This window comes from Bos grunniens, chromosome 3 (assembly GCF_055505025.1).
Source record: "Bos grunniens cultivar Pamir isolate PY7600 chromosome 3, Bosgru_T2T1.0, whole genome shotgun sequence".
NCBI classification, from domain to species: domain Eukaryota; kingdom Metazoa; phylum Chordata; class Mammalia; order Artiodactyla; family Bovidae; genus Bos; species Bos grunniens.
Window position 1 is genome coordinate 119648119 of NC_141167.1, and position 60948 is coordinate 119709066.

General features: G+C 39.9%; 1 protein-coding gene across 1 annotated transcript; it reads right to left on the minus strand.

The window, feature by feature from the left end:
- Positions 1-48898: 48898 nt before the first annotated feature.
- Positions 48899-49690, minus strand: LOC147377091 (endogenous retrovirus group K member 6 Gag polyprotein-like). The gene has a single exon (XM_086394088.1). The coding sequence runs from the start codon at positions 49688-49690 to the stop codon at positions 48899-48901; it is 792 nt and encodes a 263-aa protein (XP_086250214.1).
- Positions 49691-60948: the final 11258 nt, after the last annotated feature.

Genomic DNA, 60948 nt, shown 5'->3' on the forward strand with positions numbered 1-60948 from the left:
TTCACAGTCCAACTCTCACATCCATACATGACCACTGGAAAAATCATAGCCTTGACTAGACGCACCTTTGTTGGCAAAATAATGTCTCTGCTTTTGAATATGCTATCTAGGTTGGTCTTAACTTTCCTTCCAAGGAGTGTCTTTTAATTTCATGGCTGCAGTCACCATCTGTAGTGATTTTGGAGCCCAGAAAAATAAAGTCTGACACTGTTTCCACTGTTTCCCCATCTATTTCCCATGAAGTGGTGGGACCGGATGCCATGATCTTCGTTTTCTGAATGTTGAGCTTTAAGCCAACCTTTTCACTCTCCACTTTCACTTTCATCAAGAGGCTTTTTAGTTCCTCTTCACTTAAGGCAATCATTGAGGGCAAGGGTGGTTGGCTTAGGAGAATTCAAGTGGTCAGAAGGGGAAGACTTGAGATTTGGCCTGAAAATGGCACTTGTTTATGCAAAAGAGAAGGACAAGAGCTGAGCCTCCCAAGTTGAAATATGACCCCAGAAACTACAAAGTCATTAATGGTTTCTTTTCTCTCTGAAGTCTATGAGAGCCGTGTAGTTTTTTTTGTTTTTTTTTTTTGTTTTTTTCTTTTTAGGTATACTCATAAGCCTTGGCACAGGCTTCAAGAGGATTATAAAAACTTCATGGACAGAATTTCTTGTCTGACAGGAGTGAAATGCTGTTTCTAATCTCTTCTATCCATGGATCCCAAACTATCAGTGGAAGTTTTCTTTGGACCATATATTCCATACCAGTACCACTACAGGGACTGGGGAAATGGAATGGAGTGCAGAGAACCATCCTGATACAGACAGAATGGATTCTCAAACTCATGAGGACACTTAGTGGTACATGAAGACATCTGTCAATTTCATAAGCCAACTTGGTTTCAGTTTCTCTGTGCCAGACTATCCATCTCAATATTTGTGATCACCTATTAACATGATAGAATAAAGCAAAGACTACAAGGGGCCCAAATGTCCATGCACTTCCTAAGGGAATACCTGGTGCCTTTGGATGGTTTAATTCCCCTTGCCTGGCTTGCTCCCAGAAAGCCACTTACTCATCAGGGATCATGGACAGAGAAGCTTTGACTGGTTGTCATTGTCTTCCTCTATCATTAAGTACTCACTTATACACATGACATTGTACCCAGCAATGGTAAAATTCCACACTGACTGAGCTTCAGTTAAATAATATTCCCATCATGGAATTCTATTTGAACAGTATTTCCATCCAGTAAGAACATTTAGATCATGGTGCCTTGATCATGGTGCTTCCCTGGTGGTTCAGACAGTAAAGAATCCACCTACAATGCAGGAGACCTGGGTTTGATCCCTGGCTTGGGAGGATCCTCTGGCAAAGGCATTGGCTACCCACTCCAGTATTCTTGCCTGAAGAATTCTATGGACAGAGGAGCCTGGTGGAATACAGTCCTTGGGGTCACAAAGAGTCTGACATAACTGAGCGACTAACACACCCATACCCACCTTGACCATATGATTTCTATGTGTTTATTCACAAGAATTTAAAAGATATCCACTCACCTTAGTGAATAGGATAGGTGCTGTGCTTAGTTGTTCAGTCATGTCTGACTCTTTGCAATACCATGGACTGTAGCCTGCCAGGCTCCTCTGTTATGTGGATTCTCCAGGAAAGAATACTAGGGTGGGTTGCCATGCCCTCCTCCAGGGGATCTTCCCAACCCAGGGATCGAACCCATGTCTCCCACACTGCAGGTGGATTCTTTACAGTCTGAGCCACCAGGGAAGTCTGAATAGAGTAGGATTGCTGTGCAATTTCAATTGCCCAAGATTCATCTAACATATAAATAAATGAACATTTATTTTCCTACCATGTGCTAGCCACATTTCTAGGTGCTTTGCATGTGTTATTTGATAAAGTTCACAACAATATATATTGGAAGAAAATTTTAAATTCTTTTAGTGAAGGTGTTAGCTAAGATCGCCCAAGGTTATATAAAAAATGGAGGTTCAGCGTTTGAACCTGTTACCAAAGACAGTGTTCTTTACTCCCTCCCATTAATTTTAAAATGCTAGGGAATGCAAACTAGTACAGCCACTATGGAGAACAGTGTGGACATTCCTTAAAAATCTAGAAATAGAACTGCCATATGACCCAGCAATCCCACTGCTGGGCATACACACTGAGGAAACCAGAAGGGAAAGAGACACGTGTACCCCAATGTTCATCACAGCACTGTTTATAATAGCCAGGACATGGAAGCAACCTAGATGTCCATCAGCAGACGAATGGATAAGAAAGCTGTGATACATATACACAATGGAGTATTACTCAGCCATTAAAAGGAATACATTTGAATCAGTTCTAATGAGGTGGATGAAACTGAAGCCTATTATACAGAGTGAAGTAAGCCAGAAAGAAAAACACCAATCCAATATAGTAATGCATATATATGGAATTTAGAAAGATGGTAACAATAACCCCGTATGCAAGACAGCAAAAGAGACACAGATGTATAGAACAGTCTTTTGGACTCTGTGGGAGAGGGCGAGGGTGGGAAGATTTGGGAGAATGGCATTGAAACATGTATATTATCATATGTGAAATGAATCGCCAGTCCAGATTCAATGCATGAGACAGGGTGCTCGGGGCTGGTGCACTGGGATGACCCAGAGAGATGGGATGGGGATAATGTGAAAATACTGAATTGAAAGCACATTCCCAAAGATCAAAAGTGAAATTGCACATTGAAAGCATTTTTATAAATTAAAAATAAATCATAAATCAACCCCTAACAGCATCCCTCTCCATAAACTCAAAGCAACATTTTAAAAAGGATGAACGTTAGGAAAAGAAATGCAGATGTAGAGAACAAACTTATGGACAAATCAGGGGAAAGAGAGGGTGGGACACTTTTAGGAGAGTAGCACTGACATATATACATTACCATGTGCAAAACAGATAGCTAGTGGGAAGCTGCTATAACACAGGGAGCCTAGCCTAGCACTCAGTTAGGACCTAGAGGGTGGGATGGGGATTGGAGTGGGAAGGAGGCTCAAGAGAGAGGGGATATGTGTACACTCATGGCTGATTCACAGTGTTGTATGACAGAAACCAACACAACATTGCAAGCAATTATCTTCCAATTAAAAGTAAATTAAAACAATAAAACAAAAAAAGATATCATTAGCAAATTCAGGTGCCATTTCTCAGTCAAAAAGAGTCATCACTTAATCATCACCAAATGTTAGTACAAGAAAAAGAAAAGATGAGGTCACCATCACTGGCAGAAATGTAGAGATCAAGTCCTCTTTCATTTTATAAATGAGGACTCTGTGATGGAGAAGGGGCTTACCCTGTGCTCTAATGTAGCCTGACTAGGATCTGGTTTAACTGTGGCCAGATCAGGGTTTCTCCACTTCTCTGCCCAGCCTTGCTCTGAGCCAACTGCCAGCATTATCCATCCTACTTCCTGCCCACCAACCCACTCACTCCTGAGCCCCCTTCTTCTCTCTGAACCCCCATAAATCAGGCTCTAAAATCACCAATGAATTTTCAATTCCCACAGCCAATAGGCCCTTTTCAATCCTGTTTTTAGTCTCTCTTTGGCATTTGCCACATAATTCCTCCCTCCTTTAAACTCTTTCTCCCTTAGGTTTGGGTGTTCACACAGCTGCCTGATTTCCTCCTGCTTTCTTATCATACCTAATTACTTATTTTTCAGAGCTATTTTCTTCTACTCACCATCAAATGTTGGTGTTTCTATATTAATTTTCACCCTAGCATAGACTTTACTATGGTACTTGCCAGGCATTGTCTTCAAGGACTTAACAAAATATTCATTTAATGTCATAATAACCCTATTATGTAGTTGGGGGGAGTGAGGCCTAGGGAGAATAAATAACTTGCTCTGCCACTTCCTACTATGCTATGCTAGCTCTAAGGTCACCAGCGCTCTCCCATTGGCTCTCCTGGCTCCCGACTTCACTTATTCTCATGAATAGCATTGCCTGCCCTTGTCTTCATAAGATCTGCATCCCAAACCTATATGTCTAGGTTTTGAGAGTGTTAACACCCTCGGTATGAAGGCTTTGGCCACCTAATGTGAAGAGCTGACTTATTGGAGAAGACTCTGATGCTGGCAAGATTGAAGACAGGAGGAGAAGGGGATGACAGAGGACGAGATGGTTGGATGGCATCACTGACTCAGTGGACATGAATTTGAGCAAGCTTCAGGAGTTGGTGATGGACAGGGAAGCCTGGTGTGCTGCAGTCCATGGGGTCGCAAAGAGTCAGACATGACTGAGCAACTGAACTGAACTGCACAGCCTCGGCAGGGAGGCCAGAGGTCCCCAAGCGGCAGGAGGAAATAAACTGCAAGTGGCAGACTTTTTCCTTTCTCTGTTGAAGACACCTGCTTCTGCCTGAGCTTAACTTTTCTCAAACCTTGAGCTAACCAATGTGCTTTTAGTATGGAAATGTTTTTCTTAAGCTGTGTTAATGAAACTATGTATTTGTTTTGAAATCTGCATGTCTTCAAATCAGTTCTGCCTAAGATTAATCTTTTCTTCCTTTTCTCAAGCTTGTGCTGATAATGGCTGAACAAACCAGTATTCGTGTCAATTGTTTTATGGCCAGGGATGACACACTTTGTGCTATTCTATATCAAAAACGCATATCGTGGTGAAATACCCTCAACCTTGAGATGTTTCTCTTATCTGATTAGCAGATTCCTAACAGACATAAAACACCTTGCTAAAAACTGGCAAATGGGCATTCTTTCTGCCCCCTTCTGATGTCTATGTCAGAAGATTTCTCTCTTTTATGCTTTAATAAAATTCTGTTACACAAAAAGTTCCAAGTGGTCAAGACTCGTTTCTGGCCCTGGATTGAAATCCTCTCCCCTGGAGGTCGAGTCCCAGCAGAGCACACAGCTCGAGGCTGCAACCTTTCAGTTTGATCCCTCTCCTGGGCTCCACATTCCAACAGCACATTGGATATCAAAATCTGAATTTACCACGGGCATTACAAATGTCATGAAATACAAACTAAATCCGTTATCTCCTTCTTAGATTTGCCTACCACCCTGTCTTCCTGTCTTTTTACTTCTCTGGACCTTTGTTTCCTCATTTGTGTAATTAATGGGTTGATGAAATAACCAACACAAATATCCTTACTTTAACAATGTTAATTATCTGAACCTTGTCCCCGCTCTGTCTCCAGGTTTTATATTCTCTCTCCCTTTAAGTTTTCTTTGTCAATTCTGTAAGTAATACTTGAGCATATTCTGTGGACCAAATACTGGGCAAGCACTAGTAGAAGAACTTTGTCCTGAGAATGTGCACTGGAGAGAGGAATGTAAGTGAAGAAAGACAGCTCATACTCTTCCACAGGGTGGACACTGTTGTCCCATCTGTCCACACAGAGGCCAGGAGGTGGAGCTTGGCAGAACCAGCTTCCAAGCTGGAGGCCCACCAATCAGCTTGATGCCTCCTTCTCCCTCACTGATCACTCCATCAGTCACTGAGTTCTGTATCTTGACCTCCTGAATGACAGTCTTATCTCTAACTGTTGTCTGTGTGGGTCTTTGTTTCATAATGGCTCAGCTCCATCAGTTCTGGTTGATTCGTTTTCCTTTCTTGATATTTTCTCCACTATTTACAGAATAATCTTTCCAAGACCCAAGTCTGACCATGGCGCTGCCTTATCTGAAAGCCTTCAGTGACGCCTCACTGTTTGCAGGAGAAGTACTGCAAGTAGCAGACTTCTTCCTCGTCAGGCTGTGGAGCCTGCCCCATCCTCTTTCAGCCCCCTCCCATTTGTGGTGCTCTCCAGGAGAGCCTTCAGGGCTGGGGTTCCCTGCCTATCTGTGCTGCTGCTCCCTTCTGTGTCTGTGTGCACAGATTGTTCAGCTGATCTACCTCTTACCTGGGTGATCAGTTTCTATTGATTCTTGGAAACTCAGCTCAGATAGTGCCCTTTTTGAGAAAAGTCCTCTGACCCCACCTCCTTTGGAGTCATAAATTTTTTCTTCTTGTGCCTCTTCTATTCTATAAATGTATTTCTGTTACTGCCTGCAACATACACATTGTAACTATTGCTTACCATTTCCCAGCTAAAGCAGGGGATTCTCTAAGGTGTGAACTGTGCCAGGTTAATCTCTGAACAGCCAGTGATGGATGGATACCAGCACATCATCAGCCCCTGGTAAACGTGTGCTCACTGGATGATGCAGGGATATGATTTGGATAAGTCATAAAGGCAAACACTGGAGTATGTTAGGATATCCAGATAAGAGTCCAAGATCTAAAGTCACAAAACACAGTCAGTTTTGGCTATATCACTGGCATCAGAAGTAAGAAAACAAAAAGCAGCTTCAGGATGTGAAGGAGAGATGACAATTACTCTCATGTATCTGAATTCTTCTGCACTTCATGTCTAATGTTATTTCTGGGACAGAAGGGTGGGTTTGCTCCAAGAGACAGACGGGGTCCTGATGGACATGGTACTCTTCAGACACATGTGCAAAGCAATATAAACCACTTTACCCCAGTGTTCCACCATTTGTCATTTAGGGCCTTGGTTGAGAAATTGGGAAATGGAATTCTGTTTACACAGTGAGATAGTTCTGTGGAGGCAGAAGGTTCACTGACTCAGGTTCTTAAGTATATAATTAGAGAAATAATCCTTCTGCAAATTGAGGGTGACACAGGGGCTTTGTATGTGTCCAAAGGGATAAGCAAAGTCTTGATTTGTTGTCCTGCAGTTCTCATGTCCTGTCCTGGCCCCAGCCTAAAAAGTCACACACAGGCTCACGTAGGCTTCTGGCAAATGCCCTTAATGACTTGAAAGCTACGGGCAATCTGAAAGTGATCCTTGGGTGAATAGGAAGGAGTGTGCTTTAGCCTGCAATTATTTTTCGTTTGTTTACTTTTATGGGCATCAAGCCAGGAAGACAGGCTGACTCCACCTGGAGAGAACTAAATCTTTTAGGTAAAGAATCTACCTGCAATTCAGGAGATGTAAGAGAAATGTTCTATCCCTGGGTTGGGAAGATCTCCTGGAGAAGAACACAGCAACCCACTCCAGTATTGTTTCCTGGAGAAACCAGTGGACAGAGGAGCCTGGCAGCCTGCAGTCCACAGGGTCACAAAAGGTCAACATGACTGAAGCAACATAGTATGCACAGCTTATCTTCTCTGTATTATTGTAGCAGAGGTAGGATGAGTCTTTGCCATGACACCAGTAGTGGGCTGTTAAACCATTGCTCAGATATTAGAAAACTAAACTCAATAGCTTTCTCAGAAGATCAGCTTCTGCCTTTCCTGTGTATTGTGCAGTCACTCAAGTGATGAATGAAGTCCCAACTCTATCCTCTGTCACTCTCCTTCCCAACCTCCAGCTGCATACAATCACACCCTTGGCTCTGGCCTCTACAGTGGTTACCCTATTGAAGTGTATGAGCTGTTTTCCTTCACTTAGATGTCTCTCCCCTGTGCATGTTCACAGGGCAGGAAACCTACCTTATTTCATCACATATTTCCAGGGTTTGATCTACAGAATACACTTGTAGAATTAATGAATGCATGAAGAAAGTTTTAAAGGGAGAGCAAGAGTAAAACCTGAAGACAGTTCAGGGAACAGAAGTTTAAAGAATGTTAAAGTAAGAATGTTTATGGAAATTATTTAGTTCAACTTTTTAATTAAACAGATAAGGGTCATGAGAAGAAGCCTCACTTATTTTTGTGAAATGAAATTAAAACACACCTGTTGTAACAGGAATGCTATTAGGCTATTATGTAGGTGGTTCTTGAACAGGGAATAATTTACCTTCCAAGGAATATCTAACAGCGTCTCTTTTTGGCTTTCATGACTGATGGTAGGTGGTGCTACTGGCATCTAGTGGGGAGAGGACAGGATGCTGCTAAATATACTGCAATGAACTGGACCACTCCCTCCCCAACACATCAATGAAGAATCATCCAGTTCAATATTCCAACAGTGCTGAGGTTGAGAAACCCATGCTGAATGGGTCTACTGATGTTGGCTTCAGTCAAATGTGATTGTTTCACCTTGTGCCTTCCTCTCCTTGCAACTCCTTAACAATCATCTATGATTTAGAACCTGTAACACATAGTTTAGAGTGCACTTGGAGGCTGATGCTCCAATGGTGATACAATAAATTGTGATTTTTTTACACTCCATTATTAACTTGATTCATTTGGATTAATTTTAAATCTGTATAGAACTGGACGATTTCTATATAAGATGATTGTTGGTTTCTAGTTCAGTAGTTGGTCCAATCATGTGATATAATTTCTTTTTCCTCTGCTGGCAAACAAGAGCAGATGATGGAAGTTTGGGAATTGAAGCTTCCATTTTAAACATTAGAGGAAATTACCAACAGACATGGAGATATGCCCTCAGGACCATTTCTGTGGGTGCAAGGATTGGGTTGAACGAGATCTAAGAAATGTAGAATGACAGATGCCAAACTTATATAAGCATTGATATTTTTGTGTATGTCAAGTTTTACAATAAGCTTATATTTTAGCGCTTTTGCCAACATCATATCTGCTTTGTTACTTGCAGCCCAATATGTAACAATTGACTGCTTATGCCTTTGCCTCTTCTTTATACCCTGAGTTCCTTGATAACAAGAACTCCACATCTTATTTCCTGGCTTGGCATGGTGCCTGTGACTTATCAATTACAGTTTCAGACAGTGAATTTTAAATCCATTGTAACTAGACTCAGATACATCTTTATTAATCAAAAGAGGAACCATTACAATCAACATATTTTTGCCAAAAAGAAATGTTTGTTTATTCCTGTAGCATAAAAATCAGAATTTGACAAACTCTTGGAAAGCATTTTCTGCCTTCTGCTGGCTGTGGAAGCATTTTCCCTGGAAAAACTTGTCAAGATATTTGGAGAAGTTGTAGCTGGTCAGCAAGAACTCAGGTGAATATGATGGATGAGGCGAAACTTCATAGCCCAATTCATTTATTTTGAAGCATTGGTTGTGCTACGTGCAGTCAGGTGCTGTCATGAAGAAGAAATGGACCCATTCTGTTGACCAATGCTGGCTGCAGGCATTGCAGTTTTAGGTGCATCACATCGGTTTGCTGAGCATACATCTCAGATGCAATGGTTTTGCTGGGATTCAGAAAGCTGTGGTGGATGATATGGGCAGGAAACCACCAAAGAGTGTCTGTGACTTTTGTGGTGCAAGTTTGGCTTTGGAAAGTGCTTTGGAGCTTCTTTTCCATCTAACCACTGAGCTGGTTGTCATATAAAATCCACTTTTGATCACACGTCACAATCTGATTGAGAAGTTGTTCCTGTTTTTGTGCAAAATAAGAGAAGATAACACTTCAAAATGACAATTTTTTTGATTTGTGGTCAGCTCATGAGGCTCCCACCTATCAAGCTTTTCCACCTTTCCAATTTACTTCAAGCGCTGAATGACCATAGAATGGTCAATGCTGAGTTCTTTGGCAACTTCTCATGTAGTTTTAAGAGGATCAGCTTCCATGATTGCTCTCAGTTGGCCGTTGTTCACCTTGGATGGTCAGTCACAACACTCCTCATCTTCAAGGCTCTTGACTCCTTTGCAAAACTTCTTGAACCACCACTACACTATATGTTGGTTAGCAAGTCCTGGGCCAAATGGTTTGTTGATGTTGTGAATTGTCCCCACTGCTTTGTGACCCATTTTGAATTTGAATTAAAAAATTTCTTGAATTTGCTTTTTGTCTAACATCCTATGTCTAAAATAGACATAAAATAAACAAGTACTAAGTCATTAGAAAAAAAAACATAAAATAAGAAATGTGCATTAAAATGATATATAACTACATTTATTTTTTTTTTTACCTAATTAATGTGCTAATCATTTTTTTTTTGCTTTTTTTTTTAATTAATTTTATTTTATTTTTAAACTTTACATAATTGTATTAGTTTTGCCAAATATCAAAATGAATCCACCACGGGTATACATGTGTTCCCCATCCTGAACCCCCCTCCCTCCTCCCTCCCCACACCATCCCTCTGGGTCGTCCCAGTGCACCAGCCCCAAGCATCCAGTATCGTGCATTGAACCTGGACTGGTATCTCGTTTCATACATGATATTTTACATGTTTCAATGCCATTCTCCCAAATCTTCCCACCCTCTCCCTCTCCCACAGAGTCCATAAGACTGTTCTATACGTCAGTGTCTCTTTTGCTGTCTCGTATACAGGGTTATTGTTACCATCTTTCTAAATTCCATATATATGCGTTAGTATACTGTATTGGTGTTTTTCCTTCTGGCTTACTTCACTCTGTATAATAGGCTCCAGTTTCATCCACCTCATTAGAACTGATTCAAATGTATTCTTTTTAATGGCTGAGTAATACTCCATTGTGTATATGTACCATAGCTTTCTTATCCATTCATCTGCTGATGGACATCTAGGTTGCTTCCATTTATTTAATAATGTTTTCCAATATCAAACATCAAAGTTCCACAGTGCAAAACCATTTCAGTGCAAAACTATTTCACCACCCTAAATAGTAAACATAAAATACAGGCTCCTGGTGCTAAATAGTTGTTCAGTCACTCAGTCATGTCTGACTCTTTGTTACTCCCGTGGACTGCAGCATACTAGGCTTCCCTGTCCTTCACTATCTCCTGGAGTTTCCTCAAACGCATGTCCATTGAGTTGATGATGCCATCCAACCATCTCATCCTCTGTTGCTCCCTTCTTTTCCTGCCCTCATTCTTTCCCAGAATTGGGGTCTTTTCCCATGATTTGGCTCTTCACATCAAGGGGCCAAAGTATTGGAGCTTCAGCTTTAGCATCAGTCCTTCCAATGAATATTCAGGGTTGATCTCCTTTAGGAATGAATGGTTTGATCTCTTTGCTGTCCAAGGGACTTTCAAGTGTCTTATCCAGCACCACAGTGAGAAAGCATCAGTTCTTCAGTGCTCAGCCTTCTTCGTGATTATTATAAGAATAATCTTGAATCAGGCTTATATTTACAGTCCAAATTAAACTGCCAGGCTCCTCTGTCCATGGGATTTTCCAGGCAAGATTACTGGAGAAGGTTGTCATTTCCTTCTCCAGGGGATCCCAGGAATTGAATCCAAGTCTCCTGCATTGCAGGCAGACTCCTGCATTGCAGGCGGATTCTTTACTGACTAAGCCAGAGGGAAACCCAAGAATAAGAATGCTGCTGCTGCTAAGTCGCTTCAGTCGTGTCCGACTCTGTGTGACCCCACAGATGGCAGCCCACAAGGCTCCCCCGTCCCTGGGATTCTCCAGGCAAGAACACTGGAGTGGGTTGCCATTTCCTTCTCCAATGCATGAAAGTGAAAAGTGAAAGTGAAGTAGCTCAGTCGTGTCTGACTCCTAGCGACCCCATGGACTGCAGCCCATCAGGCCCCTCCGTCCATGGGATTTTCCAGGCAAGAGTACTGGAGTGGGTTGCCAATGCCTTCTCTGAAGAATAAGAATACAAGGTTTCAATTGTTAAGGTCAGTTGGTATACAAGGAAAGATAGGGTTAGTTTTGCTAAACCAAGACTCAGTTCAGTTCAGTTCAGTTCAATCGCTCAGTCGTTTCCGACTCTTTGTGACCCCATGAATCGCAGCACGCCAGGCCTGCCTGTCCATCACCAACTCCTGGAGTTCACCCAGACTCAGGTCCATCGAGTCAGTGATGCCATCCAGCCATCTCATCCTCTGTCGTTCCCTTCTCCTCCTGCCCCCAATCCCTCCCAGCATCAGAGTCTTTTCCAATGAGTCAACTCTTTGCATGAGGTGGCCAAAGTACTGGAGTTCAGCTTTAGCATCATTCCTTCCAAAGAAATCCCAGGGCTGATCTCCTTCAGAATGGACTGGTTGGATCTCCTTGCAGTCCAAGGGACTCTCAAGAGTCTTCTCTAACACCGCAGTTCAAAAGCATCAATTCTTCGGCGCTCAGCTTTCTTCACAGTCCAACTCTCACATCCATACATGACCACTGGAAAAACCATAGCCTTGACTAGACGGACCTTTGTTGGCAAAGTAATGTCTCTGCTTTTCAACCAAGACTGCTGCTGCTGCTAAGTCGCTTCAGTCATGTCCGACCCTGTGCGACCCCATAGACGGCAGCCCCCCAGGCTTCCCTGGGATTCTCCAGGCAAGAACACTGGAGTGGGCTGCCATTTCCTTCTCCAATGCATGAAAGTGAAAAGTGAAAGTGAAGTCGCTCAGTCGTGTCCTACTCTTAGCGACCCCATGGACTGCAACCTACCGAGCCCCTCCATCCACGGGATTTTCCAGGCAAGAGTACTGGAGTGTGGTGGCATTATAAGCACACTCAAAGTCAGAGCTAGACACTGTTGAATAAGCACTCTCATTTAGGATCACAGGTAAGTCGAGAGTGGTATCTATCAGAAAAGGGTAGAGAATTTTAAATAATCTCTTCTCTTTCACCCAGATGCAAAGATTGACTCCCAGTGCTTAATCTGCTTATTTCTCCAAAGGGTTCTGGTACGTCCAATAAATCACTAAATACTATTGCATACCAGTTTTGTCAGGCACCAACGATATAGAAATGAACAAAAGAGAGAACTTTTCTTAATGAAAGTCTACACACAGTACTATATACCATATTTACAAATCTTATATTTGCTTGGGAAGGCTCCAAAATCCTTTGCCCCCTTTCACTGACTTTGCTTCCTAGCTCGAAGCCAGATCTGAAAGTGGAACTTGTTTTGATTCTTGAATATGATCTTTTCTAGTCTCTGGAACTTAAAAAATAAGCACTCATTAAATCTAATTGAAACTTTTTGTGCAAATATAAAATAATTGCTTTGAACATGTTTAGAATATTTATCGGTACGTTGTTTAGCTAGTTTTGTTTTGTTTTAGTGGATGCTATAGGATTATAAAATATATTTTTAACTGCACTCTCAAATAATGTTTATAGTACACCCCAGGATATTTTATTTTCTCCCTCTGTCCTATTTTTATGATAAACTTTATTTCTACATATATATTTTTTAGGCTTTACAGTATGTTGCTATCAGTTTTATCCCCAGATATCTATTCTTTTAAAAATATTGCTTAATTACAAAAAATATCTTGTATCAGTATATTTATCTCTATATTTACCATTTCTGGTTTTCTTCCTTCCTTTTGTATATCTAATTTTCTATGTAGTATAGCTTTATTTTTTCTCATTTTTTCTTTTTTTTTTTTCCTTTAACATTTTTTCCTAGCAAAGATCTGCTACTGAGTACTTCTTTCAGTTTTATCTGATAATGTCTTTATTTGGCCTTCATTTTTGGAAGTTATTTTCACTGCATATTAAATTGTAGGTTGATCTTTTAAAATATTTTGGTGATATGCTCTACTGTCCTCTGCCCAGGAGTCTGCTATCTTTTCTTTTTCTTTTTTTTTTAATAGTTTTAAATTTTATTTATTGTCTATCTCCAATTAAATAAAGTTTTTTTTTAATTTTATTTTATTTTTAAACTTTACAAATTGTATTAGTTTTGCCAAATATCAAAATGAATCCGCCACAAGTATACATGTGTTCCCCATCCTGAACCCTCCTCCCTCCTCCCTCCCCATACCCTCCCTCTGGGTCGTCCCAGTGCACTAGCCCCAAGCATCCAGTATCTTGCATCAAATCTGGACTGGCAACTCATTTCATACATGATATTATACATGTTTCAATGCCATTCTCCCAAATCTTCCCACCCTCTCCCTCTGCAACAGAGTCCATAAGACTGTTCTATACATCAGTGTCTCTTTTGCTGTCTCATACACAGGGTTATTGTTAGCATCTTTCTAAATTCCATATATATGCGTTAGTATACTGTATTGGTGTTTTTCTTTCTGGCTTACTTCATTCTGTATAATAGATTCCAGTTTCATCCACCTCATTAGAACTGATTCAAATGTATTCTTTTTAGTGGCTGAGTAATACTCCATTGTGTATATGTACCACAGCTTTCTTATCCATTCATCTGCTGATGGGCATCTAGGTTGCTTCCATGTCCTGGCTATTATAAACAGTGCTGCGATGAACATTGGGCTACATGTGTCTCTTTCCCTTCTGGTTTCCTCAGTGTGTATGCCCAGCAGTCAGATTGCTGGATCATAAGGCAGTTCTATTCCCAGTTTTTTAAGGAATCTCCACACTGTACTCCATAGTGGCTGTACTAGTTTGCATTCCCACCAACAGTGTAAGAGGGTTCCCTTTTCTCCACATCCTCGCCAGCATTTATTGCTTGTAGACTTTTGGATCACAGCCATTCTGACTGGTGTGAAATGGTACCTCATAGTGGTTTTGATTTGCATTTCTCTGATAATGAGTGATGTTGAGCATCTTTTCATGTGTTTGTTAGCCATCTGTATGTCTTCTTTGGAGAAATGTCTATTTAGTTCTTTGGCCCATTTTTTGATTGGGTCATCTATTTTTCTGGAATTGAGCTGTAGGAGTTGCTTGTATATTTTAGAGATTAGTTGTTTGTCAGTTGCTTCATTTGCTATTATTTTCTCCACTTCTGAAGGCTGCCTTTTCACCTTGCTAATAGTTCCCTTTGATGTGCAGAAGCTTTTAAGTTTAATTAGGTCCCATTTGTTTATTTTTGCTTTTATTTCAAATATTCTGGGAGGTGGGTCATAGAGGATCCTGATGTGATGTATGTCAGAGAGTGTTTGCCTATGTTCTCCTCTACGAGTTTTCTAGTTTCTGGTCTTACAAAAAGCTCGAATACCAAAGCTATCTTGAGAAAGAAGAAGGGAACTGGAGGAATCAACCTACCTGACTTCAGGCTCTACTACAAAGCCACAGTTATCAAGACAGTATGGTACTGGCACAAAGACAGAAATATAGATCAATGAAACAAAATGGAAAGCCCAGAGATAAATCCACGCACCTATGGACACCTTATCTTTTACAAAGGAGGCAAGAATATACAATGGATTAAAGACAATCTCTTTAACAAGTGGTGCTGGGAAATCTGGTCAACCACTTGTAAAAGAATGAAACTAGAACACTTTCTAACACCATACACAAAAATAAACTCAAAATGGTTTAAAGACCTAAATGTAAGACCAGAAACTATCTTATCTTTTTATCTTGAACTCAATGTGTCATTTTTCTCTGCCTACTTTTAAGAGTTCAATTTATTGCTGATTTTCAGCAGTGTGATTATAATATCTGTAGGTGTAGTTTGCTTTAAGTTTCTTCCAACTTGGGTTTTATCGACCTATTTGGGGTTTACTGACCTGCTTAGATTTATGTGCTGTATTAAAGTTGTTATTAAATTTGGGAAATTTCTGACCATTATTTCTTTACCTTTATTTTCTCTCCCCCCATCTCTTTTTATCATTCTGGGACTCCAGTTACATATTTTAGATCATTTGATGCGTGTGTGTGTGTGTGTGTGTATGCTAAGTCGCTTCAGTCGTGTTCAACTCTTTGCAACCCCACAGACCACAGCCTGCCAGCTTCCTCTGTCTATGGGACTCTCCAAGTAAGAATACTAAACTGGGTTGCCATGCCCTCCTCCAGGGGATCTTCCCAGCCTAGGGATGAACCCGTGTCTCTTATGTCTCCCGCACTGGCAGGCAGACCCTTTACTACTCACACCTCAGGGGTGAGGTTGCTTGATGTTTCCTCAAAGTCACTAATGCCCTGCTCAATTTTTCATTGTGTTATTTTTCTTCTTTGCCTCATTTGGATAGTATCTATTGCTATGTCTTCAAGAAAGGAACCCTGATTTCTTTTTCTGCAGTATTCTTTTTTTTTTCTGTTATTAACGTCCAACATGTATTTTTCACTTCACACATTCTATTTGTCACCTCACACATTGTATTTTTCACCTCTAGAAATACCATTTGGGTTTTTTTAAGTCTTCTATTACTTTTCTCATGCTTATGTTTCCCTCTACATTTTTTTGAGCATATGTAGATTTGCTGATAGGTGTTTTAATTTTTCTTTGTATCATCTCTTTTATTTTTGGCAAAAAAAATAATGTCTTTATTTCTCTTCTGGTTACAGGTCTTATTTTCCTGCTTCTTAGTTTTTCTGATTTTTTTTTTTTTTTTTTTTTGCGTACTGGACTTTTTAGATTTTATTCCTTAGGATATTAGATTTTAGTTCTTTAATTTTAAAATTTTGTTCTGATATGTAGTTTAATTACTTTGAATCAATTTAATTGATTGATCTTTTGCAGTTTGCTTTTAAGTTTGATTAACATTGATCTGGATCTGGCTTTAGCTTAGAACTAATTTAACTCCACTGCTAAGGTTACACCATGGGGGTAATACAGAAAGATTATATAAGCAGTTATATAAGTTGTTCAATGTTTCCAGTTATTATCACCATGTCAAGTTACCCCCAAACTTAGAAACTTCAAATAACCATTTTTTATAATTTTCACAGATTCTGTACATCGACACAAAAAAGGGCAGAATAAAAACAATAGCCTCTGTTTCACTATGTCTGGGATCTCATGAGAAGACTTGGGATTTTGGGGCTAGTTATCATGGGGCATCTTTACTCTCAAGTCTGGTGGTGGACACAGCTGTCAGCTGGAATCTTTTCAAGTGTCCTGTGCTTCTTCATAGTATATGGCAGTTTCAGGATAGCTAGACTTCTCACATGGAATTTCAGGTCTCCAGAATGGGTGTCCCAGTGAATAAGACAAGTTGCATCATTTTTGATGATCTAGTTTGAGAAATCATGCCTTCACTTTCACTGCATTCTATTTGTTATAAGCAAGTCACAAAACCACCCAAGATTCAAGGGATGGAGGCACAAGTCCAATCTCAATAAGAGAAGTATCAAAGAATTTGAGGCCATTTATTTAAAACTACCATGACAATCATTAAAGGAGTTGATAATTCAGAATAATGAAAAAAGAACTTGAAGTTAGATAAGAGTTTCCATTCCATTTCTACCACTTTCTGGATAATTAATTTCCCTTGAGCAGGTTGTCCTTATCTATGAAAGGAAATGATAATTTTTGTAATTGAGTCATTATGGGGATTAAATGAGATTAAACTTACAAAGTGTTTATTAACTTGGTACATAGTTAATGTTCAATAAATAAGAGATCTCTGCAAGCTAAATTAAATCAAAATGTCAAAACTTAACTACTATAATAACCCATGCTACAGAAATATCTTACAGGGTATAATTCTGAAGTTAGATTTTAAGAAAAGTAAGGACTTTTGGAATTATCTTTCCAAAAAAACCCCAAAATTACTGAGGCAGAAAAAAAGCTTTATATATTGAAGACAAGAGAAAGGAAGACTAAAGAAGACATTAAACTTCTATCAAAGCAACACTTCCCACCCAGAGTCCTGGGCAAAGGAACAGTGAGAAAAGAGCTCCCTCTCTAACTGAGTGTAGGTCTCAGGGACATTAGGGGAAAGGGCCCCCAGTGTCTCTTGTGCCAGACTTTCAGACACCACTGTATGAAATGTCACCCTGTTTAAAAAACAGACCAGGGTTGTTTGGCAACCATATTGGCAGAACATTCCAGCTTTTGTCAGAAATGCTTTTTAAAGTATTAAATGTGATATATATGGGGGGAAAACAGCTCAAATGAGCTACAGAGCCCAGTGGAAGAAGAATAAGCTGTGAACACTGTATTGTGCTCTCTAATTTTGGTCAATGTGCAAAATTAAGTTTTCCCAAACTCAGTGCCTATACTGTTAGGACAGTAAATATTAGATGCACACTGAGAATATTAATGTACATCAGAAATGAAAGGCACAATGAAATAGGAAGCCTGCACCAAAGAAAGATGATCATGTGTCTAATGGAACACGAAATAACTCTACTTAATGAGAGTGTTAGGATTCAGTCATGCAGTAACATTCTGCTCCAAAAGCATCATGCTGTAAATGGGCAGCCAAGTGACACTGGCCTGGTTAGAAGGGTGTTGTTATATTCTGGCCATGGCTGCTCTCTTATTGCATCTTGTAATCCTTTTATGTACATTGCTGGAAATTCTGATACTAAAATGTACTGTGTGTGCATGCATGCTCAGTCATGTCTGACTCTTTGAAATCCCATGGACTGGAGCGCTCCAGGCTCCCCTGTCCATGGAATTTTCCAGGCAAAAATATTGGAGTGTGTTGTTATTTCCTACTCCAGGAGATCTTCCTGATCCAGGGATTGAAATCTGTGTCTACTGCATCTCCTGCACTGGAGGAGAATTCTTTACTATTGTGCCACCTGGGAAGCTATAAACACCCAAATGTGCCACAAACACCCATAAGTTGAAAACCAATGGCAATCTGATAGTCTTAGGTTTCTGATGAGATTTCCATCACTTGAGAGTTGTGTGACCTTGGGGGCCTTGGACATGTTAATCTTTCATCATATGTAGAATGGGCATAATAATGCTTATTTCCAGAACTCTTGTGATATCTAGATGACATGCCAGTTATGGGCAAAGTGTTACCTTTCAAAGTATCTAAAACATACTATCTGACAAATAATAGCTATTCTTCTATTAGTGATATAAATCTAATATAATATTGATTTCAGATTCTTCCCTGGGGCATCCTGATTTAGTAAATATAGGGTGAAACCCAGAAAGACAGTCACCATTTACTTATTTTAAGTTCCTTAGAGATTCTAATGCTTAACTAGGTTTGAAAGTCACCAAAATAAACTTCTAAAGTAATAAAAGCCAAATGTGTAGGGTACTTTCAACTTTTGAAAGTATCAAGTATAGCTTGTTATATAAACCATGCTACAATTCTGTGAGGTGGATATGCACATATTAACATACCTACTTTATATATTTCTTTAAAAAAGAGATATTCCTCTGATTAACACAGATAATAGCAAAAATTGAATGAGAAATTCTGACCTATAGTTCAATGATCTTGCTACAAAAAATGTTTCTAACTGCTTCATTTTTAATGTTTAATTTCTCTTGAAACAGATGGATTTAGCAGTCTTTAAGGAAAGAAGCAGAATATGACTATAAATTATCCATAAATGATAGTCAATATTATAGTCAAAATGTGTCTAAATATATTGTGTATGTAAGTTACCTGCTTAGGATGAAACAAGAAAATAATTTCCACTTTTTATCTTCTTGCAATCACTTCAGGATGTATCGAAGGAATTGAAAATGTTGTTTTAGGGACTTTCATCTTCTCCATATTCCATGAAAATTGTTTAAAAAAATCCCTTAGTCTAGATCAGAGTCTTTTTACTTTCTCTATTCTTCATTAATTGTAACAATCACAATTTCTACTAGAAAAGATTCATTAGCTTTATTTAAATGAAGAATATTGGTGAGGATTTGAAAGGGCTAATCAGTTCAGTTCAGTCGCTCAGTCGTGTCGAACTCATTGCGACCCCATGAATTGCAGCATGCCAGGCTTCCCTGTCCATCACCAACTCCCGGAGTTCACTCAACTCACGTCCATCGAGTCAGGGATGCCATACAGCACCTCGTCCTCTGTTGTCCATTCTCCTCCTGCCCCCAATCCCTTCCAGAATCAGTCTTTTCCAATGAGTCAACTCTTTGCATGAGGTGGCCAAAGTACTGGAGTTCCAACTTTAGCATCATTCCTGCCAAAGAAATCCCAGGGCTGATCTCCTTCAGAATGGACTGGTTGGATCTCCTTGCAGTCCAAGGACTCTCAAGAGTCTTCTCCAACACCACAGTTCAAAGGCATCAATTCCTCGGCACTCAGCATTCTTCACAGTCCAACTCTCATATCCATACATGACCACTGGAAAAACCATAGCCTTGACAAGACGGACCTTTGTTGGCAAAGGAATGTCTCTGCTTTTCAATATGCTATCTAGGTTGGTCATAACTTTCCTTCCAAGGAGTAGGTGTCTTTTAATTTCATGGCTGCAGTCACCATCTGCAGTGACTTTGGAGCCCAAAAAGATAGAGTCTGACACTGTTTCCACTGTTTCCCATCTATTTCCCATGAAGTGATGGGACAAGATGCCATGATCTTCGTTTTCTGAATGTTGAGCTTTAAGCCAACTTTTTCATTCTCCTCGTTCATCTTCATCAAGACGCTTTTTAGTTCCTCTTTACTTTCTGCCATAAGGGTGGTGTGATCTTCATATCTGAGGTTATTTATATTTCTCCCGGCAATCTTGATTCCAATTTGTGCTTCTTCCAGCCAAGCATTTCTCATGACGTACTCTGCATATCAGTTCAATAAGCAGGGTGACAACATACAGCCTTGACGCACTCCTTTTCCTATTTGGAACCAGTCTGATTTTCCATGTCCAGTTCTAACTGTTGCTTCCTGACCTGCTAATAGCACTTAGTAAACAAAAGTAATTGGGTTGGCCAAAACATTTTCTCAAATATTCCATAAGATGTTCTAGAAAAATCAAAATATTCGACCAACTCCAAAATAAGATATATCATGTTACAATTGGTTATCATGATCCAGAAAGAAAAACATTATTATATAAGCTTCAATCTATTTTTCAACACCTATTACATAAGCTTCTATCTATTTCTTCAATGCCTATAAAGCAAAACTTGAGTCAGCATGTGAGAACATGAATGTAGAATTTGGGGTGGATTCAATTCTTAGAACCTCTCCCATAATTCGACATGCCATTCATCATTTGAGAAGTTTGTGGTTTTGACTATGAAAGTAAGACAAGATGAGATGTTTGGACACAAGACAGCTGAAGGATTTTCCAGAAACTTCAACACTCTTATTAGCATTTTTATTCATTGTGTGTCTTCAAACTTTTGATTTCTAAACTCTCTTTGGGATGCTTTCCCCACATATCTGGTGTCAATGGGTCCCCACATGGCTGAATGTCAAAACAGCCATAAGCCAGCATTCGCCTCCTTCTCCCTTTCCACCCAAGGATTTGCTTTCTGTGCTTTCTGTTTTAGACCTATTAATACTCATTTTACTTATGGGTGTTCCTTCACTGTGGACTGAGGTATGGAGTCATTAAGTAAGCTAGGTCGTTTTTGTTTGAGATCTTCCATTCTGGGAAATGGTCAGGAAGTAACAGCAACAACACAAGTACAAGGTATTAAGAGAGTTTACTCAGGCCTCATGGTGAAGATACTCGATCTACAGCTCCTAAGTTCATTGGGAAGTCCTGATGGCCTCCTGTTCCCTCAAGAGTATTGGAGTTCATCAAGATCCATTGTCCTTCCCTGAGTACACTTTATCTTGTATCAGCTTTATGTCATTCATCAATTATTGATATCAACTGAATAGTCAATAATTATACATGGAGAATTCCATGTATAGTCCCTGGGGTCGCAAAGAATTGGACCCGTCTGAGCCACTTTGGCTTTCACTTTTCACTTCCAAGTGTGAATGTACAACATATTCCATTAAATCTGTTTCTCTGGAGAACACTAATACAAATAATATTCTTTGTTTACCTGAAATTTGAAGTTAATTTGATGTTTTGTATTTTTACTTACTAAAGCTAGCAACCCTGATTACCACGTAAAGGAAACTGAGTAGACTAGAGAACCCACTCCAGTATTCTTGCCTAGAGAATCCCAGGGACAGAGGAGCCTGGTGGGCTGCCGTCTATGGGGTCGCACAGAGTCGGACATGACTGAAGCAACTTAGCATGCATGCGTGCATGCGTTGGAGAAGGAAATGGCAACCCACTCCATTCTTCTAGCCTGGAAATCCCAGGGACAGAGGAGCCTGGTGGGCTGCCGTCTACAGGGTCGCATAGAGTTGCACACGACTGAAGCAACTGAGCAGCAGCAGCAGCAGCAGAGAAGCATAGTAAAGTTGCCTTAAACTGATGACCTGCACTCTTGTCCTTGCCTTATGGGGCTTACAGTCTGGTAGGGGGAGGAGATGTGTAAGAAAAAGTGCCATGAAATGATAGCTCTGCTTGCTATTATTTTCTGTGAAAGGGTTTTCAATAGACGGTAGGTGGAAAAACATGAGATTAAAAGAAGTTATCACCAAGGATGAAAAAGCAAGTGGCTAGGGCACAAAAATGAAACTTTGCCTACCCTATGGTACATAGAAAGCACTGAATGTACAGCAGATAGTAAGGAGTTTAGATATGCTTCTTGAAATAGCCCACACTTTTTATTTATTTTTTATTATTTTATTTTTTAAATAATTTTTAAATTTTATTTTATTTTTAAACTTTACAATATTGTATTAGTTTTGCCAAACATCGAAATGAATCCGCCACTGGTATACCCATGCTCCCCATCCTGAACCCTCCTCCCTCCTCCCTCCCCATGCCCTCCCTCTGGGTCGTCCCAGTGCACCAGCCCCAAGCATCCAGTATCGGGCATCGAACCAGGACTGGCGACTCATTTCATACATGATATTATACATGTTTCAATGCCATTCTCCCAAATCTCCCCACCCTCTCCTTCTCCCACAGAGTCCATGAGACTGATCTATACATCAGTGTCTCTTTTGCTGTCGCGTACACAGGATTATTGTTACGATCTTTCTAAATTCCATATATATGTGTTAGTATACTGTATTGGTGTTTTTCTTTCTGGCTTACTTCACTCTGTATAATAGGTTCCAGTTTCATCCACCTCATTAGAACTGATTCAAATGTATTCTTTTTAGTGGCTGAGTAATACTCCATTGTATATATGTACCACAGCTTTCTTATCCATTCATCTGCTGATGCACATCTAGGTTGCTTCCATGTCCTGGCTATTATAAACAGTGCTGCGATGAACATTGGGGTACACGTGTCTCTTTCCCTTCTGGTTTCCTCAGTGTGTATGCCCAGCAGTCAGATTGCTGGATCATAAGGCAGTTCTATTTCCAGTTTTTTAAGGAATCTCCACACTGTTCTCCATAGGGGCTGTACTAGTTTGCATTCCCACCAACAGTGTAAGAGGGTTCCCTTTTCTCCACACCCTCTCCAGCATTTATTGCTTGTAGACTTTTGGATCACAGCCATTCTGACTGGTGTGAAATGGTACCTCATAGTGGTTTTGATTTGCATTTCTCTGATAATGAGTGATGTTGAGCATCTTTTCATGTGTTTGTTAGCCATCTGTATGTCTTCTTTGGAGAAATGTCTATTTAGTTCTTTGGCCCATTTTTTGATTGGGTCATTTATTTTTCTGGAGTTGAGCTGTAGGAGTTGCTTGTATATTTTTGAGATTAGTTGTTTGTCAGTTGCTTCATTTGCTATTATTTTCTCCACTTCTGAAGGCTGCCTTTTCACCTTGCTAATAGTTCCCTTTGATGTGCAGAAGCTTTTAAGTTTAATTAGGTCCCATTTGTTTATTTTTGCTTTTATTTCAAATATTCTGGGAGGTGGGTCATAGAGAATCCTGCTGTGATGTATGTCGGAGAGTGTTTTGCCTATGTTCTCCTCTAGGAGTTTTATAGTTTCTGGTCTTACATTGAGATCTTTAATCCATTTTGAGTTTATTTTTGTGTATGGTGTTAGAAAGTGTTCTAGTTTCAGTTTTTTACAAGTGGTTGACCAGTTTTCCCAGCACCACTTGTTAAAGAGATTGTCTTTAATCCATTGTATATTCTTGCCTCCTTTGTCAAAGATAAGGTGTCCATATGTGCATGGATTTATCTCTTGGCTTTCTATTTTGTTCCATTGATCTATATTTCTGTCTTTGTGCCAGTACCATACTGTCTTGATAACTGTGGCTTTGTAATAGAGCCTGAAGTCAGGTAGGTTGATTCCTCCAGTTCCATTTTTCTTTCTCAAGATAGCTTTGGCTATTCGAGGTTTTTTGTATTTCCATACAAATTGTGAAATTATTTGTTCTAGCTCTGTGAAGAATACCGTTGGTAGCTTGATAGGGATGGCATTGAATCTATAAATTGCTTTGGGTAGTATACTCATTTTCACTATATTGATTCTTCTAATCCATGAACATGGTATATTTCTCCATCTATTAGTGTCCTCTTTGATTTCTTTCACCAGTGTTTTATAGTTTTCTATATACAGGTCTTTAGTTTCTTTAGGTAGATATATTCCTAAGTATTTTATTCTTTCCGTTGCAATGGTGAATGGAATTGTTTCCTTAATTTCTCTTTCTATATTCTCATTATTATTGTATAGGAATGCAAGGGATTTCTCTGTGTTGATTTTATATCCTGCCACTTTACTATAATCATTGATTAGTTCTAGTAATTTTCTGGTGGAGTCTTTAGGGTTTTCGATGTAGAGGATCATGTCATCTGCAAACAGTGAGAGTTTTACTTCTTCCTTTCCAATTTGGATTCCTTTTATTTCTTTTTCTGCTCTGATTGCTGTGGCCAAAACTTCCAAAACTGTGTTGAATAGTAGTGGTGAGAGTGGAAACCCTTGTCTTGTTCCTGACTTTAGGGGAAATGCTTTCAATTTTTCACCATTGAGGATAATGTTTGCTGTGGGTTTGTCATATATAGCTTTTATTATGTTGAGGTATGTTCCTTCTATTCCTGCTTTCTGGAGAGTTTTTATCGTAAATGGATGTTGAATTTTGTCAAAGGCTTTCTCTGCATCTATTGAGATAATCATATGGTTTTTATTTTTCAATTTGTTAATGTGGTGTATTACATTGATTGTTTTGCGGATATTGAAGAATCCTTGCATCCCTGGGATAAAGCCCACTTGGTCATGGTGTATGATCTTTTTAATGTGTTGTTGGATTCTGATTGCTAGAATTTTGTTAAGGATTTTTACATCTATGTTCATCAGTGATATTGACCTGTAGTTTTCTTTTTTTGTGGCATCTTTGTCAGGTTTTGGTATTAGGGTGATGGTGGCCTCATAGAATGACTTTGGAAGTTTACCTTCCTCTGCAATTTTCTGGAAGAGTTTGAGCAGGATAGGTGTTAGCTCTTCTCTAAATTTTTGGTAGAATTCAGCTGTGAAGCCATCTGGACCTGGGCTTTTGTTTGCTGGAAGATTTTTGATTACAGTTTCAATTTCTGTGCTTGTGATGGGTCTGTTAAGATTTTCTATTTCTTCCTGGTCGAGTTTTGGAAAGTTGTACTTTTCTAAGAATTTGTCCATTTCTTCCATGTTGTCCATTTTATTGGCATATAATTGTTGATAGTAGTCTCTTATGATCCTTTGTATTTCTGTGTTGTCTGTTGTGATCTATCCATTTTCATTTCTAATTTTATTGATTTGATTTTTCTCCCTTTGTTTCTTGATGAGTCTGGCTAATGGTTTGTCAATTTTATTTATCCTTTCAAAGAACCAGCTTTTGGCTTTGTTGATTTTTGCTATGGTCTCTTTTGTTTCTTTTGCATTTATTTCTGCTCTAATTTTTAAGATTTCTTTCCTTCTACTAACCCTGGGGTTCTTCATTTCTTCCTTTTTTAGTTGCTTTAGGTGTAGGGTTAGGTTATTTATTTCACTTTTTTCTTGTTTCTTGAGGTATGCCTGTATTGCTATGAACTTTCCCCTTAGGACTGCTTTTAAAGTGTTCCACAGGTTTTGGGTTGTTGTGTTTTCATTTTCATTAGTTTCTATGCTAATTTTGATTTCTTCTGTGATTTGTTGGTTATTCAGCAGCGTGTTGTTCAGCCTCCATATGTTGGAATTTTTAATAGTTTTTCTCCTGTAATTGAGATCTAATCTTACTGCATTGTGGTCAGAAAAGATGCTTGGAATGATTTCTATTTCTTTGAATTTACCAAGGCTAGATTTATGGCCTAGGATGTGATCTATCCTGGAGAAGGTTCCATGTGCGCTTGAGAAAAAGGTAAAATTCATTGTTTGGGGATGAAATGTCCTATAGATATCAATTAGGTCTAACTGGTCTATTGTATCATTTAAAGTTTGTGTTTCCTTGTTAATTTTCTCTTTAGTTGATCTATCCATAGGTGTGAGTGGGGTATTAAAGTCTCCCACTATTATTGTGTTATTGTTAATTTCTCCTTTCATACTTGTTAGCATTTGTCTTACATATTGTGGTGCTCCCGTGTTGGGTGCATATATATTTATAATTGTTATATCTTCTTCTTGGATTGATCCTTTGATCATTATGTAGTGACCATCTTTGTCTCTTTTCACAGCCTTTGTTTTAAAGTCTATTTTATCTGATATAAGTATTGCTACTCCTGCTTTCTTTTGGTCCCTATTTGCATGGAAAATCTTTTTCCAGCCCTTCACTTTCAGTCTGTATGTGTCCCCTGTTTTGAGGTGGGTCTCTTGTAGACAACATATATAGGGGTCTTGTTTTTGTATCCATTCAACCAGTCTTTGTCTTTTGGTTGGGGCATTCAACCCATTTACATTTAAGGTAATTACTGATAAGTATGATCCCATTGCCATTTATTTTATTGTTTTGGGTTCGATTTTATACATTGTTTTTGTGTTTACTGTCTAGAGAATATCCTTTAATATTTGTTGGGGAGATGGTTTGGTGGTGCTGAATTCTCTCAGCTTTTGCTTGTCTGAGAAGCTTTTGATTTCTCCCTCATATTTGAATGAAATCCTTGCTGGGTACAGTAATCTGGGCTGTAGGTTATTTTCTTTCATCACTTTAAGTATGTCTTGCCATTCCTTCCTGGCTTGAAGAGTTTCTATTGAAAGATCAGCTGTTATCCTTATGGGAATTCCCTTATGTTATTTGTTGTTTTTCCCTTGCTGCTTTTAATATTTGTTCTTTGTGTTTGATTTTTGTTAATTTGATTAATATGTGTCTTGGGGTGTTTCACCTGGGGTTTATCCTGTTTGGGACTCTCTGGGTTTGTTGGACTTGGGTGATTATTTCCTTCCCCATTTTAGGGAAGTTTTCAACTATTATCTCTTCAAGTATTTTCTCATGGTCTTTCTTTTTGTCTTCTTCTTCTGGGACCCCTATGATTCGAATGTTGTAGCATTTAATATTGTCCTGGAGGTCTCTGAGATTGTCCTCATTTCTTTTAATTCATTTTTCTTTTATCCTCTCTGATTCATTTATTTCTACCATTCTATCTTCTAATTCACTAATCCTATCTTCTGCCTCTGTTATTCTACTTTTTGTTGCCTCAAGAGTGTTTTTAATTTCATTTATTGCATTATTCATTATATATTGACTTTCTTTTATTCTTCTAGGTCCTTGTTAAACCTTTCTTGCATCTTCTCAATCCTTGTCTCTAGGCTATTTATCTGTGATTCCATTTTGATTTCAAGATTTTGGATCAATTTCACTATCATTATTTGGAATTCTTTATCAGGTAAATTCCCTATCTCTTCCTCTTTTGTTTGGTTTGGTGGGCATTTATCCTGTTCCTTTATCTGCTGGGTATTCCTTTGTCTCCTCATCTTGTTTAAATTGCTGAGTTTGGGGTGTCCTTTCTGTATTCTGGCAGTTTGTGGAGTTCTCTTTATTGTGGCGTTTCCTCACTGTGTGTGGGTTTGTACAGGTGGCTTGTCAAGGTTTCTTGGTCAGGGAAGCTTGTGTCGGTGTTCTGGTGGGTGGAGCTGTATTTCTTCTCTCTGGAGAGCAGTGAAATGTCCAGTAATAAGTTATGAGCTGTCTATGATTTTGGGGTGACTTTGGGCTGCCTGTATCTTGGCACTCAGGGCTGTGTTCCTTGTTGCTGGAGAATTTGTTTGGTATGTCTTGCCCTGAAACTTGTTGGCCCTTGTGTGGTGCTTGGTTTCAGTGCAGGTATGGAGGCATTTGATGAGCTCCTGTCAATTAATGTTCCTTGGAGTCAGGAGTTCTCTGGAGTCAGGGTTTGGACTTAAGCCTCCTGCTTCCAGTTATCGGTCTTATTTTTACAGTAGTTTCATAGGTTCTCCTTCTATACAGCACCATTGATAAAACATCTACATTAAAGATGAAAAGTTTCTCTACCGTGAGGGTCACCCAGAGAGGTTCACAGCGTTATATGGAGAAGAGAAGAGGGAGGAGGGAGTTAGAGGTGACCCAAATGAGATGAGGTGGAATCAATAGAGGAGAGAGTGGGCTAGCTGGTAATCTCTTCCTTATGTGCACTCCACAACTGGACCGCTCAGAGTTGTTCAGAGTTATACAGAGAAGAGAAGAAGGTGGAAGGTGACAGAGGTGGCCAGGAGGATAAAAGGGGGGAATGAAAAGAAGGGAGACAGATCCAGCCAGTAATCAGTTCCCTAAGTGTTCTCCACCATCTGGAACACACAGATATTCACAGAGTTGGGTAGAGTAGAGAGGGGTTAGGCAGGAGACACAGGCGACCTGGTGGAGAAAAAGGAGAGTCCAAAGGGAGAGAGAGCAGTTAAGCCAGTAATCTCACTCCCTAGTGATAAATGGGTACTGAAGATTGGGTTCTTAAAGGTAAAAAATTGGTAACAAATACATAAAAGCAAAAATTAAAAATCTAGAGTAGAGTTTGGAATTTCAAAAATACAATGTTAAAAAAAGAAGAAGAAAAAGAGAGAGAGAATAAGAACAAACAAAGTAGCATAAATTATAAAGAAAATACAGGTACAAAATTGATAACAAATACCAAAAAGCATAAATTAAAAATCTAGAGTAGAGTTTGGAATTTCAGATATACAATGTTATTTAAAAGAAGAAGAGAAAGAAATAGAGAAAAAGAGAAAATAAAAAAGGGTCACAGAAATTATAAAAAAAAAATCTATAGGTACAAAATTGATAAAAAATACTAAAAAGCTAAAATTAAAAATCTAGAGTAGAGTTTGGAATTTCAAAAATACAATGTTAAAGAAAAGAAGGGGGAAAAAAAACAAGGTCAAAAAATTATAAAATATATATATATGAAGTTTGCTTTAAAAAAATGGGGTCTTCTTTTTTTTTTCAATGTAATCGGTTATAAAAGTGAAAATTAAAGGAATAATAGAGGACTTAAAAATTTTTTTTAATTAAAAAAAATTTTAAAAAAAGAAAGAAAGAAAGAGTGATCGTAAAAATAGTAAAAATATATCTAGGACTTTCTCTGGTTTTGTTGTGAGTATTGTGGGTTCAGTTCATTTTTGGCTAGTTCCTTGGTCCGACTTATATTTCTCAAGATCTATAGGCCCCTTCCTATGTAGCTGGTACTAACCACAGGGTTTTAATCTATTGCCTGTAGCTTCCAAGGCGGTTCCCTCTGTTATAGCTTCTTCTGTTTGCTGGTCTCTTCAGTGTCTGGTTTCCACCCTGACACAAAGGGGACGGTGGAGGACACCTTTTTTTTTTTTTTTTAGGCTCACTTGTTCAGTCGCGCTGAGGGGAGGTAGGGAGGGATGCTGCAAATAAATAACACTGGCGTGTGCTCGCAGTGCCTCAGCCACACTGGGTCTGTCCCCCGTTTACGGCGCGCGTAGCCTCCCTGCCCACGCTGCTCAGGCTCTAGGTTGATCCGCTGGGAACCATCCGTGGCCGGCCCTGGGCTGCCTGCACTTCCAGGTCCAAGCTGCTCAGGTTCAGGCACTCGGGCAGTCCTCAGAGGCACAGACTTTCGGTTGGGCCTGCTTTTTGTGCCCTTCCCAGATCCAAGCAGCTCAGGTGATGAGGTGTTTGGCACGCGTGATTGCTGCAACTTATCGCCTTTCCGCCGCTCAGTTATCTAGGTGTGCATCGGCGCACCTTCTCAGGCAGATGTTGACCGTCCAGACCCCCAAGAAGTTTTATTTAGCAAAGAAGCCTGCTTACAGTTTTATAGATAATGTCTCTCTCGGGCTGTGATTGTCCCCTTCCAGCTCTGGCTGCCTATCACCGGAGGGGCATGATCTGCCGCCGGCTATCTCTGTACAGTCCTTTGTTCCGTGTGCAGGCCTGGCAGTGTCTTAGGTTAGGGCTGGCTTTTCGCATGGTAGATATCCCACAGTCTGGTTTGCTAGCCCAGATTATTTCGCTCAGATAGCGCTCGGGGTATTCAGGCCAGATCCTTGCGATGCAGCCCACGCCCTGCCTCCCTGCCCATGCCGCGCCTCCCTGCCCAGCCTCTGCTTGCTAATGGCGGATACAGGCGTCTGCACTGCTTCTCCGCTGGGGGAGTTACCGTAGGGCTCGCAATGTGCGGGTTTTAATTGTTTATTTATTTTTCCTCCCTGTTATGTTGCCCTCTGTGCTTCCAAGGCTCGGCACAGATTTGGCAGTGAGAAGGTTTCCTGGTGTTTGGAAACTTCTCTCTTTTTAAGACTCCCTTCCCAGGATGGAACTTTTGTCTCTTTTTTGGTCCTTTATATTTTTTCCTACCTCCTTTTGAAGATGTGGGTTGCTTTTCTGGGTGCCTGATGTCCTCTGTCGGCATTCAGAAGTTGTTTTGTGGAACTTACTCTGGGTTTAAATGTTCTTTTGATGAATTTGTGGGGGAGAAAGTGTTCTCCCCGTCCTACTCCTCTGCCATCTTAGCTCCTCCACTTTTTAAAAAGATAATAACCAAGGGGTTGAAGTTTCTCTTGTTAGCAGAAGCTTTGCACTGGAGTGATTCTAGTTTGTTCTTTCAACCTGAGCATGAGTAGAAATTAGCAAACGTATTTTCTGGACCCAAAAGTTCTAAGGGAAGAAGTCAAAGTGTGTCTTCAAATCTTAGAGGTACTTCCAAATCTTTATCCATACCTCTGCCTATGTTCAGTTAGGATTTTCAAGAATTTTTGACCTCTCTAGAAATAGGCATGATCGCCAAGACACAATTCAGGATAGCTTTAAAACATTAAGATCATGTATGTGATAATTGTCTCCTCACTATAATCCTGAGTATTTAATGTCTTTAATGTCACCAAGTTGTTGTCTCTTTGTTTTAAATAATTTAACACTGAGGAATAATTTTCTATTAATCATTTATTTTTCCTGTTATAAAATATAAACATCAAGGGAGAGTTTCCTATATGTCTCATTTTATTTCTCCACTCTTCTCCAGTAGCATATTGGGCACCTACCGACCTGGGAGTTCATCTTTCAGTGTCATATCTTTTTGCCTTTGCATACTGTTCATAGGGATCTCAAGGCAAAAAAACTGAAGTACTTTAACTGCAGCCATGACATTAAAAGACGCTTGCTCCTTGAAACAAAACCTTTGACCGACCTAGTTCAGTCCAGTCGCTGAATCGTGTCCGACTCTTTGCGACCGCATGAATCACAGCACGCCAGGCATCCCTGTCCATCATAACGCCCGGAGTTTGGCCAGACTCACGTCCATCGAGTCAGTGATGCCATCCAGCCATCTCATCCTCTGTCATCTCCTTCTCCTCCTGCCCCCAATTCCTCCCAGCATCAGAGTCTTTGCCAATCAGTCAACTCTTTGCATGAGGTGGCCAAAATACTGGAGTTTCAGCTTTAGCATCATTCCTGCCAAATAAACCCCAGGTCTGATATCCTTCAGAATGGACTGGTTGGATCTCCTTGCAGTCGAAGGGACTCTCAAGAGTCTTCTCCAACACCACAGTTCAAAGACATCAATTCCTCATCACTCAGCATTCATCACAGTCCACCTCTCACATTCATACATGACCACTGGAAAAACCACAGCCTTGACTAGACGCAACTTTGTTGGCAAAGTAATGTCTCTGCTTTTCAATATGCAATCTAGGTTGGTCATAACTTTTCTTCCAAGCAGTAAGCGTCTTTTAATTTCATGGCTGCAGTCACCATCTGCAGTGACTTTGGAGCCCAAAAAGATAGAGTCTGACCCTGTTTCCACTGTTTCCCCATCTATTTCCCATCAAGTGATAGGACCAGATGCCATGATCTTCGTTTTCTGAATGTTGAGCTTTAAGCCAACTCTTTCCCTCTCCTCTTTCACCTTCATCAAGAGGCTTTTTAGTTCTTCCTCATTTTCTGCCATAAGGGTGGGGTCATCTTCATATCTTAGGTTATTGATATTTCTCCCGGCAATCTTGATTCCAACTTGTTCTTCTTCCTGCCCAGCATTTCTCATGATGTACTTTGCATATCAGTTCAATAAGCAGGGTGACAATATACAGTGTTAACACACTCCTTTTCCTATTTGGAACCAGTCTGTTCCATGTCCAGTTCTAACTGTTGCTTCCTGACCTGCTAATAGCACTTAGTAAACAAAAGTAATTGGGTTGGCCAAAACGTTTTCTCAGATATTCCATAAGATGTTCTAGAACAATTGAAACATTGGACCACTCCAAAATAAGATATATCATAATGTTACAATTTATTATCATGATCCAGAAAGAAAAACATTATTATATAAGCTTCAATCTATTTTTCAACACCTATTACATAAGCTTCTATCTATTTCTTCAATACCTATAAAGCAAAACTTGAGTCAGCATGTGAGAAGATGAATGTGGAATTGGGGGAGGATTCAATACTTAGAACCTCTCCCATAATTCGACATGCCATTCATCATTTGAGAAGTTTGTGGTTTTGACTATGAAAGTAAGACAAGATGAGATGTTTGGACACAAGACAGCTGAAGGATTTTCCAGAAACTTCAACACTCTTATTAGCATTTTTATTCATTGTGTGTCTTCAAACTTTTGATTTCTAAACTCTTTTTGGGATACTTTCCCCACACATCTGGTGTCAAGTGGGTCCCCACATGGCTGAATGTCAAAACAGCCATAAGCCAGCATTCGCCTCCTTCTCCCTTTCCACCCAAGGATTTGCTTTCTGTGCTTTCTGTTTTAGACCTATTAGTACTCATTTTACGTATGGGTGTGCCTTCACTGTGGACTGAGGTATGAAGTCATTAAGTAAGCTAGGTCGTTTTTGTTTGAGATCTTCCATTCTGGGAAATGGTCAGGAAGTAACAGCAACAACACAAGTACAAGGTATTAAGAGAGTTTACTCAGGCCTCATGGTGAAGATACTCGATCTACAGCTCCTAAGTTCATTGGGAAGTCCTGATGGCCTCCTGTTCCCTCAAGAGTATTGGAGTTCATCAAGATCCATTGTCCTTCCCTGAGTATACTTTATCTTGTATCAGCTTTATGTCATTCATCAATTATTGATATCAACTGAATAGTCAATAAATATACATGGAGAATTTCATGTATAGTCCCTCGAGTCACAAAGAGTTGGACCCGTCTGAGCCACTTTCACTTTCACTTTTCACTTCCAAGTGTGAATGTACACAAGTATTCCGTTCGTTCTGTTTCTCTAGAGAACACTAATACAAATAATATTCTTTGTTTACCTGAAATTTGAAGTTAATTTGATGTCTTGTATATTTACTTGCTAAAGCTAGCAATCCTGATTACCACGTAAAGAAAACTGAGTAGACTAGAGAACCCACTCCAGTATTCTTGCCTAGAGAATCCCGGAGACAGAGAAGCCTGATGGGCTGCCGTCTATGGCGTTGCACAGAGCCGGACACGACTGAAGCGATATAGCATGCACGCGTGCATGCATTGGAGAAGGAAATGGCAACCCACTCCATTCTTCTTGCCTGGAGAATCCCAGGGACAGAGGAGCCTGGTGGGCTGCCATCTACGGGGTCACATAGAGTTGCACACGACTGAAGCAACTGAGCAGCAGCAGAGAAGCATAGTAAAGTTGCCTTAAACTGATAATCTGCACTCTTGTCCTTGACTTATGGGGCTTACAGTCTGGTAGGGGGAGGAGATGTGTAAGAAAAAAAGTGCCTTGAAATGATAGCTCTGCTTGCTATTATTTTCTGTGAAAGGGGTTTCAATAGAGGGTAGGTGGAAAGAACATGAGGTTAAAAAAAGTTATCACCAAGGATGAAACAGCAAGTGGCTATGGCACTAAAATGAAACTTTGCCTACTCTATGGCACATAGAAAGCACTGAATGTACAGCAGATAGTAAGGAGTTTAGATTTGCTTATTGAAATAGCCCACACTTTATAAAAGGATAATAACCAATGGGTTGAAGCTTCTATTGTTGGCAGAAGCTTTGCATTGGAGTGATTCTAGTTTGTTCTTTCAACCTGAGCATGAGTAGAAATTAGTAAACGTATTTTCTGGACCCAAAAGTTCTAAGGGAAGAAGTCAAAGTGTGTCTTCAAATCTTAGAGGTACTTCCAAATCTTTATCCATACCTCTGTCTATGTTCAGTTAGGATCTTCAAGAACTTTTGACTTCTCTAGAAACAGGCCTGATCACCAAGACACAATTCAGGATAGCTTTAAAACATTAAGACCATGTATGTGATCATTGTCTCCTCACTAAACATTCTGAGTATTTAATGTCTTTAATGTCACCAAGTTGTTGTCTCTTTGTTTTAAATAATTTAACACTGAGGAATAATTTTCTATTAAACACTTATTTTTCCTGTTGTAAAACATAAACATCAAGGGAGAGTTTCCTATATGTCTCATTTTATTTCTCCACTCTTCTCCAGTAGCATATTGGGCACCTACCGACCTGGGAGTTCATCTTTCAGTGTCATATCTTTTTGCCTTTTCATACTGTTCATGGGGTTCTCAAGGCAAGAAAACTGAAGTACTTTGACTGCAGCCATGACATTAAAAGACACTTGCTCCTTGAAACAAAACCTTTGACCAACCTAATTCAGTTCAGTCACTCAATCATGTCCGACTCTTTGCGACCGCATGAATCACAGCACGCCAGGCATCCCTGTCCATCAGCAATGCTCGGAGTTCAGCCAGAGTCACGTCCATCGAGTCAGTGATGCCATCCAGCCATCTCATCCTCTGTCGTCTCCTTCTCCTCCTGCCCCCAGTCCCTCCCAGCATCAGAGTCTTTGCCAATCAGTCAACTCTTTGCATGAGGTGGCCAAAGTACTGGAGTTTCAGCTTTAGCATCATTCCTTCCAAATAAACCCCAGGTCTGATCTCTTCCAGAATGGACTGGTTGGATCTCCTTGCAGTCGAAGGGACTCTCAAGAGTCTTCTCCAACACCACAGTTCAAAGCATTCTTTGTCACTGTCACTGTCACTCAGCATTCTTCACAGTCCACCTCTCACATTCATACATGACCACTGGAAAAACCACAGCCTTGACTAGACGCAACTTTGTTGGCAAAGTAATGTCTCTGCTTTTCAATATGCTATCTAGGTTTGTCATAACTTTTCTACCAAGGAGTAAGCGTCTTTTATTTTCATGTCTGCAGTCACCATCTGCAGTGATTTTGGAGCTCAAAAAGGTATAGTCTGACACTGTTTCCACTGTTTCCCCATCTATTTCCCATCAAGTGATGGGACCAGATGCCATAATCTTCGTTTTCTAAATGTTGAGCTTTAAGCCAACTTTTTCCCTCTCCTCTTTTACCTTCATCAAGAGGCATTTTATTTCCTCTACACTTTCTGCCATAAGGGTGGGATCATTTTCATATATGAGGTTTTTGATATTTCTTGCCACAATCTTGATTCCAACTTGTGCTTCTTCCAGCCCAGCATTTCTCATGATGTACTCTCCATATCAATTAAATAAGCAGGGTGACAATATACAGCCTTGACGCACTCCTTTTCCAATTTGAACCAGTCTGTTGTTCCATGTCCAGTTCTAACTGTTGCTTCCTGACCTGCTAATAGCACTTAGTAAACAAAAGTTATTGGGTTGGCCAAATCCTTTTCTCAGATATTCCATAAGATGTTCTAGAACAATTGAAACATTCGACCAACTCCAAAATAAGATATATCATAATGTAACAATTTGTTATCATGATCCGGAAAGAAAAACAATATTATATAGGCTTCAATCTATTTTTCAACACCTATTACATAAGCTTCTATCTATTTCTTCAATGCCTATAAAGCAAAACTTGAGTCAGCATGTGAGAACATGAATGTAGAATTTGGGGTGGATTCAAATCTTAGAACCTCTCCCATAATTCGACATGCCATTCATCATTTGAGAAGTTTGTGGTTTTGACTATGAAAGTAAGACAAGATGAGATGTTTGGACACAAGACAGCTGAAGGATTTTCCGGAAACTTCAACACCCTTGTTAGCATTTTTATTCATTGCGTGTTCAAACTTTTGATTTCTAAACTGTTTTTGGTATGTTTTCTCCACACATCTGGTGTCAAGTGGGTTCCCACACGGCTGAATGTCAAAACCGCCCTAAATCAGCATTCGCCTCCTTCTCCTTTTCCACCCAAGGATTTGCTTTCTTAGCTTTCTGTTTTAGACCTATTAATACTCATTTTACTAATGGGTGTGCCTTCACTGTGGAGTGAGATCTGGAGTCATTAAGTAAGCTAGGTCGTTTTTGTTTGAGATCTTCCATTCTGGGAAATGGTCAGGAAGTAACAGCAACAACACAAGTACAAGGTATTAAGAGAGTTTACTCAGGCCTCATGGTGAAGATACTCGATCTACAGCTCCTAAGTTCATTGGGAAGTCCTGATGGCCTCCTGTTCCCTCAAGAGTATTGGAGTTCATCAAGATCCATTGTCCTTCCCTGAGTACACTTTATTTTGTATCAGCTTTATGTCATTCACTAATTATTGATATCAACTGAATAGTAAATAAATATACATGGAGAATTCCATGTATAATCCCTGGGGTCACAAAGAGTTGGACCCGTCTGAGCCACTTTCACTTTCACTTTTCACTTCCAAGTGTGAATGTACACACATACTCCATTAGTTCTGTTTCTCTGGAGAACACTAATACAAATAATATTATTTGTTTACCTGAAATTTGAAGCTAATTTGATATTTTGTATTTTTGCTTGCTAAAGCTATCAACCCTGATCACCATGTAAAGTAAATTAAGTAGACTAGAGAATCCACTGCAGTATTCTTGCCTAGAGAATCCCAGGGACAGAGGAGCCTGGTGGGCTGCCGTCTATGGGTCGCACAGAGTCAGACACGACTCAAGCGACTTAGCATGCGTGCATGCATGCATTGAAGAAGGAAATGGCAACCCACTCTAGTATTCTTGCCTGAAGAATCCCAGGGACACAGGAACCTGGCAGGCTGCCAATTACGGGGTCGCATAGAGTCGAACTCGACTGAAGCAACTGAGCAGCAACAGCAGCAGAGAAGCATAGTAAAGTTGCCTTAAACTGATGACCTGCACTTTTGTCCTTGCCTTATGGGGCTTACAGTCTGATGGGGCAGGAGATGTGTAAGAAAAAAGTGCCATGAAATGAAAGCGTTCTTGTTGTTATTTTCTGTGAAAGGGGTTTCAATAGAGGGTAGGTGGAAAGAACATGAAGTTAAAAGTAGTTATCACCAAGGATGCAAAAGCAAGTGTCTAGGGCACCAAAATGAAACTTTGCCTATTCTATGGCACATAGAAAGCACTGAATGTACAGCAGATAGTAAGGAGTTTAGATTTGCTTATTGAAATAGCCCACACTTTTTAAAAAGATAATAACCAATGGGTTGAAGTTTCTATTGTTGGCAGAAGCTTTGCACTGGAGTGATTCTAGTTTGTTCTTTCAACTTGAGCATGAGTAGAAATTAGCAAACGTATTTTCTGGACCTAAAAGTTCTAAGGGAAGAAGTATTAGTGTGTCTTCAATCTTAGAGGTACTTCCAAATCTTTATCCATACCTCTGCCTATGTTCAGTTAGGATCTTCAAGAATTTTTGACCTCTCTAGAAATAGGCCTGATCTCCAAGACCCAGTTCAGGATGGCTTTAAAACATTAAGACCATGTATGTGATAATTGTTTCCTCACTATAATTCTGAGTATTTAATGTCTTTAATGTCACCAAGTTGTTGTCTCTTTGTTTTAAATAATTTAACACTGAGAAATAATTTTCTATTAAACATTTATTTTTCCTGTTATAAAATATAAACATCAAGGGAGAGTTTCCTATATGTCTCATTTTATTTCTCCACTCTTCTCCAGTAGCATATTGGGCACCTACCGACCTGGGAGTTCATCTTTCAGTGTCATATCTTTTTGCCTTTTCATACTGTTCATGGGGTTCTCAAGGCAAGAAAACTGAAGTGCTTTGACTGCAGCCATGACATTAAAAGACACTTGCTCCTTGAAAGAAAAGCTATGACCAACCTAGTTCTGTTCAGTAGCTCAGTCGTGTCCGACTCTTTGCAACCCGATGAATTGCAGCACGCCATGGCTCCCTGTCCATCACCAACTCCCAGAGTTCAGCCAGATTCACGTCCATCGAGTCAGTGATGCCATCCAGCCATCTCATCCTCTGTCGTCTCCTTCTCCTCCTGCCCCCAATCCCTCCCAGCATCAGAGTCTTTTCCAATGAGTCAACTCTTTGCATGAGGTGGTCAAAGTACTGGAGTTTCAGCTTTAGCATCATTCCTGCCAAAGAAATCCCTGGGCTGATCTCCTTCAGAATGGACTGGTTGGATCTCCTTGCAGTCCAAGGGACTCTCAAGAGTCTTCTCCAACACCACAGTTCAAAAGCATCAATTCTTCGGCACTCAGCTTTCTTCACAGTCCCAACTCTCACATCCATACATGAACACTGGAATAACCATAGCCTTGACTAGACGGACCTTTGTTGGCAAAGTAATGTCTCTGTTTTTCAGTATGCTATCTAGGTTTGTCATAACTTTTCTTCCAAGGAGTAAGTGTCTTTTAATTTCATGTCTGTAGTCACCATCTGCAGTGATTTTCAAGCCCAAAAAGATAAAGTATGACACTCTTTCCCCTGTTTCCCCATCTATTTCCCATCAAGTGATTGGACCAAATGCCATGATCTTCGTTTTCTGAATGTTGAGCTTTAAGCCAACTTTTTCACTCTCCACTTTCACCTTCATCAAGAGCCTTTTTAGTTCCTCTTCATTTTCTGCCGCAAGGGTGGTGTCATCTGCATATCTGAGGTTATTGAGATTTCTCCCCACAATCTTGATTCCAGCTTGTGCTTCTTCCAGCCCAGCATTTCTTTTGATGTACTCTGCATATATGTTAAATAAGCAGGGTGACAGTATACAGCTTTGATGTACTCCTTTTCCTATTTGGAACCAGACTGTTGCTCCATGTCCAGTTCTAACTGTTGCTTCCTTACCTGCATACAGATTTCTCAAGAGGCAGGTCAGGTGGTCTGGTATTTCCATCTCTTTCAGAATTTTCCACAGTTTATTGTGATCTACACAGTCAAAAGCTTGGCATAGTCAGTAAAGTAGAAGATGTTTTTCTTGAACTCTCTTGCTTTTCTGATGATCCAGCAGATGTTGGCAATTTGATCTCTGGTTCCTCTGCCTTTTCTAAAACCAGCTTGAAAATCAGGAAATTCACAGTTCACATATTGCTGAAGCCTGACTTGGAGAATTTTGAGCATTACTTTACTAGCATGTGAGATGAGCACATTTGCGTTGTACTTTGAGCATTCTTTGGCATTGCCTTTCTTTGGGATTGGAATGAAAACTGACTTTTCCAGTCCTGTGGCCACTGCTGAGTTTTCCAAATTTGCTGGCATACTGAGTGCAGCACTTTCACAGCATCATCTTTCAGGATTTGGAATAGCTCAACTGGAATTCCATCACCTCCACTAGCTTTGTTCGTAGTGATGCTTTGTAAGGCCCACCTGACTTCACATTCCAGGATGTCTGGCTCTAGGTGAGTGATCACACCATCGTGATTATCTGGGTCATGAAGATCATTTTTTACAGTTCTTCTGTGTATTCTTTCCACCTCTCTTGATATCTTCTGCTTCAGTTAGGTCCATACCATTTCTGTCCTTTATCGAGCCCATCTTTGCATGAAATATTCCCTTGGTATCTCTGATTTTCTTGAAGAGATCTCTAGTCTTTCCCATTCTGTTGTTTTCCTCTATTTCTTTGCATTGATCTAGAGAGCACATTAAAAAAAACAGAGACATTACTTGCCAACAAAGGTCTGCCTAATTCAAGCTATGGTTTTCCAGCAATCATGTATGGATGTGAGAGTTGGACATAAAGAAAGCTGAGCACTGAAGTATTAATGCTTTTGAAGTGTGGTGTTGGAGAAGACTCCGAAGTGTCCCTTGAACTACAAGGAGATCAAATCAGGCAATCCTAAAGGAAAACAGTCCTGAATAGTCATTTGAAGGACTGATGCTGTAGCTGAAGCTCCAGTACTTGGCCACCTGATGCAAAGAACCGACTCATTGGAAAAGACCCTCATGCTGGGAAAGATTGAAGGCGGGAGGAGAAGGGGACAACAGAGGACCAGGTGGTTGGATGGCATCACCGACTCAGTGGACATAAGGCAGTGAAATAGAGCATATCTGTTGCAGTCTTTTACAGACCAGGACATGAGGACCAGAGTTGATGAAAAGAAAGAGAAAAAGAGAGAGAGAGAGCAGTATCTCTTGGGTTACATGGAAATCCAATAAAGCCCATGCACAGGACTTTTACCACTCATTAAGGCACAGGGCTTCCTCTCAAGGAGGTCTTGAATGCCTGGGTGAGAACGTGAGCTCAGTAGGCTTCCATGCTCCGAAGAGAATGAAGATAGAAAGAAGGATGTGGGGGACCCAGGTCTCTAGTGGAGCAAGGATATTTTGTTAGCAGAAATGCATGTTTATATATCTTCAGTAAAATGATTACTCAGCCATTACAAAGAATAAAATCCCAAAGTTGCAAGACAATGGATAGTCTAATACATACAAGGTTGCTAAAGAGAGTCACTGAAGGGAGTTACTGAAAGGAATCCAAGCAGGTGCCCTTTCCCATGATCTCAGTCCTGAGAACTGCATGCAGCTCTACTCATTCCTGGAATAGGAACTGATAAGGAACAGAGAGTCATTGAGAAATGGCACACAAAGGAAGAAAATGCAACATATTGGATTCCTTAAAGTTGAGTGTCCCTTGAAAATTACCCCTTTTTTATTTTTTCATAATTGGGGGTGACTGTATATTCTTTAGTGAAAAAGGTCCTGACCAAATGAGTTTGTTTAGCTTTAGCAATTTTAGTTGAAAGGCATCAATATACTATGAATATAACCACCAGGATAATTATTAGCATTACAACTCTAGATCCAATACTATGTACAATGCTTTGAAACCATCCTCGAGGGTCCAGCCCAGATAACTGATCAGTTAGCTGTTCAGCTAAGCTTTCCAGATTATTGGAAGAAGGTAGACTCTTAAAGAAGGCTTCAAATATTTCTTTTTGTAATAATTGTACATTTAAGGAAGCATTATCATGTAAGTCTTACAAATGAAATTTGATTTGTTTCCAGTTGTAGGCAGAATAGTTGAACCAAACAGGGATAATACAAAATTGAGTAGAATTCCAATCACATTTTAGTAAAGCTTGTTTTTGTAAATCTATTAATTGATCTCCGACACATTGGAAGGCTATTTTTATTTCCTGTATTTCATCTTGAACTTCCTCATTTATCTGAGCCTGAGTGGCCCACATAGTATGAGCATCTTTAGTCCAATTATGGATAAAATTGTGTGTTTGACTTGAGGTTTGTAAAACAATGCTGGCAACAGCAGCAGTAGTGCAAATGGCTATCAATCCCAATATGCTAAGAATTAGCCATCCAATGAATCGTTTAGATCATTGGAGTAATTTAGTAAGTAACCAGGAAACAAGTCCGGTCATGGGACCTTCTTTCTAGGGTCGTTGGAGGTATATTGGCAACCACAGGTTACATCGAGATCAAAGAATCAGAAGGGATTCATTTTTTATAGACATGGAGGAGCTAAGACAAGTATATAGTTTGCCATCTATACAAGGTAAAGAAAGTAAAGTCTTATTAAATTGCGTTTCCTATAATTACAACAAAAGGAAGGGGAACACAAGCTTGTATAAAATATGGCTGATTATAATGAAAGGAATAATGACTAGAACTACGACTAGTCCCTGTGAAATATCCAGTCCAAGTTACAAGTTCTTCAGTGCTAGCGGAAAGTTTCCAAATGTCCCTTTGTTCAGGCCCAATCTGTTTATTGAGGACGATTCGAGGGTGAGGGGGTGCCATTCCACTGTCAAGCCAGCCAAGTAGTCCTTTGTCTTGGTAATGTTCCATCATAGTATTGGTAATCTTCCATGCTACTTGAGTAGCATAATCACATATAGTGCTATTAATATCACCTGAACAGTCAGATAACCACATATCATGGGATCCCCAAACAACAATGGTATAATTGGCCACAAACATTAATTTTCCTGATTTGTCTTGACATCTGTCCCAATGAACAGGAGTATATTTAAAGTTCTTATCAGATCAGATCAGATCAGTCGCTCAGTCGTGTCCGACTATTTGCGACTCCATGAATCGCAGCACGCCAGGCCTCCCTGTCCATCACCAACTCCCAGAGTTCACCCAGACTCACGTCCATCGAGTCAGTGATGTCATCCAGCCATCTCATCCTCTGTCGTCCCCTTCTCCTCCTGCTCCAAATCCCTCCCAGCATCAGAGTCTTTTCCAATGAGTCAACTCTTCGCATGAGGTGGCCAAAGTACTGGAGTTTCAGCTTAAGCATCATTCCTTCCAAAGATATCCCTGGGCTGATCTCCTTCAGAATGGACTGGTTGGATCTCCTTGCAGTCCAAGGGACTCTCAAGAGTCTTCTCCAACACCACAGTTCAAAAGCATCAATTCTTTGGCGCTCAGCCTTCTTCACAGTCCAACTCTCACATCCGTACATTATCACAGGAAAAACCATAGCTTTGACTAGACGAACCTTTGTTGGCAAAGTAATGTCTCTGCTTTTCAATATGCTATCTAGGTTGGTCATAACTTTTCTTCCAAGCAGTAAGTGTCTTTTAATTTCATGGCTGCAGTCACCATCTGTAGTGACTTTGGAGCCCAGAAAAATAAAGTCTGACACTATTTCCACTGTTTCCCCATCTATTGCCCATGAAGTGGTGGGACCGGATGCCATGATCTTCGTTTTCTGAATGTTGAGCTTTAAGCCAACTTTTTCACTCTCCACTTTCACTTTCATCAAGAGGCTTTTGAGTTCCTCTTCACTTTCTGCCATAAGGGTGGTGTCATCTGCATATCTGAGGTTATTGATATTTCTCCTGGCAATCTTGATTCCAGCTTGTGTTTCTTCCAGTCCAGCGTTTCTCGTGATGTATTCTGCATATAAGTTAAATAAACAGGGTGACAATATACAGCCTTGATGAACTTATTTTCCTATTTGGAACCAGTCTGTTGTTCCATGTCCAGTTCTAACTGTTGCTTCCTGACCGGCATACAAATTTCTCAAGAGGCAGATCAGGTGGTCTGGTATTCCCATCTCTTTCAGAATTTTCCACAGTTGATTGTGATCCACACAGTCAAAGACTTTGGCATAGTCAATGAAGCAGAAATAGATGCTTTTCTGGAACTCTCTTGCTTTTTCTATGATCCAACGGATGTTGGCAATTTGATCTCTGGTTCTTCTGCCTTTTCTAAATTCATTATTTGGCATTGCCTTTCTTTGAGATTGGAATGAAAACTGACCTTTTCCAGTCCTGTGGCCACTGCTGAGTTTTCCAAATTTGCTGGCATATTGAGTGCAGCACTTTCACAGCATCATCTTTCAGGATTTGGAATAGCTCAACTGGAATTCCATCACCTCCACTAGCTTTATTTGTAGTGATGCTTTCTAAGGCCCCCCTGACTTCACATTCCAGGATGTCTGGCTCTAGGTGAGTGATCACACCATCGTGATTATCTGGGTCGTGAAGATCTTTTTTGTACAGTTCTTCTGTGTATTCTTTCCACCTCTCTTGATATCTTCTGCTTCTGTTAGGTCCATACCATTTCTGTCCTTTATTGAGCCCATCTTTGCATGAAATGTTCCTTTGGTATCTCTGATTTTCTTCAAGAGATCCCTAGTCTTTCCCATTCTGTTGTTTTCCTCTATTTCTTTGCATTAATCACTGAAGAAGGCTTTCTTATCTCTTCTTGCTATTCTTTGGAACTCTGCATTCAGATGTTTATATCTTTCCTTTTCTCCTTTGCTTTTTGCTTCTCTTCCTTTCACAGCTATTTGTAAGGCCTCCTCAGACAGCCATTTTGCTTTTTTGCATTTCTTTTCTATGGGAATGGTCTTGATCCCTGTCTTCTGTACAATGTCACGAACCTCATTCCATCGTTCATCAGGCACTCTATCTATCAGATCTAGACCCTTAAATCTATTTCTCACTTCCACTGTATAATCATAAGGGATTTGATTTAGGTCATACCTGAATGGTCTAGTGGTTTTCCCTACTTTCTTCAATTTAAGTCTGAATTTGGCAATAAGGAGTTCATGGTCTGAGACACAGTCAGCTCCTGGTCTTGTTTTTGCTGACTGTATAGAGCTTCTCCATCTTTGGCTGCAAAGAATATAATCAATCTGATTTCGGTGTTGACCATCTGGTGATGTCCATGTATAGAGTCTTCTCTTGTGTTGTTAGAAGAGGGTGTTTGTTATGACCAGTGCATTTTCTTGGCAAAACTCTATTAGTCTTTGCCCTGCTTCATTCCGTATTCCAAGGCCAAATCTGCCTGTTTCTCCAGGTGTTTCTTGACTTCCTACTTTTGCATTCCAGTCCCCTATAATGAAAAAGTTCTTATAAGTAAACCCTTTGCATAATGTTTTTTTTTCCTTTCCCTAGAGTTTCAGTAGTGTTGACATGATTCTCATAAAAAGAAAGGTCAGTAAATAATCTAAGTAATGTCCAAAAGTCCTTTTCTGGAGGCAGGATGAAAGCCCAAGTTTGTTGGCTAATGTTTATGCATAATTCTGTTGGGCCCATGCATAAAGGAAGGATTTCATAACCTAGAGAAATATTAATTAGTCTCCCTTCTTACTCTGGGTGTGAGGGCCCCTCCAAACTCCAAGGAGGAGGCATATGTATTGAGTCATTGGTGGATATGATTGGTCTTCTTTTTGTCTGTTCTACAACATGTAGTGAAGGGGGGTTGTGTATATAAGCCCAGTAAGTATGATTCATCAACTCAGCTTGAGCAGGGGAAGCAAAAGGAAGCAAAGCAAGCATAGCAACAAAAATATTTTCTGGATTCCAAGGCATTCCCTCTTGAGAAACCAGGATTTCAGCTTGAATAATAAAGGTTTTTATCTGTTCCCAACTAGGGAGTTCATGAGGTTGATGATGTCGAGGGTGGTGCTTCTTGGAGATGTTTAGAACTGCCATGGTTTGTATTGGAATTTCTTTCTCTTGGGGGTTGTGTTGTTTCATCTCTATTTTGAATGCTGAAGGCCCCCTTGGGTTGGATCTTCTGAAGAGGAAGCCAAGTAAGTTCATTGGGTCTATCTGGAGAAATACAAGCATACCCCTTTCCCTGTAAGATTAATTTCCCAGACTCCCATTGTTTGATTAACCCGTTTTGATACCAAATGGGCAAAGGAAGAGAGGCATCCTGTGATCCCTGGAAATATTTTTCTGCTCTTATTAAAGTATCTCCTTGTGGTAAGTTTAAAAAATTTAAAACAAATAAAGCTGTATTAACAATAGTTATAGGTTTAGATAGTAGCTTATGTTGGAATCTAGCAGTCTGCTTTAGATAAGGAAGATAGTAGTGTTCCTGTGTATTCCCCCTTTTTAAATTTTTTTATTTGTGGTTTCGGTGTGTGATGTGCGTGTGGATTATAAGGAATACCTGTAATATGTTTAACAGAAAATGATTGTAAAAATTGTTTGAAGTGCCTAGAAATATAGGCAGGGTTATTGTCTGTTTTTATAGAATTAAGAGTTCCCATTATAGCAAAACTAGTTAATATAAGTTATAACATGTTGTGTAGCTACACCTCGAAGAGGTGTGGCCTAGATAAAACAAGAATTTGTGTCGATACAGACATGTGAGAAAGAAGATGGAGAAAGTTCAGGGCAATGATTTACATCCATTTGCCATAATTCATTGGGTTGTAATCCTCGAGGATTGATACCTTGTGCAACGGGTCAAAGGTGTAAGGGTTTACAAGTAGAGCAATTATTAATGATTTCTTTAGCTTGGTGGTATAGAATTTTCTATATTTGGTGTAAGGAGCCAGCATTATTGTGTAATAAAGCATATTGTTCCTCAGGGGTAGCAAAATAAACAAGTTTATCAGCTTGTTCATTACCAAGAGTCATAGGGCCGGGAAGGCAGGAATGTGCTCGAATATGGGTAATATAAATGGGAGAAGTGTGGTTTCTAATAATAGACTGTAGTTTGAAAAAAAGCTGTTGAATAACAGGTTGACTGGAGTTTATAGTGGAGGTTTCTATATTTTTTAATACAAAAACAATATAAGGAATCAGAGACTACATTAATGGGGTAAGGATGTAAGTAAATAACTTGAATAAAAGCATATAATTAGTTTTGTTGAGCAAAACGAAATTTAGTATAAAAGATCTTATATTCTTCGAGAGACCAGAATGAGGCTTTAGGGTTTTTAATCCCATCTATATAGAAAACATCAGCTTGAGGTATAGGCTGTGAGCTGATGATGTGGGAGATAATAAATTCAGTATTTTTGAAGAGATTCCAGAACTTGTTAGAAGGATAATTAAATGAAATTTCTCCAAAATATTCCAGAAAAGCTATTTGGAAATCAGTAGAATTGTGTAATACATTCTAGAATTGAGATTTATTAATAGGTATTACAATTTTATGAGGATCAGAGCCAATTAACGTCCTAGTTCTATTTCTTCCATTGATAATGATAAGAGTGATTAAATCAAGATAGGATATAAGTGATTTTGTATCCCTCTAAAATGGGTATAGGTCCATTCTACTGGGTGTTCTAGTTGGGCAAGAAGTCCTGTGGGGGAATGAAGAGAGGGGAGAATAAATAATTCTAGAGGTAAATCAAGTCTAATACATGTAAAAAATTGCTTTTGCAATTTATTTTGTATTAAATAGAGTTCTTCTCGTGCCACTAGTGAAAATGAACGAGGGTTATTTAAATCTCCTTTCAAGTCAGTTCAGTTCAGTTCAGTCACTCAGTCATGTCTGACTCTTTGCGACCCCATGAATAGTAGCATGCCAGGCCTCCCTGTCCATCACCAACTCCCGGAGTTCACCCAGACTCACGTCCATCGAGTCAGTGATGCCATCCAACCATCTCATCCTCTGTCGTCCACTTCTCCTCCTGCCCCCAATCCCTCCCAGCATCAGAGTCTTTTCCAATGAGTCAGCTCTTCACTGAGCTGACATGAGGTGGCCAAAGTACTTGAGTTTCAGCTTTAGCATCATTTCTTCTAAAGAAATCCCAGGGCTGATCTCCTTCAGAATGGACTGGTTGGATCTCCTTGCAGTCCAAGAGACTCTCAAGAGTCTTCTCCAACACCACAGTTCAAAGGCATCAATTCTTCGGCACTCAGCTTTCTTCACAGTCCAACTCTCACATCCATACATGACCACTGGAAAAACCATAGCCTTGACTAGACAGACCTTTGTTGGCAAAGTAATGTCTCTGCTTTTCAATATGCTATCTAGGTTGGTCATAACTTTTCTTCCAAGGAGTAAGCGTCTTTTAATTTCATGGCTGCAGTCACCATCTGCAGTGATTTTGGAGCCCAAAAAGATATAGTCTGACACTGTTTCTACTGTTTCCCCATCTATTTCCCATCAAGTGATGGGACCAGATGCCATGATCTTCGTTTTCTGAATGTTGAGCTTTAAGCCAACTTTTCCCCTCTCCTCTTTCACCTTCATCAAGACGCTTTTTAGTTCCTCTTCACTTTCTGCCATAAGGGTGGTGTCCTCTGCATATCTGAGGTTATTGATATTTCTCCTGGCAATCTTGATTCCAGCTTGTGCTTCTTCCAGCCCAGCTTTTCTCATGATGTACTCTGCATAGAAGTTAAATAAGCAGGATGACAATATACAGCCTTGATGTATTCCTTTTCCTATTTGTAGCCAGACTGTTGTTCCATGTCCAGTTCTTACTGTTGTTTCCTGACCTGCATACAAATTACTCAAGCGGCACATCAGGTGGTTTGGTATTTCCATCTCTTTCAGAATTTTCCACAGTTTATTGTGATCCACACAGTCAAAGGCTTTGGCATAGTCAAGAAAGCAGAAATCGAAGTTTTTCTGGAACTCTCTTGCTTTATTGACGATCCAGTAGATGTTTGCAATTTGGTCTCTGGTTCCTCTGCTACATAATATTGACTCATAGTGGGAGAATTCATCATTCCTTGAGGCAGTACAGTCCACTGGTGTTGCTTATGAGGCCCGGTGTGATTAGGATAAGGAAGAGAGAAAGCAAATCTCTTTCAGTCTAGAGGATGTAAAGGTATATTAAAAAAGCAATCCTGTAAATCTGTAATAATAATATGCCAGTTTTGAGGAATAATGGTAGGTGTCGGGATGACTGGTTGCAATGTACCCATAGGACTCATAGATGCATTAAATTTTCTAAGGTCTGTTAAGAGACGCCTTTTTCCAGGTTTCTTTTTTATAACAAAAATGGGAGAGTTCCAAGGGGAATAATATTCCTCAATATGTTTTAATTCCAATTGTGTATCTATAAGTTCTTTAGCAGCCTGTAATTTCTCTTTTGTAAGGGGCCACTGCTCTGTCCAAATAGGTTCGTCATACTTCCAAGTTATTTTAATAATTGTTGTTTGTTAAATGAGCAGTGGCCCCTAAGAAAAATGTGGAATGTATATCTGAGTTTCCCATTGCATAAGTAAATCCCTTCCTATTAGATTAAGGGGTAAATCTATTATGTAAGGTTGTAATGTCGCTGGCTGGCCTTCTGGTCCCTCACAAGGATAAATTTGAATACTTTGATAGACTCCTTGTATTTTTGTTTGAGTAACTCCTGTAATTTGGCAAGAAATTTTGTGTAAAAGCCAAGATTTGGGCCATAAGTGTTTGGAAATAATAGTGATATCAGATCCAGTATCAAGGAAACCAGAAAAACTTTTACCATTGATTTTGATATTTATATTTGGTTGGGCATATTCAGATACCAATGATGTCCATAAGGATTGTTTTTGATCTGTGTTTCCTATCCATCTGTCTGTATATCATTAGAGGAATTAATAGAAATGTAAGGTAAAAGAAGTAATTGGGCAATTTTTCCCCCTTTTTAAATTGCCATAGTATCTGAGATGACATCATAACTTGAATTTCTCCCTTATAATCTGAATTAATTATTCCAGGGTGAACAGTAATTCCCTTAGAAGTCAAGCTAAATCAGCCAAGTAAAATGCCGAAGGTTTGTAGAGGTAGGAGTCCAAAAAGTCCAGTAGGTATTCTAGAAGGGATTGCTTGAAAGAAAAGGAGAAAACCATTTAGGGCTGATATATCAATGGCAGTACTGCCAGATGTTGAGGGTTTGAGGGAAAAGATGGCGTTTGCCTCTGGTTTTTGTTGAAGGGGACCTGGGGATTCCCCTGTTTGAAGTTTCCTGAAATAAGTTTTCCCTCAACATCATATTTAGATAAACAATCTTTGGCCCAATGCATCCTTTTATGGCAGCGAGCGAAGAGTTTTGGAAAATTTTTATTAGCTTTAATTTTCTCTGTATATTTCTTAGGGCAATCCTTTTTAAAGTGGGTCTTATCCCCATATGTAAAACATCCTTCATTTCCCTTTTTAAAAGCAGCAGCCATTGTTTCAGCTAGCATTTGCATTTTCTGTGTCTCAGACCCTAAATTGTGGCAAGCCTTCAAATAATCAGTAACAGTCCCAGTCTCATGTATTGGGATGATAGAACTTTGACATTCCTGATTTGCATTTTCATATGCAAGCAGATTTCCTAGTTGTAATCTGGCTTCTTTGCCAATTACATTACAGGAAATAGCAGTTTCTAGTCTAGCTAGGAAATCAGCATAGGTTTCATTAGGTCCTTGTAATATCTTAATGTAACTACTTTTAGGTTCTCCTTGAGGAGTAATTTGATCCCAGGCTTCAAGGGCAGCTTCTTTCAATTGTATATGCAACAAAGAAGGGCATTGTATTTGAGCTTCTATCGCTTCAAATTGTCCTGTACCAGTTAACAGTTCAAAAGTAATTTGGTTCTGGGGAGCACCAGCTCGAGCATTAAAATTGGCATGATCCCAAGCCACATCTTGAAACCGCATAGTCCATTGAAGATATTCTCCTGGTTTAAGGAGAGCTTTTATGAAAATTCACCAATCATAAGGGATAAAAGTCCCAATAGAAGATGCCATAGCATTTAGAAGTTCTTTAGTAAAAGATGAAGGAGGGCCATACATAGTTATAGCTTTTTTCATTTGTTGCATGTAAGAGAAATCAATGCCTTAATATTGAGGTATTATTTGCCTTTGGGCATTAACATTCCTTAATACTGGAAAAGTGGAAAACCATCAGCCCCAGAGACTTGAGACTGCAAAGCCAGCAATTCAGAGAGCCTCTGTTGTGAAGGAGAATGAGTAGATATTTTTTTCTCATAAGTATGAGTACATGCTAAAGGCTTATCTTTGTTATCCAAAAAAGCATTATCAGCTTTAGTGACATAGAGAGACTCAGAAGAGTCATCGTTAGAGTCATTTTGTTCTTGTATTGAAGGGACTTTCAGTTTTGTGCCTGTTGCAAGAGACACAAGAAGAGGAGCACTTGGAGCAGCTGGAGCAGGGCTAGTAGGAAAATTCTGAAATATTTTATGTTGTTCTATTTGGGCTTTTTGAAAAGTTTCATCATCAAATTCATATTCATGTAATAAATGTTCTACCTGTTGTTGAATATCAGGAGGGCTGGAAATACTTTGAAATGGCAAAATCATAGCTTTAATTAGGGCCCATAGGAGCCAGAAATCTATTGGGGTATTTTTTCCCTGTCTAGTGGCTTGTTTAACATTCTCTTTGCCCAGTTCTAAATTTCTAAATCAAAACTGCCCTCATCAGGGAACCAGGGATTATGTTCAACCACTGTTTGAAGGCATGCCTCTATGCGTTGACATGAAACTGAAAGTCCTTGAACTTTAAATAAATAATGAAGTAAAGTAAAAAAAAAAATGGTGGGGCTTTCCAGCCATTTGTCCGATAACGCCAGACTTACCAACCTCAGTAGGTCCCAGTCACTCCATCCTGAATGCTGTGAATGCCAGGTCCCTGTTTGGGCGCCACTTGTTGTGGTCTTTACAGACCAGGACCTGGGGACTGGAGTTGATGAAAAGAAAGATAGAGGGAGAGAGCAGTATCTCTCAAGTTACATAGAAAACCAATAAAGCCCATGCACAGGACTTGTACCACTCACGAAGGCACAGGGCATCCTCTCAAGGAGGTCTTGAAAGCCCGGGCAAGAAAGTGAGCTTGGTAAACTTCCATGTTCCGAAGAGAATGAAGACAGAAAGAAGGGTGCGGGGGACCCAAGTCTCTAGTGGAGCAAGGGTATTTTATTAGCAGAAATGCATGTTTACATATCTTCAGTAAAATGATTACTCAGCCATTACAAAGAATGAAACTCCACAAGTTGCAACACAATAGATAGTCTAATACATACAAGGTTGCTGAAGAGAGTCACTGAAGGGAGTTACTGAAAGGAATCCAAGCAGATGCCCTTTCCCATGATCTCAGTCCTGAGAACTGCATGCAGCTCTACTCATTCCTGGAATAGGAACTGATAAGGAACAGAGAGTCCTTGAGAAATGGCACACAAAGAAAATGCAACATACTGGATTCCTTAAAGTTGAACGTCCCCTGACACATCTCTAAGAAAAAGAAATGCAAAAAGGCAAAATGGTTTTGTGAGGAGGCTTTACAAATAGCTGAGAAAAGAAGAGGAGCTAAAGGTAAAGGAGAAAAGGAAAGATATACTCACTTGAATGCAGAGTTCCAAGGCAAAGAGAGATAAGAAAGCCTTCCTCAGTGATCAATGCAAATAAATAGAGGAAAACAATAGAATGGGAAAGACTAGAGATCTCCTCAAGAAAACTGGAGATACCAAGGAAATATTTCATGCAAAGGTGGGCACAATAAAGGACATCAAGTGTTGGACCTAAAAGAAGCATAAGATATTAAGAAGAGGTGTCAATACTACACAGAAGAAAATACAAGAAAGATCTTCATGACCCAGATAACCACGATGGTGTGATCAGTCACCTAGAGCAAGACATCCTGGAATGGGAACTCAAGTGGGCCTTAGGAAGGATCACTATGAACCAAGCTAGTGGAGGTGATGGAATTCCAGTTGAGCTATTTCAAATCCTGAAAGATGATGCTGTGAAAGTGCTGCACTCAATGTGCCAGCAAATATGGAAAACTCCGCAGAGGCCACAGGATTGGAAAAGGTCCGTTTTCATTCCAATCCCAAAGAAAGGCAATGCCAAAGAATGTTCAAACTACTGCATAATTGGGCTTATTTCACATGCTAGCAAAGTAATGCTGAAAATTCTCCAAGCCAGGCTTCAACACTACATGAACCATGAAATTCCAGATGTTCAAGGTGGATTTAGAAAAGACAGAGAAACCGGAGATCAAATTGCCAATATCCACATCGAAAAAGCAAGAGGTTCCAGAAAAATATCTACTTCTGCTTTATTGACTACGCCAAATCCTTTGACTGTGTGGATCACAACAAACTGTGGAAAATTCTTAAAGAATTGAGAATACCATACAACCTTATCTGCCTCCTGAGTAATCTGTATGCAGGTCAAGAAGCAACAGTTAGAACTATACATGGAACAATGAACTGGTTCAAAATTGGGAAAGGAGTCGTCAAGGCTATGTATTGTCACCCTGCTTATTTAACTTATATGCTGAGTACAACATGAGAAATGCTGGGCTAGATGAAGAAGCTGGAATCAAGATTTCTGGGAGAAATATCAATAACCTCAGATATGCAGATGACACCACCCTTATGGCAGAAAGTGAAGAAGAACTAAAGAGCCTCTTGAGAGTGAAAGAGGAGAGTGAAAAAGTTGGCTTAAAGCTCAACATTCAGAAAACTAAGATCATGGCATCTGGTCCCATCACTTCATGGGAAATAGATGGGGAAACAGTGAAAACAAGTGGCAGACTTTATATTTGGGTGCTCCAAAATCACTGCAGATGGTGATTGCAGCCATGAAATTAAGAAGCTTACTCCTTGGAAGAAAAGTTATGACCAACCTAGACAGCATTTTAAAAAGAAGAAACATTATTTTGCCAACAAAGGTCCATCTAGTAGAAAGCTATGGTTTTTCCACTGGTCATGTATGGATGTGAGAGTTGGACTATAAAGAAAGCTGAGCGTCAAAGGAGAGTCCTTTGGACTGCAAGGGGATCCAACCAGATCATCCTAAGGGAAATCAGCCCTGAATATTTATTGAAAGGATTGATGCTGAAACCGAAACTCCAATATTTTGGCCACCTGATGAGAAGAACTGACTGATTTGAGAAGACCCTGATGCTGGGAAAGATTGAAGGCAGGAGGAGAAGGGGACGACAGAGGATATCATTGGATGGCATCCCCGACTCAATGGACATGAGTTTGAGTAAACTTTGGAGTTGGTGATGGACAGGGAGGCCTGGTGTGCTGTAGTCCATGGGGTTGCTAAGAGTTGGACAAGACTGAGTGACTGAACTGAACAAATCTAATGGCAGAAAGTGAAGAGGAACTAAAGAACCTCTTGGTGAGGGTGAAGGAGTGAAAGAGCCTGCTTAAAACTAAATATTAAAATAACTAGGATCACTGCATCTGGTCCTGTTACTTTGTGGCAAACAGAAGGGGAAAAGGTGGAAACAGTGATGGATTTCCTCTTCTTGGGCTCTAAAATCACTGTGGATGGTGACTGCAGCCATGAAATCAAAAGTCGATTACTACTTGGCAGGTAAGTTGTGATAAACCTATACAGTGTGTTGAAAAGCAGAGACATTACTCTGCCAACTGAGGTCTGTTCTGTACAGTCAAGGCTGTAGTCCTCCTAGTGGTCATATATGGTTTTGAGAACTGAACCATAAAGAAGGCAGAGTGCTGAAGAATTGATGCCTTCGAACTGTGGTGCTGGAGAAGACTCCTGAGTCCCTTGGACAGCAAGGAGATCAAACCAGCCAGTCTTAAGGGAAATCAACCCTGAACACTCATTGGAAGGACTGATGCTGAAGTTGAAGCTCCAGTATTTTGGTCGCCTGATGAGAACAGCCGACTCATTGGATAAGCCCCTGATGCTGTCGAAGATTGAGGGCAGAAGGAGAAGAGGGCGTCAGAGGATGAGATGGCTGGATGGTATCACCGATGTAACTTGGGCAAACTTCGGAAGATGGTAAGGGACAGGGAGGCCTGCTGTGCTGCAGTCCATGGGATCCTAAAGAGTCAGACACAACTATGTGACTGAACAACAACAAAACCTGAAGTAGCTTCTAATAAGCGTTTTTTTTTTTAATTATAAACCTGTTAATAAAATAACTCAAAAATATAATTAATCAAAAGGATTTAAAATGTGTATTAGAAAATACCCACTTACTAGTAAAGAAATCTGGAGAAGGCAATGGCAACCCACTCCAGTACTCTTGCCTGGAAAATCCCATGGATGGAGGAGCCTGGTAGGCTGCAATCTATGGGATCGCTACAAGTCTGATACGACTGAGTGACTTCACTTTGACTTTTCACTTTCACGCACTGGAGAAGGAAATGGCAACCCACTCCAGTGTTCTTGCCTGGGGAATCCCAGGTACGGCAGGGCCTGGTGGGCTGCCATCTATGGGGTTGCACAGAGTCGGACACGACTGAAGTGACTTAGCAGTAGCAGCAGCAGCAGTAAAGAAGTCATGAAAGGAGGAACAGAAGAACATTTAATGAGACATCAGTTCAATTCAGTCGCTCAGTCGTGTCCGACTCTTTGTGACCCCATGGACTGAAGCATGCCAGGTTTCCCTGTCTTTCACCAACTCCCAGAGCTTTCTCAAACTCATGTCCATTGAGCTGGTGATGCCATCCAACCATCTCATCCTCTGTCATCCCCTTCTCCTCCTGCCTTCAATCTTTCCCAGCATCAGGGTCTTTTCCACTGAGTCAGTTCTTTGCATCAGGTGCCCAAAGTATTGGAGCTTCAGCTTCAGCATCAGTCCTTCCAATGAATATTCAGGACTGATTTCCTTTAGGATTGCCTGGTTTGATCTCCTTGTAGTCCAAGGGACCCTCAAGAGTCTTCTCCAACACTACAGTTCAAAAGCATGAATTCCTTGGTGCTCAACTTTCTTTATAGTCCAACTCTCACATCCATACATGATTACTGGAAAACCATAGCTTTGAATAGGCAGATTTTTGTTGGCAAAGTAATGTCTCTGTTTTTTTTTTTTTTTTAATATGCTCTCTAGGTTGTTCATAGCTTTTCTTTCAAGGGGCAAGTGTCTTCTAATTTCATGGCTACAGTCAAACTACTTCAGTTTTCTGGCCTTGAGAACCCAGTGAACAGTATGAAAAGGCAGAAATATATGACACTGAAAGATGAACTCCCCAGGTGGATAGGTGCCCGATATGCTACTGGAGAAGAGTGAAGAAATGAAATGAGACAAAGAGAAAAGAAAAAGTAAAATAGCAAGCATGAATCAGCTATAGAAAAATAACATCAAATAGGAGTGAAAGAATTCAATCAAAGAAAAAGTTATTAGAATTTATTTTTAAAAAACAAACAAGACTCAACTATGTTCTGTCTACAAGAGACATACTTTATATGGAAAAATATAGGATATCACCTCACACCAGTCAGAATGGCCATCACCATAAAATGTACAAATAATAAATGCTGGAGAGGGTGTGGAGAAAAGGAAACCCTCTTGCACTTCTGGTGGAAATGTAAATAGATACAGCCACTTTGGAGAGCAGTATGGAGGATCCTTGAAAAAACTGAAAGAAATACCACATGACCCAGTAGTAGACTTTATCACTTAGCATCCAAGATAACAGCTTACACCTTGTCTTGGGATCCTGGATGAGCCCCCAAGGTAATAGATGAAAGCTTACAGTGCTCCCTGGTAGCTCAGAGGTTAAAGCGTCTGCCTGTGATGCGGGAGATCAGGGTTCGATCCCTGGGTTGGGAAGATCCCCTGGAGAAGGAAATGGCAACCCACTCCAGTATTCTTGCCTGGAAAATCCCACGGACAGGAGCCTGGTAGGCTACAGTCCATGGGGCCACAAAGAGTCGGACACGACTGAACGACTTCACTTTCTTTACAGTGCTCCATTGGATCTGTAGTCTCGGAAGGAGAAGGTTTAACTCTGGGACCAAAGATAATCTCAGTCACTCGTAGCTTTGTGTAGTAGAAATTTTATTAAAGTGACAGTGACTTAAAAAACTGACATAGACATCAAAGGGGGTAGAAAGATTACCCGCCTTGCTAGTTTTAAGCAGGGTATTATATATTTTTCTGCTAGCTCTTAAGAATAGAAAAGAATACCTCAAGGCTGTGAAAATTTTGCCCAGACTCTTTCTTGTAACATATATCCTGGGATGACATCAGCATGAGATTAGCCAGAAGGAACAGGTTAACCCAGAGCTCAAAGCTGTGGAGGTTTTACCCAGACCTTCTCCCATAACATATATTCTGAGCTCAAAAAAGCATATCCTTGAACAAAAGATACTGCTGCCTACGAGGCCTTCATGCCTAAGGCAAAAGAATGTGAAAAAGAAAGTGTTCAACTCCTTCTTAAATAGGCCTTAGGCTTGGACTCCTTATCAACCTACCTACGTTAACTCTTTCACCAGCAATCTCACTACTGGGCATATATCCAGAGAAAATCATAATTCAAAAAAAAACACATGCACCTCAGTGTTCATTGCTGCACTGCTTACAATAGCCAGGACATGGAAAGAACTTAAATGTCCCCCAAGAGAGGAATGGATAAAGAAGATGTGGTAAATCTATATATCTATACAATTATTCATACACACACACACATATATATAATATTACTCAGCCATAAAAAGGAATGAAATTGGGTCATTTGTAGTGACATGGATGGATCTAGAGATTGTCATACAGAATGAAGTCAGTCAGAAGGAGGAAAATAAATATTGTGTATTAATGAATATATAGGAAATCTGAAAAAAATGGTATAGATGTTCTTATTTACAAAGCAGAAAAAGAGACACAAATGTAGAGAACAAATGTGTGGACACCAAGGGGGGAAGGAAGGGTGGGATGAATTGGGAGGTGGAGATTGACATATGTACTCTATTAATACTATGTATAAAATAGACAACAAATGAAAACTTATTGTATAGCACAGGGAAGTCTATTCAATGCTCTGTGGTGACCTAAATGGGACAGAATCCCAAAAAAGAGGGAATATATGTATATACATAACTAATACAACACAGTAAAGTATTTATACTCCAATAAAATTTTTAAAAAGTAGTCTAAAAGACTAAAAAAAAGTATAAGATATGAAAACAGCAACCATAAGAACGCTAGAGTAGACATATTGATAGCATATCAAACAAAATATAATTTAAGTTTAAAATGCTATTAATAATAGAGAAAAAAGAGACTTTTTAATGTGCTGTGCTTTTTGGACAACATGACTACTCAGTCATGTCCAATTCCCTGCAGCCCTATGAACTATAAACCAACATGCTCCTCTGCCCATGGAATTTTCCAGGCAAGAATACTGGAGCTGTTTGCCATTTCCTATTTCAAAGGAGAGCTTCCCGACCTAGGAATCAAACCTCATCTCCCGCATTGTCAGGCAGCTTTTTACCACTAGCCCCACCTGGGATCAATTTGTCAGGACGATATAACAATTATATATGTATCTAACAATAGGGCCTCAAGATATATTAAGCAAAAACTGACAGAACTGAAGAAATAGGACAATCAACCTAGTTGATTGTTGCAGACATCAATATACCATTCTGAATAGAATAGAAGAGCATAAGATAGGATAGGGCAGGCTAGGTTAGGCTAGAATAGAACATCTAGAGAGTAAACCAGCAAGGATATAGAGACTTCAACAACACTATTAAGAAATCAGATACAGCTAGTTTCTATAGAACACACATGAAGAAGGCAATGGCAACCCACTCCAGTACTCTTGCCTGGAAAATCCCATGGACGGAGGGGCCTGGTAGGCTGCAGTCCATGGGGTCGCTAGGAGTTGGACACGACTGAGCAACTTCACTTTCACTTTTCACTTTCATGCATTGGAGAAGGAAATGGCAGCCCACTCCAGTGTTCTTGCCTGGAGAATCCCATGGACGCGGGAGCCTGGTGGGCTGCTGTCTATGGGGTCGCACAGAGTTGGATACGACTGAAGCGACTTAGCAGCAGCAGCAGCATAGAACACACAACTCAACAACAGAACATATAATCTCAAGAACACAAGGAACATTTCCCGGTGTAAGCTGGCCATAAAAGAAGTATAAACAATTTAAAAATAATTGAAATCATTCAAAATATGGTTTCAGAGCACAAAGTAATTAAATTAGAAGTCAATAGCAAACAGAAATGTGGGAAATACATAAATATGTAGAATTTTTAAAAGCATCCTTAAATAACAATGGTTCAAAGAAGAACTTAGAAAATATTTTGAGACAAATTAAATTTAAAATACAACATTCTAAAATGTTTGGGATATATATCGCAATAAACATTTCAAAAGCAAAGGAGAAAGGGAAAAGCAAAGCATTTGAATGCAGAGTTCCAAAGAAGAGCAAGAAGAGATAAGACAGCCTTTCTCAGTGATCAATGCAAAGAAATGGAGGAAAACAACAGAATGGGAAAGACTAGAGATTTCTTCAAGAAAATTAGAGATACCAAGGGAACATTTCATGCAAAGATGGGCTGATAAAGGACAGAAATGCTATGGACCTAACAGAAGCAGAAGATATCAAGAAGAGGTGGCAAGAATACACAGAAATGTACAAAAAAAAAAAAAAATCTTCACGACCCAGATAATCACGATGGTATGATCACTCACCTAGAGCCAGACACCCTGGAATGTGAAGTCAAGTGGGCCTTAGAAAGCATCACTACGAACAAAACTAGTGGAGGTGATTGAATTCCAGTTGAGCTCTTTCAAATCCTGAAAGATGATGCTGTGAAAGTGCTGCACTCAATATGCCAGCAAATTTGGAAAACTCAGCAGTGGCCACAGGACTGGAAAAGGTCAGTTTTCATTCCAATCCCAAAGAAAGGCAATGCCAAAGAATGCTCAAACTACTGCACAATTGCACTCATCTCACACGCTAGTAAAGTAATGCTCAAAATTCTCCAAGCCAGGCTTCAGCAATACGTGAACTGTGAACTTCCAGATGTTCAAGCTGCTTTTAGAAAAGGCAGAGGAACCAGAGATCAAATTGCCAACATCTGCTGGATCATCGATAAAGCAAGAGAGTTCCAGAAAAACTTCGATTTCTGCTTTCTTGACTATGCCAAAGCCTTTGACTGTGTGGATCACAATCAACTGTGGAAAATTCTGAAAGTGATGGGAATACCAGACCACCTGACCTGCCTCTTGAGAAACCTGTATGCAGGTCAGGAGGCAACAGTTAGAATGGGATATGGAACAGCAGACTGGTCCCAAATAGGAAAAGGAGTACATCAAGGCTGTATATTGTCACCCTGCTCATTTAACTTCTATGCAGAGTACATCCTGAGAAACGCTGGGCTGGAAGAAGCACAGCTGGAATCAAGATTGCCAGGAGAAATATCAATAACCTCAGATATGCAGATGATACCACCCTTATGGCAGAAAGTGAAGAGGAACTCAAAAGCCTCTTGATGAAAGTGAGAGAGGAGAGTGAAAAAGTTGACTTAAAGTTCAACATTCAGAAAACGAAGATCATGGCATCTGGTCCCATCACTTGATGGGAAATAGATGGGGAAGCAGTGGAAACAGTGTCAGACTTTGTTTTTTTGACTGTGTGGATCACAATAAACTTGATTACAAATAAACAAATTTGATAACTAAATGAAATGGAAAAATTCCAAGAAAAAATTAAATTACCAAAATTGACTCAAAAGATATCAAAAAACTAAGTAGAACAGTAGCAAACAAAAAGATTAAATAGGAAACTAAAAGTCTTCCCACGAAGATAATCCCAGGCCCAGATGGCCTCACTGGCATATATCAAATATTTAAAGAAGAATCAATAGTAATTATTAGTAAACTCTTGCAGAAAATATTCAATTCAGTTCAGTCATTCAGTTGTGTCTGACTCTTTGCGAACCCATGGACTGCAGCACGCCAGGCTCCCCTGTCCATTACCAACTGCTGGAGCTTGCTCAAACTCATGTCCATCGAGTCAGTTTGCCACCCAACCATCTCATCCTCTGTCATCCCCTTCTCCTGCCTTCACTCTTTCCCAGCGTCAGGGTCTTTTCCAATGAGTCAGTTCTTCTCATCAAGTGTATTGGAGTTTGGAGCTTCAGCATGAGTCCTTCCTATGAATATTGAGGACTGATTACCTTTGGATTGACTGGTTTGATCTCCTTGCAGTAAAGGGACTCTCAAGAGTCTTCTCCAAACAACACAGTTCAAAAGCATCAATTCTTCATTGTTCAGCTTTCCTTATGGTCCAACTCTCATCCATACATGACTACTGAAAAAACCATACCTTCGATTAGACAGACCTTTGTTGGCAACGTAATGTACCTGTTTTTTAATATGCTTTCTAGGTTGGTCATAGCTTTTCTTCCAAGGAGCAAGTGCCTTTTAATTTCATGGCTGCAGTCACCATCTGAAATGATTTTCAGTTAAGTTCAGTCACTCAGTCGTGTCTGACTCTTTGCGACCCCATGAATTGCAGCACTCCAGGCCTCCCTGTCCATCACCAACTCCCGGAGTTCACTCAAACTCACGTCCATCGAGTCGGTGATGCCATCCAGCCATCTCATCCTCTATCGTCCTCTTCTCCTCCTGCCCCCAATCCCTCCCAGCATCAGAGTCTTTTCCAATGAGTCAACTCATTGCATGAGGTGGCCAAAGTACTGGAGTTTCAGCTTTAGCATCATTCCTTCCAAAGAACACCCAGGACTGATCTCCTTCAGAATGAACTTGTTGGATCTCCTTGCAGTCTAAGAGACTCTCAAGAGTTTTCTCCAACACCACAGTTCAAAAGCATCAATTCTTCGCCGCTCAGCTTTCGTCACAGTCCAACTCTCACATCCATACATGACTACTGGAAAAACCATAGCCTTGACTAGACGGACTTTGTTGACAAAGTAATGTCTCTGCTTTTGAATATGCTATCTAGGTTGGTCATAACTTTCCTTCCAAGGAGTAAGTGTCTTTTAATTTCATGGGTGCAATCACAATCTGCAATGATTTTAGAGCCCAAGAAAACAAAATCAGCCACTGTTTCCACTGTTTCCCCATCTATTTGCCATGAAGTGATGGGACTGGATGCCATGATCTTAGTTTTCTGAATGTTGAGCTTTAAGCCAACTTTTTCACTCTC

Bases quoted from the DNA above. Each gene is read 5' to 3' on its own strand.
- LOC147377091 (XM_086394088.1), bottom strand. From the start codon at position 49,690: ATGCGGTTTCAAGATGTGGCTTGGGATCATGCCAATTTTAATGCTCGA.